Source organism: Oncorhynchus nerka, linkage group LG11 (genome assembly GCF_034236695.1).
Source record: "Oncorhynchus nerka isolate Pitt River linkage group LG11, Oner_Uvic_2.0, whole genome shotgun sequence".
NCBI classification, from domain to species: domain Eukaryota; kingdom Metazoa; phylum Chordata; class Actinopteri; order Salmoniformes; family Salmonidae; genus Oncorhynchus; species Oncorhynchus nerka.
Genome location: NC_088406.1, coordinates 39,944,100 through 40,016,188, shown reverse-complemented (window position 1 = coordinate 40,016,188; position 72,089 = coordinate 39,944,100). Strand labels below are relative to the sequence as shown.

At 44.7% G+C, this 72,089-nt stretch overlaps 3 protein-coding genes and 1 pseudogene across 3 annotated transcripts; all 4 read left to right on the top strand.

Moving 5' to 3' along the window:
• Positions 1 to 4,558: 4,558 nt before the first annotated feature.
• LOC115137791 (olfactory receptor 10G6-like) lies at positions 4,559 to 5,766 on the top strand (annotated as a pseudogene).
• Positions 5,767 to 23,097: 17,331 nt separating this feature from the next.
• On the top strand, positions 23,098 to 48,479 carry LOC115137621 (olfactory receptor 1D2-like). Its single transcript, XM_029673941.2, has 3 exons — positions 23,098 to 24,008; positions 46,220 to 46,337; positions 48,402 to 48,479. The coding sequence occupies exons 1-3, from the start codon at positions 23,320 to 23,322 to the stop codon at positions 48,477 to 48,479; spliced, it is 885 nt and encodes a 294-aa protein (XP_029529801.2). The 5' UTR covers positions 23,098 to 23,319.
• Positions 48,480 to 60,996: 12,517 nt separating this feature from the next.
• LOC135573875 (olfactory receptor 1D2-like) lies at positions 60,997 to 61,938 on the top strand. Its single transcript, XM_065024069.1, has one exon. It carries the CDS (start codon positions 61,003 to 61,005, stop codon positions 61,936 to 61,938), a length of 936 nt encoding a protein of 311 aa, XP_064880141.1. The 5' UTR covers positions 60,997 to 61,002.
• Positions 61,939 to 65,917: 3,979 nt separating this feature from the next.
• On the top strand, positions 65,918 to 66,853 carry LOC115137790 (olfactory receptor 6N1-like). Its single transcript, XM_029674107.2, has one exon. The coding sequence runs from the start codon at positions 65,918 to 65,920 to the stop codon at positions 66,851 to 66,853; it is 936 nt and encodes a 311-aa protein (XP_029529967.2).
• The last annotated feature ends 5,236 nt before the right edge of the window (positions 66,854 to 72,089 follow it).

Genomic DNA, 72,089 nt, shown 5'->3' with positions numbered 1-72,089 from the left:
TCTGAAAGCAAGTATCCTAAAAATGACATATGCTGCTTTAGATTGAACAGTCATATCTCAGTTATTGTTTTCATATCTATAAAAAAATAAGCTGTTTTCTTTACATTCAGAGAGCGAGCTGACCAAAAGGTCGAAAATGTAGATATTGCCAGATGTTCACTGTCCGACGAACAGGCCGTGGAAGATTTATTGCTGGCAAATGTGTCCATAACCAGAGGTAATTAAACTGTTCTGTGTTATTTTTCTCCATCTCCGCCTGTCTTGTTGTACATGAAACCTGTCTCACATGCATTAATAAAAAAAACTTAAGATGTCAGCTGCTAATTTTCAGATTTACACCACATAAACACAGCCATTTTCACTGGACTATCTGTTGCTGCCAAGTCATGAGTTCCCTGGGGGTTAGCCTTGCAATAACCAAGTGGTGAGACACATAGCCCTCTATATTTAAATGTTTCAGGTACACTCCGATAGGTGTCTGCGTCACATACAGTATCTTCTATTGTTTGTCCTCGTGTCTGTTTTTCAGCCTAAAGTACTCTGTAGCCACTTAGTGTGGACACCAGGTGAGACAACACACACACAATAACAGTCTCTCTTCTTCACTTCATCCCTCTCCCCCTTCTCCCTAAATCTTCTAGGTTATATCAGCTGTTTTGGTGAACCCCTCCCGCATCTGAACTGCCTGACACAGACGGCACAGCATGATCATAGGTGAGATGTCACTTGGTCAGGTCAACAGGAAGTATTATTAAAGAGATGTTTTACATTGAAATAAGAATAAATTACAATTAAAAAAACAAGGCTTACTCATGCTCTCTCTCTATCCATCTGTCACTCGTCTGCAGGTATGTTTTGATGTGAGAGAGGAAGCCAGTCCCATCATCGACACCTCACCCTCTCTTAAGATAACCTTCAGGCCCCAAGGCTGGTTACGAGACACAGCAATTGTGATGAACTGAGAGAATATTAGGGTAGCACTGTAATTCATGAATCAAATGCTGTCTGCCACTGTTCTTACCTCTTTCCCTTTCTGTCTTCTACACCTCTCGCCCCACCTCGTCTTTCTGTCTTCTACACCTCTCACCACCTTGTCTTTCTGTCTTCTACACCTCTCTCACCACCTTGTCTTTCTGTCTTCTACACCTCTCTCCCCACCTTGTCTTTCTGTCTTCTACACCTCTCTCCCCACCTCGTCTTTCTGTCTTCTACACCTCTCTCACCACCTTGTCTTTCTGTCTTCTACACCTCTCTCCCCACCTTGTCTTTCTGTCTTCTACACCTCTCTCCCCACCTCGTCTTTCTGTCTTCTACACCTCTCTCCCCACCTCGTCTTTCTGTCTTCTACACCTCTCTCCCCACCTCGTCTTTCTGTCTTCTACACCTCTCTCTCCACCTCGTCTTTCTGTCTTCTACACCTCTCTCCCCACCTCGTCTTTCTGTCTTCTACACCTCTCTCCCCACCTCGTCTTTCTGTCTTCTACACCTCTCTCCCCACCTCGTCTTTCTGTCTTCTACACCTCTCTCTCCACCTCGTCTTTCTGTCTTCTACACCTCTCTCCCCACCTTGTCTTTCTGTCTTCTACACCTCTCTCTCCACCTTGTCTTTCTGTCTTCTACACCTCTCTCTCCACCTTGTCTTTCTGTCTTCTACACCTCTCTCCCCACCTTGTCTTTCTGTCTTCTACACCTCTCTCCCCACCTTGTCTTTCTGTCTTCTACACCTCTCTCCCCACCTTGTCTTTCTGTCTTCTACACCTCTCTCCCCACCTTGTCTTTCTGTCTTCTACACCTCTCTCCCCACCTTGTCTTTCTGTCTTCTACACCTCTCTCTCCACCTTGTCTTTCTGTCTTCTACACCTCTCTCCCCACCTTGTCTTTCTGTCTTCTACACCTCTCTCTCCACCTCGTCTTTCTGTCTTCTACACCTCTCTCTCCACCTCGTCTTTCTGTCTTCTACACCTCTCTCCCCACCTTGTCTTTCTGTCTTCTACACCTCTCTCTCCACCTCGTCTTTCTGTCTTCTACACCTCTCTCCCCACCTTGTCTTTCTGTCTTCTACACCTCTCTCCCCACCTTGTCTTTCTGTCTTCTACACCTCTCTCTCCACCTCGTCTTTCTGTCTTCTACACCTCTCTCCCCACCTCGTCTTTCTGTCTTCTACACCTCTCTCCCCACCTTGTCTTTCTGTCTTCTACACCTCTCTCCCCACCTCGTCTTTCTGTCTTCTACACCTCTCTCCCCACCTCGTCTTTCTGTCTTCTACACCTCTCTCTCCACCTCGTATTTCTGTCTTCTACACCTCTCTCCCCACCTTGTCTTTCTGTCTTCTACACCTCTCTCCCCACCTCGTCTTTCTGTCTTCTACACCTCACTCCCCACCTTGTCTTTCTGTCTTCTACACCTCTCTCCCCACCTTGTCTTTCTGTCTTCTACACCTCTCTCTCCACCTCGTCTTTCTGTCTTCTACACCTCTCTCTCCACCTCGTCTTTCTGTCTTCTACACCTCTCTCCCCACCTTGTCTTTCTGTCTTCTACACCTCTCTCTCCACCTCGTCTTTCTGTCTTCTACACCTCTCTCCCCACCTTGTCTTTCTGTCTTCTACACCTCTCTCCCCACCTTGTCTTTCTGTCTTCTACACCTCTCTCTCCACCTCGTCTTTCTGTCTTCTACACCTCTCTCCCCACCTCGTCTTTCTGTCTTCTACACCTCTCTCCCCACCTTGTCTTTCTGTCTTCTACACCTCTCTCCCCACCTCGTCTTTCTGTCTTCTACACCTCTCTCCCCACCTCGTCTTTCTGTCTTCTACACCTCTCTCTCCACCTCGTCTTTCTGTCTTCTACACCTCTCTCTCCACCTCGTCTTTCTGTCTTCTACACCTCTCTCCCCACCTTGTCTTTCTGTCTTCTACACCTCTCTCCCCACCTCGTCTTTCTGTCTTCTACACCTCTCTCCCCACCTTGTCTTTCTGTCTTCTACACCTCTCTCCCCACCTCGTCTTTCTGTCTTCTACACCTCTCTCCCCACCTCGTCTTTCTGTCTTCTACACCTCTCTCCCCACCTTGTCTTTCTTCCTCGTTTTATAATGCACACCATATGTGCATTGAAGTACAGATTGAACTTGTATTTATAATATTACAATTATCATAATTATAATGCATTTATGTATTTATAACACCTGGATAATGAACTTCTCTCAATAAAACGTTTCACATTCTCCACTGGTTGAAATTAATTATCTCATTGAAATACTATCCCGTGTCCTCAGATTAATGCAATTGAAGTGAGTTAGATATGCATAGTTTTTTTTCTGTATATATGAATTACAAATCAATCATGTTTCTAGTCTATTGCATAGTTACAATGTGTAAACACTGTGGTAAACACTGTTGAAGTGTATAATTCTAATACATACATGCAGAAACAGCATCATTCAAATAATGGAGTTTTATATGACTGAAAAAGAATGTCTCAGAGATTCATACCTGAACCGCCAAGGAAGAGTACATGATCAGTGAATAGATTCAATGTACAGGCTACAATGTGGGAATCTCATGCATGGTAATAACTACAGTACATGTGTATATAGGACTTGCATCCTTGGCACAATAAAGTTATTATATTCTACTCAATCCATAGGCTTCATTAATGTCATTCAGGTTTGAAGTTGATACAACAACTATGATAGCTAAGTTTCATCGATTGTTATGAATATTAGTTCAGAACCTAACGTTTTAGGGTCCATACACAGATTGGCCACACATCCACAGGCATACATTTATTTTTATCCTCCACTACACAATAAGCAAGTAAATAGTTAGCTAGCTATGTTACTTCAGCTGCATTGCAAGGCAAGCTTACACAATTGTACATTCAATTTTCAGTAAATGCTTTAGCTAGCTAGATTATTTACAGCCACTGTTTCACATTACGACAGCCTGGTTTGCTGGTTTTCTCAGGAGTCCCTAAAACATTAAACAACACAAATTACAAATTAATTCTCCTAACACTTGCTAACTGGCTAATGTTAGCTAGTCAGATAACTTTCTAAATAGCGATTTTCATAAATTAAATTCATGACCTCAATATGCACATACGCTTGTCGCCGCATTAACATATTCCTCTCAATTGTAAATGTTTTGCTTGACTCGTTATGACTTTATAACAATTTACATCTGGTTCCACCGTAATGTTTTTTCAGCCATCTTTGTTGAAGAATGCCACAAGGCAAGGGTGGCTCACGTCAAAATGTGTCATTGGAACCACTTGATATGGTTGGTCATATAAAAACCTTGGGACCCAAAAGCTTAATGAGTGCTCTAACATCCCCTTGTGGTGGTCTGGAGCAATGAAGCCGTGACGCTGGGTACCTCTAAGTCCCACGGTGCAAGCTCAAAACTTTCAAAGGAGGAACAGCTGAAGCTCAAATGGTTCGGACGGTACAGAAAGAAATTGGCACATCAGAGTTATTGACTTCAGACGAGTTCCGTAACACTTGTGGGTATATTCAAAGATATACATTTTGCTCATTAGTGCCCTCTCAACATTTTGGGGAGCATGATGCCCCTGGCTGGATGTGTTGTGCCAATCAAGAGGTCATCTGCCATGAGGCCTGTGAACAGTCCGCTGGGGGTAGATAGTATATTGTACAAAGACCATTTTTTTCTGACAATATTTTGCAGTGCATTTTGCAATTGAAATGTTTTTCATAACATTTTATTTAATCATTAACTCGTGCAAAAACTAGCTACTACCAAAGTCTAGCCCTCCTCTGATTCACTTCATGGAGCTGAGCAGTGGTAAAAAAACCAATTGCTCAGATATGAGCTAAAATTGGCTGAGATCTGAGCATTTTGTGGAAAGCCTTTAAAGAGAAAGAAAAATTAACCCATGTGGTCCAAATTTCCAATTAGAAATATGGCCATGCTCTCAACAAGTTATGTTCAAAATGTAGCAAAGTGCCCAAAAAAATGGTATTAAACTCCACCCAGGAGATAGTGTTTGTGCTGCATGGACTGAACGTGGCATATTTACTTCGGATTGACTCTCATCCTATAGCTCTTCACCATTTTTGTCAATCTGACACTGATTGTTAACATTTTTCTGTAGAAAATGTTGTATTTATTCCTCTGTAATCTGTGTATTAATGGTATCTATGGCATTTCAGCTTATGACCTTTTATTTGACTCTCATGTACATTGGGTGCCTGGCCCAGATATGTCATCTACTCCTATGCTTTCTGTGAATTCACCAGCTTGACAGTGATGACATATGACAGGTATTTTGCCATCTGCAAGCCGTTACAATACCACTCTATCATGACCACTCGAAAGTATGGACACTGCTTTTTGTTACGTGGCTTTTTTCATGGCTAGAAAATAGCATTGGGATGGGTTACCCCTCTGTGGCGTCTACGGCAATAAACTCTACTGCTCAAACTGGGCGGTCGTGAAGCTCTCATGTGTGGACACCACTCGGACCAACCTCTGCTTCTTCATTGTCACGTTTTCTCAAACATTACTCGTCCTGATTTCCTATGCATTCCCGGGCGGAGAGGAGGAAGTTCATGCAGACCTCATCTAATCATGCTGACTAACTTCACCATATCCATGACCTTGGATGGGATGTACGCTCGCTATGGCAGCAACACCAGCCTGCTGGCCCTGAGGAATATCATGGCAGTGGAGTTCCTAGTTGTGCCTCCTCTTGTGAACCTTATCATATACGGAATGAAACTCACTCAGATTCTGAATAAAGTTGTATAGATGTTCAACCGTAAAGTTCCTGCCCTACGCTAAATGTATTGTAGTGATGCACTTCAAATCAAATCAAATTACATTTACATTTAAGTAATTTAGCAGACGCTCTTATCCAGAGCGACTTACAAATTGGTGCTTTCACCTTAAGACATCCAGTGGAACAGCCACTTTACAATAGTGCATCTAGGTCTTTTAAGGGGGGTGAGAAGGATTACTTTATCCTATCCTAGGTATTCCTTAAAGAGGTGGGGTTTCAGGTGTCTCCGGAAGGTGGTGATTGACTCCGCTGTCCTGGCGTCGTGAGGGAGTTTGTTCCACCATTGGGGGGCCAGAGCAGCGAACAGTTTTGACTGGGCTGAGCGGGAACTGTACTTCCTCAGTGGTAGGGAGGCGAGCAGGCCAGAGGTGGATGAACGCAGTGCCCTTGTTTGGGTGTAGGGCCTGATCAGAGCCTGGAGGTACTGAGGTGCCGTTCCCCTCACAGCTCCGTAGGCAAGCACCATGGTCTTGTAGCGGATGCGAGCTTCAACTGGAAGCCAGTGGAGAGAGCGGAGGAGCGGGGTGACGTGAGAGAACTTGGGAAGGTTGAACACCAGACGGGCTGCGGCGTTCTGGATGAGTTGTAGGGGTTTAATGGCACAGGCAGGGAGCCCAGCCAACAGCGAGTTGCAGTAATCCAGACGGGAGATGACAAGTGCCTGGATTAGGACCTGCGCCGCTTCCTGTGTGAGGCAGGGTCGTACTCTGCGGATGTTGTAGAGCATGAACCTACAGGAACGGGCCACCGCCTTGATGTTATTTGAGAACGACAGGGTGTTGTCCAGGATCACGCCAAGGTTCTTAGCGCTCTGGGACGAGGACACAATGGAGTTGTCAACCGTGATGGCGAGATCATGGAACGGGCAGTCCTTCCCCGGGAGGAAGAGCAGCTCCGTCTTGCCGAGGTTCAGCTTGAGGTGATGATCCGTCATCCACACTGATATGTCTGCCAGACATGCAGAGATGCGATTCGCCACCTGGTCGTCAGAAGGGGAAAGGAGAAGATTAATTGTGTGTCGTCTGCATAGCAATGATAGGAGAGACCATGTGAGGTTATGACAGAGCCAAGTGACTTGGTGTATAGCGAGAATAGGAGAGGGCCTAGAACAGAGCCCTGGGGACACCAGTGGTGAGAGCACGTGGTGAGGAGACGGATTCTCGCCACGCCACCTGGTAGGAGCGACCTGTCAGGTAGGACGCAATCAAGCGTGGGCCGCGCCGGAGATGCCCAACTCGGAGAGGGTGGAGAGGAGGATCTGATGGTTCACAGTATCGAAGGCAGCCGATAGGTCTAGAAGGATGAGAGCAGAGGAGAGAGAGTTAGCTTTAGCAGTGCGGAGCGCCTCCGTGATACAGAGAAGAGCAGTCTCAGTTGAATGACTAGTCTTGAAACCTGACTGATTTGGATCAAGAAGGTCATTCTGAGAGAGATAGCGGGAGAGCTGGCCAAGGACGGCACGTTCAAGAGTTTTGGAGAGAAAAGAAAGAAGGGATACTGGTCTGTAGTTGTTGACATCGGAGGGATCGAGTGTAGGTTTTTTCAGAAGGGGTGCAACTCTCGGTCTCTTGAAGACGGGAGGGACGTAGCCAGCGGTCAGGGATGAGTTGATGAGCGAGGTGAGGTAAGGGAGAAGGTCACCGGAGATGGTCTGGAGAAGAGAGGAGGGGATAGGGTCAAGCGGGCAGGTTGTTGGGCGGCCGGCCGTCACAAGACGCGAGATGTCATCTGGAGAGAGAGGGGAGAAAGAGGTCAGAGCACAGGGTAGGGCAGTGTGAGCAGAACCGGCAGTGTGAGCAGAACCAGCGGTGTCGTTTGACTTAGCAAACGAGGATCGGATGTCGTCGACCTTCTTTTCAAAATGGTTGACGAAGTCATCTGCAGAGAGGGAGGAGGGGGAGGGGAGGAGGATTCAAGAGGGAGGAGAAGGTGGCAAAGAGCTTCCTAGGGTTAGAGGCAGATGCTTGGAATTTAGAGTGGTAGAAAGTGGCTTTAGCAGCAGAGACAGAGGAGGAAAATGTAGAGAGGAGGGAGTGAAAGGATGCCAGGTCCGCAGGGAGGCGAGTTTTCCTCCATTTCCGCTCGGCTGCCCGGAGCCCTGTTCTGTGAGCTCGCAATGAGTCGTCGAGCCACGGAGCGGGAGGGAGGACCGAGCCGGCCTGGAGGATAGGGGACATAGAGAGTCAAAGGATGCAGAAAGGGAGGAGAGGAGGGTTGAGGAGGCAGAATCAGGAGATAGGTTGGAGAAGGTTTGAGCAGAGGGAAGAGATGATAGGATGGAAGAGGAGAGAGTAGCGGGGAGAGAGAGCGAAGGTTGGGACGGCGCGATACCATCCGAGTAGGGGCAGTGTGGGAAGTGTTGGATGAGAGCGAGAGGGAAAAGGATACAAGGTAGTGGTCGGAGACTTGGAGGGAGTTGCAATGAGGTTAGTGGAGGAACAGCATCTAGTAAAGATGAGGTCGGCGTATTGCCTGCCTTGTGAGTAGGGGGAAGGTGAGAGGGTGAGGTCAAAAGAGGAGAGGAGTGGAAAGAAGGAGGCAGAGAGGAATGAGTCAAAGGTAGACGTGGGGAGGTTTATCGCCCAGAACTGTGAGAGGTGAGCCGTCCTCAGGAAAGGAGCTTATCAAGGCATCAAGCTCATTGATGAACTCTCCGAGGGAACCTGGAGGGCGATAAATGATAAGGATGTTAAGCTTGAAAGGGCTGGTAACTGTGACAGCATGGAATTCAAAGGAGGCGATAGACAGATGGGTAAGGGAGAAAGAGAGAATGACCACTTGGGAGAGATGAGGATCCCGGTGCCACCACCCGCTGACCAGAAGCTCTCGGGGGTGTGCGAGAGCACGTGGGCGGACGAAGAGAGAGCAGTAGGAGTAGCAGTGTTATCTGTGGTGATCCATGTTTCCGTCAGTGCCAAGAAGTCGAGGGACTGGAGGGAGGCATAGGCTGAGATGAACTCTGCCTTGTTGGCCGCAGATCGGCAGTTCCAGAGGCTACCGGAGACCTGGAACTCCACGTGGGTCGTGCGCGCTGGGACCACCAGATTAGGGTGGCCGCGGCCACGCGGTGTGGAGCGTTTGTATGGTCTGTGCAGAGAGGAGAGAACAGGGATAGACAGACACATAGTTGACAGGCTACACAAGAGGCTACGCTAATGCAAAGGAGATTGGAATGACAAGTGGGCTACACGTCTCGAATGTTCAGAAAGTTAAGCTTACGTAGCAAGAATCTTATTGACTAAAATGATTAAAATGATACAGTACTGCTGAAGTAGGCTAGCTGGCAGTGGGTGCGTTGTTGACTTTGTAGGCTAGCTGGCAGTGGCTGCGTTGTTGACACTACACTAATCAAGTCGTTCCGTTGAGTGAAATAGTTTCTACAGTGCTGCTATTCGGGGCTAGCTGGCTAGCTAGCAGTGTTGATTACGTTACGTTGCGTTAAAAGAACGACAATAGCTGGCTAGCTAACCTAGAAAATCGCTCAAGACTACACAATTATCTTTGATACAAAGACGGCTATGTAGCTAGCTATGTAGCTAGCTACGATCAAACAAATCAAACCGTTGTACTGTAATGAAATGAAATGAAAATGTGATACTACCTGTGGAGCGAAGCGGAATGCGACCGGGTTGTTGAGTGCGGAAGTTCTATTCGGTAGATGTTGGCTAGCTGTTGGCTAGCTAGCAGTGTCTCCTACGTTAAGGACGACAAATAGCTGGCTAGCTAACCTCGGTAAATTAAGATAATCACTCTAAAACTACACACTCTAAACTACACAATTATCTTGGATACGAAGACAGCAAAGACAACTATGTAGCTAGCTAACACTACACTAATCAAGTCGTTCAGTTGAGTGTAATAGTTTCTACAGTGCTGCTATTCGGTAGACGGTGGACGTTTGCTAGCTGGCTAGCTGCTGGGCAGATAGCAGTGTAGACTACGTTAGGACGACGAAATACGATAATTACGCAATTATCTTTGATACAATGACGGCTATGTAGCTAGCTAAGAAGAAATTGCTAAGATTAGACAAATCAAACCGTTGTACTATAATGAAATGTAATGAAATGTAATGAAAAGTTATACTACCTGCGGACCGAAGTGCGGATGCGACCGCTCGCTCCAACCCGGAAGTACTTCTAACATGTGTAAACTTAACATGTGTAAATATTTGTATGAACATAACAAGATTCAACAACTGAGACATAAACTGAACAAGTTCCACAGACATGTGACTAACAGAAACAGAATAATGTGTCCCTGAACAAAGGAGGGGTCAAAATCAAAAGTAACAGTCAGTATCTGGTGTGGCCACCAGCTACATTAAGTACTGCAGTGCATCTCCTCCTCATGGACTGCACCAGATTTGCCAGTTCTTGCTGTGAGATGTTACCCCATTCTTCCACCAAGGCACCTGCAAGTTCCTGGACATATCTGGGGGGAATGGCCCTAGCCCTCACCCTCCGATCCAACAGGTCCCAGATGTGCTCAATGGGATTGAGATCCGGGCTCTTCGCTGGCCATGGCAGAACACTAACATTCCTGTCTTTCAGGAAATCACTCACAGAATGAGCAGTATGGCTGGTGGCATTGTCATGCTGGAGGGTCATGTCACAATGAGCCTGCAGGAAGGGTACCACATGAGGGAGGAGGATGTCTTCCCTGTAACACACAGTGTTGAGAATGCCTGCAATGACAACAAGCTCAGTCTGAGGATGCTGTGGCACACCGCCCCAGACCATGACGGACCCGCCACCTCCAAATCTATCCCACTCCAGAGTATAGGCCTCGGTGTAACATTCATTCCTTCGACGATAAACATGAATCCGACCATCACCCCTGAAGAGACAAAACCGCGACTCGTCAGTGAAGAGCACATTTTGCCAGTGGTCCAGCGACGGTGGGTTACTGCCCATAGGTGACCTTGTTGCCGGTGATGTCTGGTGAGGACCTGCCTTACAACATGCCTACAAGCCCTCAGTCCAGCCTCTCTCAGCCTGTTGCGGACAGACTGAGTACTCATGGGAGGGATTGTGCATTCCTGGGGTAACTCGGGCAGTTGTTGTTGCCATCCTGTACCTGTCCCGCAGGTGTGATGTTTTTGATGTACCGATCCTGTGCAGGTGTTGTTACACATGGTCTACCATGGCGATGACGAACAGCTGTCCGTCCTGTCTCCCTGTAGCACTATCTTAGTCATCTCATAATATGGATATTGCAATTTATTGCCCTGGCCACATCTGCAGTCGTCATGCCTCCTTGCAGCATGCCTAAGGCACGTTCACGCAGATGAGCAGGGACCCTGGGCATCTTTCTTTTGGTGTTTTTCAGAGTCAGTAGAAAGGCCTTTATAGTGTCTTAAGTTTTTTCATAATTGTGACCTTCAATGCCTACCGTCTGTAAGCTGTTACTGTCTTAACGACCGTTTTACAGGTGCATGTTCATTAATTGTTTATGGTTCATTGAACAAGCATGGGAAACAGTGTTGAAACCCTTTACAATGAAGATCTGTGAAGTTATTTGGATTTTTACGAATTATCTTTGAAAGACAGGGTCCTGAAAAAGGGACGTTTCTTTTTTTGCTGAGTTTATATACTATATACTGCTATATACAGCTATTTTCACTTAGTTGGCAAGCGTAAGCCAAACACCTGAATCTGTCATTAACAACAAATGAGAGGGTCAAAGTTTTTCCACATAATGTCCATGAAAAATGATTCTGACGAAGGCCATTGATGGCAAAACATCATGATTTTAATTAAATTAAATTAAATTTGATTGATTTATTGATTTAGATTTTTGATTTATTGATTTAGATGGATTGTTTTAGATTTTTAGATAAAGTACCAAGATTTTAATTGTGAGCGAGTTGCAACTTTTCCTTCCTAATGTCTTAATTACACATGAACATTGTTACGTAAAATAAAGTATATTGCACATTTTAGATCAACAAGAAAAATATCACTAGCCACTTTAACTATGCCACTTTGTTTACATACTCATCTCATATGTATATACTGTACTCAATACCATCTACTGTATCTTGCCTATGCCGCTCTGTACCATCACTCATTCATATATCTTTATGTACATATTCTTTATCCCCTTACACTTGTGTGTATAAGACAGTAGTTTTGGAATTGTTAGTTAGATTACTTGTTGGTTATTACTGCATTGTCGGAACTAGAAGCACAAGCATTTCGCTACACTCGCATTAACATCTGCTAACCATGTGTATGTGACAAATACATTTGATTTGATTACTTCCGGGTTGGAGCGAGCCGGTCGCATCCGCGCTTCGGTCTGCAGGTTGTATAACTTTTTCATTACATTTCATTACATTTCATTATAGTACAACGGTCTGATTTGTCTAATCTTAGCAATTTCTTCTTAGCTAGCTACATAGTCGTCGTTGTATCAAAGATAATTGCGTAATTATCGTATTTCGTCGTCTCCTATCTGCCCAACACGTTCACCGTCTACCGTAGCACTGTAGTAACTATCACACTCAACTGAACGACTTGATTAGTGTAGTGTTAGCTAGCTACATAGTTGTCTTTGCTGTCTTCGTATCCAAGATAATTGTGTAGTTAGAGTGTGTAGTCTTAGAGTGATTATCTTAATTTACCGAGGTTAGCTAGCCAGCTATTTTGTCGTCCTTAACGTAGGAGACACTCCTAGCTAGCCAACAGCCAGCCAACGTCTACTGAATAGAACTTTCGCATTCCGGTCGCATTCCGCTTCGCTCCACAGGTAGTATCATATCTTCATTTCATTTCATTACAGTCCCAACGGTGTGATTTGTTTGATCGTAGCTAGCTACATAGCTAGCTACATAGCCGTCTTTGTTTCAAAGATAATTGTGTAGTCTAGAGCGATTTTCTAGGTTAGCTAGCCAGCTATTGTCGTTCTCCTAACGCAACGTAACGTAACTCTCGCACACCCCGAGAGGCTCACCTCTCACAGTTCTGGGCGACTTTAACCTCCCCACGTCTACCTTTGACTCATTCCTCTCTGCCTCCTTCTTCCCACTCCTCTCCTCTTTTGACCTCACCCTCTCACCTTCCCCCCCTACTCACAAGGCAGGCAATACGCTCAACCTCATCTTTACTAGATGCTGTTCTTCCACTAACCTCATTGCAACTCCCCTCCAAGTCTCCGACCACTACCTTGTATCCTTTTCCCTCTCGCTCTCATCCAACACTTCCCACACTGCCCCTACTCGGATGGTATCGCACCGTCCCAACCTTCGCTCTCTCTCCCCCGCTACTCTCTCCTCTTCCATCCTATCATCTCTTCCCTCTGCTCAAACCTTCTCCAACCTATCTCCTGATTCTGCCTCCTCAACCCTCCTCTCCTCCCTTTCTGCATCCTTTGACTCTCTATGTCCCCTATCCTCCAGGCCGGCTCGGTCCTCCCCTCCCGCTCCGTGGCTCGACGACTCATTGCGAGCTCACAGAACAGGGCTCCGGGCAGCCGAGCGGAAATGGAGGAAAACTCGCCTCCCTGCGGACCTGGCATCCTTTCACTCCCTCCTCTCTACATTTTCCTCTTCTGTCTCTGCTGCTAAAGCCACTTTCTACCACTCTAAATTCCAAGCATCTGCCTCTAACCCTAGGAAGCTCTTTGCCACCTTCTCCTCCCTCCTGAATCCTCCTCCCCCTCCCCCTCCTCCCTCTCTGCAGATGACTTCGTCAACCATTTTGAAAAGAAGGTCGACGACATCCGATCCTCGTTTGCTAAGTCAAACGACACCGCTGGTTCTGCTCACACTGCCCTACCCTATGCTCTGACCTCTTTCTCCCCTCTCTCTCCAGATGAAATCTCGCGTCTTGTGACGGCCGGCCGCCCAACAACCTGCCCGCTTGACCCTATCCCTCCTCTCTTCTCCAGACCATTTCCGGAGACCTTCTCCCTTACCTCACCTCGCTCATCAACTCATCCCTGACCGCTGGCTACGTCCCTTCCGTCTTCAAGAGAGCGAGAGTTGCACCCCTTCTGAAAAAACCTACACTCGATCCCTCCGATGTCAACAACTACAGACCAGTATCCCTTCTTTCTTTTCTCTCCAAAACTCTTGAACGTGCCGTCCTTGGCCAGCTCTCCCGCTATCTCTCTCAGAATGACCTTCTTGATCCAAATCAGTCAGGTTTCAAGACTAGTCATTCAACTGAGACTGCTCTTCTCTGTATCACGGAGGCGCTACGCACTGCTAAAGCTAACTCTCTCTCCTCTGCTCTCATCCTTCTAGACCTATCGGTTTGCCTTCGATACTGTGAACCATCAGATCCTCCTCTCCACCCTCTCCGAGTTGGGCATCTCCGGCGCGGCCCACGCTTGGTTGCGTCCTACCTGACAGGTCGCTCCTACCAGGTGGCGTGGCGAGAATCTGTCTCCTCACCACGCGCTCTCACCACTGGTGTCCCCCAGGGCTCTGTTCTAGGCCCTCTCCTATTCTCGCTATACACCAAGTCACTTGGCTCTGTCATAACCTCACATGGTCTCTCCTATCATTGCTATGCAGACGACACACAATTAATCTTCTCCTTTCCCCCTTCTGATGACCAGGTGACGAATCGCATCTCTGCATGTCTGGCAGACATATCAGTGTGGATGACGGATCACCACCTCAAGCTGAACCTCGGCAAGACGGAGCTGCTCTTCCTCCCGAGGAAGGACTGCCCGTTCCATGATCTCGCCATCACGGTTGACAACTCCACTGTGTCCTCCTCCCAGAGCGCTAAGAACCTTGGCGTGATCCTGGACAACACCCTGTCGTTCTCAAATAACATCACGGCGGTGGCCCGTTCCTGTAGGTTCATGCTCTACAACATCCGCAGAGTACGACCCTGCCTCACACAGGAAGCGGCGCAGGTCCTAATCCAGGCACTTGTCATCTCCCGTCTGGATTACTGCAACTCGCTGTTGGCTGGGCTCCCTGCCTGTGCCATTAAACCCCTACAACTCATCCAGAACGCCGCAGCCCGTCTGGTGTTCAACCTTCCCAAGTTCTCTCACGTCACCCCGCTCCTCCGCTCTCTCCACTGGCTTCCAGTTGAAGCTCGCATCCGCTACAAGACCATGGTGCTTGCCTACGGAGCTGTGAGGGGAACGGCACCTCAGTACCTCCAGGCTCTGATCAGGCCCTACACCCAAACAAGGGCACTGCGTTCATCCACCTCTGGCCTGCTCGCCTCCCTACCACTGAGGAAGTACAGTTCCCGCTCAGCCCAGTCAAAACTGTTCGCTGCTCTGGCCCCCAATGGTGGAACAAACTCCCTCACGACGCCAGGACAGCGGAGTCAATCACCACCTTCCGGAGACACCTGAAACCCCACCTCTTTAAGGAATACCTAGGATAGGATAAAGTAATCCTTCTCACCCCCCTTAAAAGATTTAGATGCACTATTGTAAAGTGGCTGTTCCACTGGATGTCATAAGGTGAATGCACCAATTTGTAAGTCGCTCTGGATAAGAGCGTCTGCTAAATGACTTAAATGTAATGTAAATGTAAATGCTGACATGAAATAATAGTGAAGACATCAATTCTATGACATAACAGATATGGAATCCTTACCTTAGTGTTTTTGAGCACAGGGACTATGGTGGTCTGAGGGAAACATGTTGGTATTAAAAACTCAGACGGGGAGAGGTTGAAAATGTCAATGAAGACACTTTCCAGTTGGCCTCGAAGCGAGCATAGAAGTAATTTAGCTCATCTGGTAGGCTTATGTCACTGGGCAGCTCTCGGCTGTGCTTCCCTTTGTGGTCTGTAATAGTTTGCAAGCACTGCCACATCCGACGAGTGTCGGAGCCGGTGTCGTACGATTCGATCTTAGTCCTGTATTGTCGCTTTGCCCATTTGATGGTTCAGATATCACATGAACACACATAAGACATGTTCCCCAGTGATGAGGGGGCCTGAGTGAAAAGGTTTGGGAACCACCGCTCTAGTGTATAACAATATTACAAAAACTAAAACAATTATTGGCTTAATTCTGCTGTCCTGGTTGTATTCTTTTTCATGGATGTCATCCCTATCTCCCTGAGTTTGCGGTAATGTTATAGACAGAGTGTATTGTGACAACAACTCGGTAGTCAAGCTTGCCTGTTCAAATATTACACAAAAATATGATATGGGGTCTTGTTGTAACTGTGCTTTCTTTAGCTTGTACTATCTTTCCTAACATATGTAAGAATTCTAGAAATATGGTTAAAGTCTTCAAAAGAGACAAAACAGAAAGTGTTTAACACATGTACACCACATATAGCCTCATTGCTGAACTTCTCCTTTGGCTGTTTATTTGTGATTCTACAAGGCAGACATGATACTGCACATTGTCCTCCTATACTTTTAAATCCTATTATGTATGGCATTAGGATCATTAAAACCAGGCAGGCTTTTAAAAAGGAACTAGGCCTTGGCAGGAATTTGTTGTTAGGACATCCCCAGAACGTCACAAAATTGGTGGTCAGGACGTTGTGTCATGGTCCCCTAGAGGTTTTGTTTTGTTCCCGGTTCTAATTCCTCTTTTCAATAATTTAATTATATTCTGATTGCATCTCTTCAGTTTTTTTATTCATTTTGTAAAAGAGTATGGTTAATACTGAAGCGAAAATTTCAGGATTTTTTCTTTGGTGGTCTCTGGGTAGAAAATCCAGCTAGTTCAGCCATTGCCTAGGCCTTCAGAAGCTGGGTGGCAGGTAGCCTAGCGGTTAAGAGTGTTGTGTCAGTAACCGATAGGTCAATGATTCGAATCCTTGGGCTGGTAAGGTGCAAAAATCTCCCGTTCAAGGCAGTTAACCCCCGACAACAACTGCTCCCTGGGCACTGATGATGTAGATTCAGAGGGGTTGGGTTAAATGCGGAAGACACAATTTGGTTGAATACATTCAGTTGTGAACTGACTAGGTATCCCCTTTCCCTGCCATTCAACTGTATTAGAGCAGAATTGTGGAGTGAGAATGGAATGAACTAACCACATTTTGACATGCAATGAAGTGGTACTGTACAAAAAAAACAAGTGACTTATCTATGTACATCACTACTAAGTGCGCAAGAGTAAAGAATCAGTGTCAATAGCAAGCAGTAGTCTTCCCACTAGTAGCTAGCGTGTGTTTTAATAGTGTGACAATGGCGACAACAACTACAGCAGCAGCAGATGTTATCAACTTCAAGGTGGATGATGTTATAATCTTTTTTTTATATATATATTTTTACATTTTAAACAACATTTTTTTAAACAATTTTAAACAATCCACCTGCGGTGAAGCTTCTCAACACAACATTACATTTTAGTCATCTAGCAGATGCGCCCATCCAGAGCGACTCACAGGAGCAACCAGCTCAGGCATTGGATGTTACAACCTTGTTCGTGTCATTGTTGAATTTTTGTTTTTATACCGTCATTTTACCGTCATTTTATACCGTCATTTTACGGAGCAACTTCACTCTCACTCATCTTCCGTTCCAGATTCCAACCCTCAGTTTCTCTCATCCCATCCCACCCATCTATGCTGGCCATCCCCTTCGAATTTCAACTCATTAAGTGAAGCTATGTTGTCTGTTATTTTTCTCGATTTTTTGGTCTGATTCAACGTGGGCTATTAAAATCTTTGTTCCCTCTGAAGGACTAGGTTGAATAGTCTCGGTTCGCCACTGCGTTTGTAGGACATTCTTGGGACATTGTGTCATTGTCCCCTGGATCTTTTGTCTAGTTCCCAGTTTTTCCCGGGGACTTCACTTGACGGTAGAAAAGAAACATCCCCCCCCCAAAAAAATATATCCAGAGCATGCATTCCCTTGTTTCATTACACGTCACCCTTGCTACTGTTGTCAAGCCCCTGATTTGTGAACCACTGATCCATTCACAGCTCTTTGTCTTTTGCAATGTTAATGAAACCTCCCTACACAGTGCTTTTACCATATAAAACATAGCATATGTTTTCAACTAACATATTTGACATAAATGATTACATTGTGCATGTTCATTCATACAGTAATTACTATTCAAATATGTCCTCACCTGGGATTTGAACTCACAACCTCTTTCTGCATAGCATTCTGATATTCCTGCATAGCATTCTGATATTCCTGCATAGCATTCCGATATTCCTGCTATGCCACCATGTCTGTCAATGACTGATTTCACATGTATTCCTACACTTTACACTTCAAAGTAAATTTCAGCTCTGTTAAAAATACACTCAAGAAAAACTATTATACTTGTAGTGATTCTGGAGTACAATTAAAACCAAATAATATACCTCACCAACATTAGACAACTATAAGTAAATTAAATCAATGATAATAGAATATTCAGATTAACTGATTGTCAACCACCAGTCCTGGCAACCCACCTGAAGATGGCAACCCACATTGCGTACACCTGGCAACCATAATTGCACACACTTGCGCCCCATCGTGAGTCTCCTGTTTTGTATTTTCTTCATGTTTATTATTATTAAACTCAGCTTCTGCACCTGCACCAGTCCTGCATTAATGTTACAGAATACTGCCTCAGATATTATGGAAGCAGCAGAAGATTACACCATCTTCCAGATGGTTGAGGAACAGGGTCCTCTACTCCACCAACCCCACGACCGGCTTGCTCTACTGTGTACAACCATGAAGGAGGTTCTTCACCGGCTCGACACCACCAGCGAGGTTCTCCATAACTCTGATGGAGCGCCTCCTAACACGGGTAGTCACAGTGAGCCAGTCCCCCAGCCTACCCAGCCATCCGCCCAGGCCTATTCCGCCTATCAGATGGGAGCCCCCAACACCGGACAGGCTTTGGCGTGGGCAACGGCCAATTCCAGCAGGGTGCTCAGACTGCTGTGGAGTACGCCCTCATCTTTCGGACTGTAGCAGCCTCCAGCGGATGGAATGAACATGCGCTCCGCACTCTATTCTGCAGACAACATATCCTTGGACGCTCTCATCGCGATGGCTATTTATCTTAACCTTCTTTGGGTGCGCCGGTGTCGATATTGCCACTCACTTCCCTCCTTTGGCTGTCCTGAGGCAGAGCCTGAACCCATGGCAGTAGGGTTTGCCGGAGACAGCTGGCACTCCGTCCCTATTGTGGCCAGGAGCGGCACCAGCTTCAGCGGTATCCGGTGCGTCCTAACCCTGGGGTCCATTGGAGTAGAGGGTCGGCCATGTGACATTCCGTATCCCACGGTAGGTGTGAGCATTCCATTATCATCGTTTTCCGCCAAACCCTTGCTGGTTCCAATTGTCTCTACAACTCTGGAGGACTTGCTTCCTCCCTGAACTTAACTTCATACCCCCTCTCCTTTTCCTGTCCAAGCTCTGGATATGTGACCATTGAGATCCGGCACAATTACGCATGTCACAGCACCCCCTCACCCTCACAGTGGGACGCAAGCACCAGGAAAGCCTTCACTTCATCACCACCCGTACACAGTCATCTTCAGCCCGTGGCTCCAACTTCATAACCCTACCATCTCCTGGTCAAAGATGAGAACCACCGCGTAAGGACCAGGATGCAGACGACCTGCTTTACCACACCCTGTGGTTCCACGTCAGTGGAGGGTCCTGTGAGTGTCCTCCAACCCATCAATAGGTCCTCCAGTACCGTTGGCCCCGTGTTTTGGGACACAGATGTGGACATCTGTCAGGCTCTGGAAGGTACTCGCTCCTGCCACCTACCCTCCAGAGCGCATCTATGTCCCCACAGGGGTGAGAGATCGGTTGTTGACCTGGTACACACATCCCTTGCTGCTGGACACCCAGGTATCACCCTGCACCATCTAATCCCTCTCCAATAAATACTGGTGGCCCACCTTGGCGCAGGACGTCGCCCACTATGTCAACTCATATTCGTTATGCATTCAATGACCTTCCGGAGGACATCATTTCCATCTGTGGTCCCCAATTCCCGTTGCGGGTCTGGAAAGCCTTCATGGAGAAGCTGGGGGCCACGGTCAGCCTCACATCCAGGTACCAGCCTCAGTTTAACAGGCAGGTGGAGAAGACCAACCAAGAGTTGGGGAGGTTGCTGAGGAATCACTGCCAGGACCGGTAGGGTGAGTGGGCCCAGTTATTTCCCCGGGTGGATTACGGACAGAACTCACTTCGTCACACCTACACCGGGTTGACTCCCTTCCAGTGCGTTCTGGGATATCAGCTGGACTTGGCTCCGAAGACTCTGAGCCAGACCGCAGCCCCTGCAGTTGACAAGTGGTTCCAGGGAGCAGAGGTGTGGAACGCCGCTCACATGAGGCTCCAGCCCACCTTCAGAAGGATCTGGTGGACCGCCACCGCGGTGAGCCTCCCGTGTTCCATCGCATCTGGCTCTCCATCAGGAACCTCCCTCTCTGCCTGTCCTGCCGGAAGCTGAGCCCCCGGTTTCTGGGCCCCTTCAAAGTCCTCCGGAGGGTCACCTATCGTTTAGAACTCTCCACCAACTGCCTGTCTCACCCTGCTTTCATGTTTCCCTCAGGCTGGTGATTCCTGGTCCCCTGGATGACGCCATCCCCTGCAACACCCCTCCCCCTCCCATGGACATCGAGGGGACCCCCGCCTATGTTGTTAAGCCCCTCGTGGACTCCTGATGTCATGGGGGTTGGCTCCAGTACCTGGTAGACTAGGAGGGGTACGGTCCTGAGGAGCGCTCTTGGGTCCACATCCTGGACCCCAACATCATCCGTGATTTCCATCTCTGCTGTCCAGACTGGCCTGCTCCTCGCCTTAGGGGCCACGGTCAGCCCGACATCGCCGGTCTACTAGCCACCAGTCCTGGCAACAATCATTGCGCACACCTGCTCCCAATCGTTAAGCACATCTGGACATCATCACCACCCTGATTACTCTCCCTTCATATAGCCCTCATCAGGCATTTGTTTTTTTTGTTACGTTCTGTACACTTCTCCTGTTTAGTATTTTCTTCATGTTTATTATTATTAAACTCACATTCTGTACCCGCTTCCTGAATCTCCAGGTATACGTTATGCAGATAACTAAAATGACTTTGGAGCTGGCGCTGTTTTACTGTGCAGGGATGTATTATAGGTAATGAATGTGAAGAGGGGGGACTTCTGAAATTCAACAGACTTTGTGGCAAATCAGAAACATCAATATACCCCAAGTTCAAATCCCAGGTGGGGTCATAATGAAAAGTCAGTTCTAAGTAATCCTGTCAAATATTTGAAAACTATTTTTAGCTGACCAGCGTACCACTTACCTGAACCCCCATACCATTGATTTTATAATAGTTTGGGACACCTGGGACCATCTCGTGGCAAAAACCTCAAGGGGACCATGACAACTTCCCAAGAACGTCTTAAAAATACTCAGGGACATCCCTGGGACAATCCGGGAACTAGAATTCCAGGGTACCATTTTACAACACCCGAAAAACGTCCCCGGACAAACCAGGAGCTAGACAACCTCCAGTAGCCCATGACACAATGTCCTGAGAACTTTAGATGACCATTTTGTGACGTTCCAGGGATGTCCTAACTTTTTTGCTTGCAGGGATGTTGCCTTGGGACCCTTTGCCCGAGAACACTAGTAACCTGCCTAAATGACTACCGACCTGTAGCAGTGTTTTGAAAGGCTGGTCATGGCTCACAACACCATAATCCCAGAAATCCTAGACCCACAGCAATTTGCATACTTCCCTAACAGATTGACAGATGATGCAATCTCTATTGTACTCCACACTGCCCTTTCACACTTGGAAAAAGCAACACCTATGTAAGAATGCTATTCATTGACTACAGCCCAGAGTTCAAAGCCATAGTTCCCTCAAAACTCATCAAAAAGCTAAGGACCCTGGGACTAAACACCTCCCTCTGAAACTGGACTTCCTGACGGGCCGGCCCCAGGTGGTAAAGGTAGGAAATAACACATCTGCCACACTGATCCTCAACACGGGCCCCTCAGGGGTGCGTGCTCAGTCCCCTCCTGTACTCCCTGTTCACTCATGACTGCACGGTCAGGAATGACTCCAACACCATCAAGTTTGCCGATGACACAACAGTGGTAGGCCTGATCACAGACAACAATGAGATAGCCTATAGGGAGGAGGTCAGAGACGTGGCCATGTGGTGTCAGGACATCAATCTCTCCCTCAACGTGATCAATACAAAGGAGATGATTGTGGACTACAGGAAAAGGAGGACAGAGCACTCCCCCATTCTCATTGACGAGGCTGTAATGGAGCAGATTGAGAGCTTCAAGTTCCTTGGTGTCCACATCACCAACAAAACTAACATGGTCCAAGCACACCAAAACAGTAGTGAAGAGGGCACGACAAAACCTATTCCCCCTCAGGAAACTGAAATGATTTTGCATGCGTCCTCAGATCCTCAAAAGGTTCTACAGCTGCACCATTGAGAGAATCCTCACTGGTTGCATCACTGCCTGGTATGGCAACTGCTAGGCCTCCGACCACAAGGCACTACAGAGGGTCGTATGTACCCAAAATTTGTCAAGGCCCAAAATGTGTCAAAGACTCCAGCCACCCTAGTCATATACTGTTCTCTCTGCAAGCACCATGTCTAGTTCCAAGAGGCTTCTAAACAGCTTCTACTCCCAAGCCAAAAGACTCTTGAACATCTAATCAAATGGCTACCCAGACTATTTGCATCACCCTCCCCCCCTTTACACCGCTGCTACACTGTTATTATCTATGCATAGTCACTTTAATAACTCTACCTACATGCACATTTTACCTCCCTTACCTTGACTGTGCCCCGCACATTGACTCTGTACCGGTACCCACTGTATATAGTCTCATTACTGTTTTTTTTACTGCTGTTCTTAAATGACTTGTTCCTTCTATTTCTTATTCTTATTCATATTTTTTTAACTGCATTGTTGGTTATGGGCTTGTAAGTAAGCATTTCACTGTAAGGTCTACACCTGTTGTATTCGGCGCATGTGACTTATACAATTTGATTTGATTTGATCACACAATGTCCTAATTTAGTCCTGAGAAATTCCTGATATGATCCTAAGTAACATCATAGTAACTTAGAGGGCACTAGACAAGTCCTGAGAACGTCCTGAAAATGACCATCATGTGACATCCCCTTGACCATCATGCAACATCTCCTTGTGGTCATTGAATGCCTCATCGATAATGTCCGACACATAACTTCCGACTTCAAGGCACTACCCCCTATAATGCTTTGCGGTCAGAGGCCAAGCAGTTGCCATACCAAGCAGTGACGCAACCAATCCCATGTGAGTATACACTATAGTGTATTTAAAGGCTAACAGGACAAGTCTTTGGAGCAGTCTCCTCTGTCAAGCAAGAAGACATTTCATGGATACAAGTTTTTTTTATTTCTTTCACACCTCAGAAGTCTGATAATGTACAGCTAGTATTGGGAACTTTTTTGTCGAGAATTAAGATTTAGAGGAAGGATGTGAATTAGTTTTGTTAAGTGATTCGCACTTGAATTTGTTCACCTCCAAACACACTGAAGCCTTGTAAGGACTAAGAATTTTTGCATTGTGCAGAGGAAGAAAATTAACAAAAGCTATGGAGAACTCAACACAAGTAAAGTTATTTTATCTCTTTGGCTTACAAGAGACATTTAACAACAAATCTATTTATTTTTTCTTGTCTCTTGTCACATACCTTCTCATCATCACTGTGAATCTGACTATGATCATAACAATCATTCAGGAGAAAGGTCTCCATGAGCCCATGTATATCTTTCTGTGTAGTTTATGTGTCAATGGATTGTATGGAACTGCTGGTTTCTACCCCAAGTTGTTACTGGACCTTCAGTCAGATGTTCAGGTGATATCTTATGGTGGATGTTTGACTCAAACCTATGTCATATACACATCTGTCCTGTGTGAAATGTCTACTCTGACAGTGATGTCTTACGACAGGTATGTGGCAATATGCAGACCACTACTATATCATAACATTGTGACATCTTTAACTGTTAGAAAGTTACTATTATTGTCTTGGTGTTATCCTTTATTTATATCACTAATAGCACTTATTTTAACCGCCAGACTTCCTTTGTGTGGATCTCGCATTGATAAGATCTTCTGTGACAATCCGTCTATACTGAAACATGCATGTTTACCCATAACCTTCAATCAGATTTTGAACAAATGTATGATTTTGGTTCATGTTTTACAGTTACTTTTCATTGTATTTTCTTACTGTCAGATTGTAAGGACTTGTGTAAAGTCGTCTAAGGGAAGGATTAAGTTCACACAGACATGTGTGCCACATTTAATAACAATATTTATTTTCATCACAGTGACCCTGTTTGACACGTTGCAAGGGTGGAATAATGTAAATATAACTCTAAATATGCGTAATGCAATGGCCGTACAATTCCTTGTTATACCACCTGTCTTTAACCCTGTCATATATGGACTTAACCTCCAGCAGATTCGAAGGGCAGTTTTTAGAAAGTGTAATGCACATAAAATCATTGATATGAAACGTTAGTTACATGATCTTACACAACAGGGAGACTTCGTCATATCAGAAGTCAACAAAAATAAAAGTTAAATCTGCTAAACTGTTGCATGGTTAAATGGCGCCCAATTCTTGATACCTTTCGCAAGTTCCGCAACTTTGGTTTTAGAAGTGTAGGGAGGGGGACATAACCTGGCAGGGGGTCTGGGGGCCCTCCCTACATTTTCTGGGGCATCTAATGCTAATTTCCTGCATTTCTACTAGTGCTGTACACGACAACAACAAAAATCTTGGTCAACCAAGCATAGTCTTTTCTTTCGATCAATCAATCTGTCTAGATTTTAAAACATGTATTTTTCCATATACAGACACATCTGATGTGCCTTTTTATCTTACCATTTCTACCAACCTGCGTGAGAGTTATGATTTTCAAAGGCAAATATCGTGGAACACTTTCATTTAATTTATAATAGTCTTTGTATCTTAAAATAATTGTCTGTGGTTAATCTACATTCTACAATAGTAATCTAAATACAAATCTAAAAGTAACTTTTATTGCCACTGCCAACTATGTAAAAAAAAGTCTACATAAAGCCAACACATAAAAACATTGAGAAATATCCTGATGAATATAAATATCCTATAAATCACATTTTCTAGGCATGACCTGTCTTCAACGAACTCTAACATTGTATCAACTATCAACTGGCTCAGGTATTTTATGACGTTTCAACTGGATCAGAGCATTACATTTTTCCATTTCATGCCAATTGGTTATCGAAAGAGAGAGATGGAAATATTGTTCTATCACTTTGAGGAACTATTGTCATTCTCAATTGATTCTAAAAACAGACTTTGTTTACTTGCTGTTTGAGGTGAAGAAAAAATACTTTGAGAAGCTCCACAGTTCATTAGTAGTGGTGAGTTAAAACAATCAGAAATACTATCAGACATCACCAAATGGGCACATTTATAGGCCTACATTTACACACAGGCCAGGTAGACTAGTCGTACTTCTATATACGTAATCAGGTGTCATTGCCTTGCCCTTTTGGGTACGGATCATAGGCGCCAAGTTCCCCCCCTCTCTCACTCTCTCTCCCACCATAGTTGTATGATGGTCGGAAATACCTGCAGGAAACCAGAGATTTCTGTCGAGTTACTCCCCAGACGGACAAGACATACACACGTAAATATGTACATTGCAATTATTTTCGAATGAGCGGCCGTTCATGTGCAAAGTATTTGCATTTGCATGAGCATAGTGAAGTCTTTTGTCTCTTCCCCCGCTCTTTCTAACATGCCCCTTCCTTTTCATTTTTGTAACAAGCCATCATATCGGGTTAGTAATCAATGTGTAAGCTATCCTGTTTGTGTGTTTATGTCATTCTGTGTGATTATTTAGTTAGTTAGTAAATAAATAATTAAGCCAATTTGTATATTGTTGATTCATCATTTATGCTAGGGTTCGTGCATATTTGAAGTCAACGACATTCAGAATGAGACTGGAGTTAAATAAGAATGAATGAATTGACTGTGACTAATGTAAGAGATCTTTAAGAGTTAATTCGGAAAATGGTAACTCTTTAAATAAACTTGTTCCGTGGTGTCCCAGATTACTACTTAATTAATTGTTAAATGGTTATTTTTATTGCGTAATAATTAAATGTAGTTAATTGATTTTATAAAATAACAGTCAAACACATTAATGACAGCAAAGACACAAGTGCGCGTCCTTACTAAACATTGACAGGAGAGATTCAAACACAAATCTATGAATAAATTGACAAAACTCGTAAATCGAATGGAATAAACCAAAACTTGTTTCTCACATGTGGATCATAGGTTGTGAGTTTTGCAAAACACATGTCCACTCTGACATTGAGAATAGTAGATAACTGTAATAATAATATATTCAATCCATTAACAGAACGTACCGTAACCAAATAAACATTGCAGATTAGTAATTATGTGAATTGACAGTAAATGCAGGCTACTACTAGTGAAATTTGTAATGGGGAATTGATAGACATAGCAAACAATGCACACAATGTAGTTATGAAACAATGAATACCCACAAAATGGCGGGAGAGAGCGTATTCTGTAGAGAGACAAGCCCTGTGCATCTGAGCCACAATCCCCATATTCTTGGACCGTGGCATCCCTGCGGCCTCCTCATTGAGACAGGTGTGAATCTGTGTCTCATGTTGTCACGCCCTGACCTTAGTTATCTATGTTTTCAGGTCAGGGTGTGACGAGGATGGGTATATGTGTTTTTGTCCTGTCTAGGGTTTTTGTCCTGTCTAGGGGTGTTTGTTAGTCTAGATCATTTGTAGCTCTATGGTGGCCTGAATTGGTTGTTAGTTTGTTTCAGTGTTCTTCGTTAAATAAAAGAAGAATGTATTCCAATCATGCAGCGCCTTGGTCTCCTCGTTATGACGAACGTGACAGAATAACCCACCAAACAAGGACCAAGCAGCGTGAAAAGGAGGAACAGCGCTTAATGGGGAAATGGACCTGGGAGGAGATATTAGATGGAGCAGGACCCTGGACACAGCCGGGGAGTATCGCCGTCCGAAGGAGGAGTTAGAGGCAGCGAAAGCGGAACGGCGATACTACGAGGAGAAACACCAGAGAATAGAGGAACAGTGACGATATGAAGGTGCACGGCTAGCACGGAAGCCCGAAAGGCAGCCACAATAATTTGTTGGGGGGAGGCCCACGAGGAGATTGCATGAGTCAGGTCAGAGACCTGAGCCTACTCCTCGTGCTTACTGTGGGGAGCGTGTTACTGGTCAGGCACCGTGTTATGCAGAGATGCGCACGGTGTCTCCAGTGTCTCCAGGAGCGCTGAGCCGGCACCCTCCTTCCTGGCTGGATGCCCATTCTAGCCCGGCCAATGCAAGGAGCTGGAATAGAGCACACTGGAATAGAGCTTCCAGCCAGGAAGGAGGGTGCCAGCTCAGCGCTCCTGGTCTCCAGTATATCTCCTTGGACCAGGATATCCTGCGCTGGCTCTGCGTTCTGTGTCTCAGGGTGAGTCTGCACAGGCCAGTGCGTCCTGTGCCAGTGCCCTGCATTTGCAAGGCGAAAAGGTTGTGTTAGGTTGTGTCAGCTCTACACTCCAGACCTCCAGTGCACCTCCACAGTCCAGTACGTCCTGTTCCTCCTCCTCGCACTCGCCCTGAGGTGCGTGTCACCAGCCCGGTACCACCAGTGCCGGCACCATGCACCAGGCCTACAGTGCGCATCGGCATTCCAGTACGCCCTGTTCCTGCTCCTCGTACTCGCCCTGAGGTGCGTGTCACCAGCCCGGTACCACCAGTGCCGGCACCATGCACCAGGCCTACAGTGCGCCTCGGCAGTCCAGAGCGTCCGGCGACAGTACCCAGTCCAGAGCGTCCGGGGTCTCCAGCGACGGTCCCCAGCCCGGGGTCTCCAGCGACGGTCCTCAGTCCGGGGTCTCCAGCGACGGTCGCCAGTCCGGGGTCTCCAGCGACGGTCCCCAGTCCAGAACATCTGGCTATGATCCACGCAGCGAGGGTCCCCAGCCCGGGGCCTACAGCGAGGATCCGCAGTTCAGAGCCTCCGACGATGATCCATGGATCAGTGCTACAAGAGAGGAATCAGGGTAAAGAAGGGGGGCGGCGTCCAGAACCAGAGTTGCCACCGAGGTTAGATGCCCACCGAGAGCCTCCCATATAGGTTTAGGTTTGCGGCCGGGAGTCTACACCTTTGGGGGGGGATATTGTCATTCCCTGACCTTAGTTATGTATGTTTTCTGTATTATTTTGGTCAGGTCAGGGTGTGACGAGGGTGGGTATATGTGTTTTTGTCCTGTCTAGGGTTTTTGTATGTCTAGGGGTGTTTGTTAGTCTAGGTAATTTGTAGGTCTATGGTGGCCTGAATTGGTTCCCAATCAGAGACAGCTGTTTATCGTTGGTTTAGGTTGCCATTTTCCATTTTGGTTTTGTGGGTTATTATCTATGTGTAGTTGCATGTCAGCACTAGTTGTTTATAGCTTCACGTTCATTTTGTTGTTTTGTTAGTTTGTTTAAGTGTTCTTTGTTAAATAAAAGAAGAATGTATTCCAATCGCTCTGCGCCTTGGTCTCCTCGTTATGACGAACGTGACACATGTACCATGAAAAATATATATATATTTGTGACTATTTGACAAAAATTAATTTAATGTGTTCAATATAGACCCCTTTTGTCATGTAATATTCCATAAGGCACCCAGAATGTGGGGGGGTCACGTCCCCCACCATTCCCAGTGAAAGTTGTGCCCCTGCCTTTCGCCATCTTCTGTGATATACAAATATTATAAGAATAGAGTAATTGTAGCAGACTTCCAGAGCAGGAAACACTTGAAGGCATCCCAAATGGCACCCTATTCCCAGCATATTGTCAAGGATATGTTATAATGCTTGTATTGCATTATAATTGTTGTTTTTTTCCCAACAGAATAGAGTATTCTGTGTGTTCTACTGAGGATGGGCCTCTATGAGATAACACTGACAGAGGAGATTTACGATGTCTTTGGGTGATAAAACCTAATGAGCATTCCAGAGAACATGAGTTAATGTTTCTGTTCTATACCGTACCAGGGAGAGATGGTTCCAGTTTGGAGTCGGAGGGCCAGACACTGGTCTATACAATGAAAACTGTTGACACAGCAGATGCTGTCTGCTATGTATTATAGATATATTTCATACAAACCTTAACCGTGTGACCATTCTATGTATCTGTTGCTCATCATGTAGGTTGAAAGGGGTGTATCTTGTATCTTGGGTACTTTTGTTTTATCACTCTCAATGGATCATTGGAAATGGTGAATAGTTGAAAGTCATTGATATTGCAAAGCTCTTATTAAAGATTTAGTTTAAGTATAACTCTGACTTGTGTGATAAGTTTGTCTCTCCTTATTTGATAGTAAAGAAATTAACCACCACAAATCAAATCAAATGTATTTATATAGCCCTTCGTACATCAGCTGATATCTTAAAGTGCTGTACAGAAACCCAGCCTAAAACCCCAAACAGCAAGATGTTCAAATGTTCATAAATGACCAGCATGGTCAAATACTAATAATCACAGGCAGAACAGTTGAAACTGGATAAGCAGCACGGCCAGGTGGACTGGGGACAGCAAGGAGTCATGTCAGGTAGTCCTGAGGCATGGTCCTAGGGCTCAGGTCCTCCGAGAGAGAGAAAGAAAGAGAGAGAGAGAATTAGAGAGAGCATACTTAACTTCTTGCTTCTTGCGTCCGGTATCGTGACTACAGCCTCAAGCTCATTACCATAACGCAACGTTAACTATTCATGAAAATCGCAAATGAAATGAAATTAATCTATTTGCTCTCAAGCTTAGCCTTTTGTTAACAACACTGTCATCTCAGATTTTCAAAATATACTTCTCAACCATTGCAAAACAAGCATTTGTGTAACAGTATTGATAGCTAACGTAGCATTTAGCGTAGCATTTAGCGTTAGCATTCAGCAGGCAACATTTTCACAAAAACCAGAAAAGCATTCAAATAAAATCATTTACCTTTGAAGAACTTCGGATGTTTTCAATGAGGAGACTCTCGGATAGCAAATGTTCAGTTTTTCCTGAACGATTATTTGTTTAGGACAAATCGCTCCGTTTTCTGCGTCACGTTTAGCTACGAAAAAAAACCTGTATCCAGGATTGTGTAAATCTATCCGCAAGCTCATTAGCATAACACAACGTTAACTATTCTTGAAAATCGCAAATTAAATGAAATTAATCTATTTGCTCTCAAGCTTAGCCTTTTGTTAACAACACTGTCATCTCAGATTTTCAAAATATGCTTTTGAACCATAGATAAACAAGCATTTGTGTAACAGTATTGATAGCCTAGCATAGGATTATGCCTCTCTTTCAGCATGCAACATTTTCACAAAAACCAGAAAAGCATTCAAATAAAATCATTTACCTTTGAAGAACTTCGGATGTTTTAATGAGGAGACTCTCAGATAGCAAATGTTCAGTTTTTCCTGAAAGATTATTTGTTTAGGACAAATCGCTCCTTTTTCTGCGTCACGTTTAGCTACGAAAAAAAACCTGTATCCAGGATTGTGTAAATCTATCCGCAAGCTCATTAGCATAACACAACGTTAACTATTCATGAAAATCGCAAATGAAATGAAATTAATCTATTTGCTCTCAAGCTTAGCCTTTTGTTAACAACACTGTCATCTCAGATTTTCAAAATATGCTTTTGAACCATAGCTCAACAAGCATTTGTGTAACAGTATTGATAGCCTAGCATAGGATTATGCCTGTCTTTCATCATGCAACATTTTCACAAAAACCAGAAAAGGATTCAAATAAAATCATTTACCTTTGAAGAACTTCAGATGTTTTCAATGAGGAGACTCTCAGTTAGATAGCAAATGTTCCGTTTTTACAAAAAATATTATTTGTTTAGGACTAATCGCTCCGTTTTGTTCATCACGTTTGGGTAAGGAAAAAAAATATATAATAATAATATTAAGTCATTAAAACGCTAACTTTTTTCCAAATTAACTCCATAATATCGACAGAAACATGGCAAACCGATGTTTAGAATCAATCCTCAAGGTGTTTTTCACATATCTATCGACGATAAAATCTTTCGTGGCAGTTGACTTTCTCTTCTGAAGAAATGGAACGCGCATGGACCTACAGATTACGCAATAATTTCGACACAGGACACCGGGCTGGACACCAGGTAAATGTAGTCTCTTATGGTCAATCTTCCAATGATATGCCTACAAACACGTCACAATGCTGCAGACACCTTGGAGAAACGACACAAAACGCAGGCTCATTCCTGGAGCATTGACAGCCATATAAGGAGACATTGGAACACAGCGCCTTCAGAATCTGGGGCATTTCCAGTATGAAACTTCATCTTGGTTTCGCCTGTAGCATTAGTTCTGGGGCACTCACAGATAATATCTTTGCAGTTTTGGAAACGTCAGAGTTTTGTCTTTCCAAGGCTGTCAATTCCATGCATAGTCGAGCATCTTTTCATGACAAAATATTGCGCTTAAAACGGGCACGTCTTTTTATCCAATAATGACATAGCACACCCATAGGTTGAAGAGGTTAAGTTGACACAGGACACCGGATAGGACAGGAGAAGTACTCCAGATATAACAAACTGACCCTAGCCCCCCGACACAAACTACTGCAGCATAAATACTGGAGGCTGAGACAGAAGGGGTCAGGAGGCACTGTAGCCCCATCCGATGACACCCCCAGACAGGGCCAAACAGGAAGGATATAACCCCACCCCCTTTGCCAAAGCACAGCCCCCACACCACTAGAGGGATATCTTCAACCACCAACTTACCATCCTGAGACAAGGCCGAGTATAGCCCACAAAGATCTCCGCCACGGCACAACCCAGGGGGGGGGGGGGGGGGGGTGCCAACCCAGATAGGAAGATCACATCAGTGACTCAACCCACTCAAGTGACGCACCCCTCCTAGGGACGGGATGGAAGAGCCCTAGTAAGCCAGTGACTCAGCCCCTGTAATAGGGTTAGAGGCAGAGAATCCCAGTGGAAAGAGGGGAACCGGCCAGGCAGAGACAGCAAGGGCGGTTCGTTGCTCCAGAGCCTTTCCGTTCACCTTCACACTCCTGGGCCAGACTACACTCAATCATATGACCCACTGAAGAGATGAGTCTTCAGTAAAGACTTAAATGTTGAGACCGAGTTTGCATCTCTCACATGGGTAGGCAGACCTTTCCATAAAAATTTAGCTCTATAGGAGAAAGCCCTGCCTCCAGCTGTTTGCTTAGAAATTCTAGGTACAATTAGGAGGCCTGCGTCTTGTGACCGTAACGTACGTGTAGGTATGTACGGCAGGACCAAATCAGAGAGATAGGTAGGAGCAAGCCCATGTAATGCTTTGTAGGTTAGCAGTAAAACCTTGAAATCAGCCCTTGCCTTGACAGGAAGGCAGTGTAGGGAGGCTAGCACTGGAGTAATATGATGATTTTTTTTGGTTCTAGTCAGGATTCCAGCAGCCGTATTTAGCACTAACTGAAGTTTATTTTGTGCTTTATCCGGGTAGCCGGAAAGTAGAGCATTGCAGTAGTCTAACCTAGAAGTGACAAAAGCATGGATTAATTTTTCTGCATAATATTTGGACAGAAAGTTTCTGATTTTTACAATGATACAGATGCAGAGCCTCGGTCTGATGCCATTAAAAGGTAATTTACCACCTTCACAAGTGCAGTCTCAGTGCTATGATGGGGTCTAAAAACATTTCGTATACATTGTTTGTCTTCAGGAAGGCAGTGAGTCGCTGCGCAACAGCCTTTTCTAAAAACTTTGAAAGGAATGGAAGATTCGATATAGGCCGATAGTTTTTTTATACCATTACTGCCACTTTTAGTGAGTTTGGGACACATACGGTGGATAGAGAGCCGTTTATTATGTTCAACATAGGAGGGCCAAGCACAGGAAGCAGCTCTTTCAGTAGTTTAGTTGGAATAGGGTCCAGTATGCAGCTTGAAGGTTTAGAGGCCATGATTATTTTCATCATTGTGTCAAGAGATATAGTACTAAAACACTTGAGTGTCTCTCTTGATCCTAGGTCCTGGCAGAGTTGTGCAGACTCAGGACAACTGAGCTTTGAAGGAATATGCAGATTTAAAGAGGAGTCCGTAATTTGCTTTCTAATAATCATGATCTTTTCCTCAAAGAAGTTCATGAATTTATTACTGCTGAAGTGAAAGCCACCCTCTCTTGGGGAATGCTGCTTTTTAGTTAATTAGCTTTGTAGTATCAGTTTCAGCATCAAAAAGGAATTTCGGATTGTTCTTATTTTCCTCAATTAAGATGGAAAAATAGGATGATCGAGCAACAGTAAGGGCTCTTCGATACTGCACGGTACCGTCTTTCCAAGCTAGTCGGAAGACTTCCAGTTTGGTGTGGCGCCATTTCCGTTCCTATTTTCTGGAAGCTTGCTTCAGAGCTCGGTTATTTTCTATATACCAGGGATCTAGTTTCTTATGAGAAATGTTTTTAGTTTTTAGGGGTGCAACTGCATCTAGGGTATTGCGCAAGGTTAAATTGAGTTCCTCAGTTAGGTGGTTAACTGATTTTTGTCCTCTGGCATCCTTGGGTAGACAGAGGGAGTCTGGAAGGACATCAAGGAATCTTTGTGTTGTCTGTGAATTTATAGCATGACTTTTGATGTTCCTTGGTTGGGGTCTGAGCAGATTATTTGTTGCAATTGCAAACATAATAAAATGGTGGTCCGATAGTCCAGGATTATAAGGAAAAACATTAAGATCCACAACATTTATTCCATGGGACAAAACTAGGTCCAGAGTATGACTGTGACAGTGAGTAGGTCCAGAGACATGTGGACAAAACCCACTGAGTCGATGATGGCTCCGAAAGCCTTTTGGAGTGGGTCTGTGGACTTTTCCCTGTGAATATTAAAGGCACCAAAGATTAGAATATTATCTGCTATGACTACAAGGTCCGATAGGAATTCAGGGAACTCAATGAGGAACGCTGTATATGGCCCAGGAGGCCTGTAAACAGTAGCTATAAAAAGTGATTGAGTAGGCTGCATAGATTTCATGACTAGAAGCTCAAAAGACGAAAACGTATTTTTTTTGTAAATTGAAATTTGCTATCGTAAATGTTAGCAACACCTCCGCCTTTGCGGGATGCACGGGGGATATGGTCACTTGTGTAGCCAGGAGGTGAGGCCTCATTTAACACAGTAAATTCATCAGGCTTAAGCCATGTTTCAGTCAGGCCAATCAAATCAAGACTATGATCAGTGATTAGTTAATGGGGAAAACCGGTTGAAAGTTTCTGTCGGCTGAATGAGCCACACTGGTTGAGCATTCCTACAGCATTTCCCTTCAGAAAACGTGTGAAAGTTGTCCGGCTGCGGGACCGTGCGAGGGGATTTGAACTAACGTTACTATCTATACTTACTGGTGGCACAGACGCGGTTTCATCCTTTCCTACACTGAAATTACCCTTGCCTAACGATTGCGTCTGAAGCTGGGCTTGCTGCACAGCTATCCCCGCTGTATGACGATCATTCTCCTGTATATTATGAGTACAGCGACTGCAATTAGAAGGCATCATGTTAATGTAACTACTTAGCTTCGGCTGTTGGAGGTCCTGATGAACCATGTCCAGTAAAGCGTCCGGAGTAAAAAGGTTGAATGGAAAAAAAAGTTGAGGGAAAACCCAAAAATATAAAGGGTATTTAAAAAGTAAAAACCGTAACGTTGTCATGTAGCAAAGTAAGGTTGGCAACAAAAAGCACAGCAACACGTAAACAAGTCTGCAATAGTTCACTACTTATGACCAGAGCCAAAGTAGTGCACTATAAAGTTTATAGGGTGAAATTGATAGAACAAATTTGTGACTACTTATTTCTAAAGAAGAATAACAATATGGAAAGCCACTCTTTCAATATATATTTTTCCACTGGTTGCTTTATTCTTAATTCTGAAAAAAATGATGTCAATAATGCTTGTGTTTACACAAATCCCATTTTTTTATCGTTTTTTTTTATAACACATCTATGTGTTTATAACCAGGCCTCCTCAGTGTATCTCAAAATAAATGTAGATTCACAAACACTTTGGAAGAAAATTCATCATTCCATGGATGCATTAACATTAATATGCATGAAGAAAGTGCTGTATGGTTGAATGTAGGCTACACATTTAGGGTGATATAACATGCATAAACAAGATACAAGAAATACTGAACAGAAATATGACATTGTGAATTTCTATTGAATTTAATCACTACATTTTTAAAATCCAAGTTTAACATATATATTCATATTCTGACAGTTGAAAATGATGTATTTTCACTGTTTTATGATGGTAAGAATGATTGTTTAAGCAGGGGTATGAGTTAGGCTATGTAAAGCTTCAGGCAAATCAAATGATTTACACTTGTCATTGGACAAACCTTGCATGTTAAGTTGGATTGACATATTGACGAGCCAACCATTGACTGAAGCTTTTTTGGCCCTTCTGTCACGTTCTGTCCATCGTTCGTATGTGTTTTCCTTGTTTTAGTGTTGGTCAGGACGTGAGCTGGGTGGGCATTCTATGTTGTGTGTCTGGTTTGTCTATTTCTATGTTTGGCCTGATATGGTTCTCAATCAGAGGCAGGTGTTAGTCATTGTCTCTGATTGGGAACCATATTTAGGTAGCCTGTTTTGTGTTGGGTTTTGTGGGTGATTGTTCCTGTCTCCGTGTTTGCACCAGATAGGACTGTTTAGGTTTTCACTTTTCTTGTTTTGTTTAGTCTGTTCATGTATAGTCGTCTTTATTAAAAACATGAATAACCACCACGCTGCATTTTGGTCCGCCTCTCTTTCACCAGAAGAAAACCGTTACAGAATCACCCACCAATCAAGGACCAAGCGGCGTGGTAAACAGAGGCAACAGCAGCAGCAGGAGAAGCGACAGGTGCAGCAGGAGCAACAGCAGCAGCAGCAAAGGCAGCAGCAGGAGAAGCAACAGAGGCAGCAGCAGCAGTGGGAGAGGGTGCACTATTTGGATAAATGGACTTGGGAGGAGATCCTTGACGGAAAAGGACCCTGGTCAGAGCCAGGGGAATATTGCCGCCCCAAAGCCGAGCTGGAGGCAGCGAAAGCAGAGAGGCGGCATTATGAGGAGCTAGCATGGCAGAGCGGCTGGAAGCCCGAGAGGCACCCCCAAAAATGTATTGGGGGGAGGCACAGGGAGAGTGTGGCAGAGTCAGGAGTCAGACCTGAGCCAACTCCCCCTGTTTACCGTAAGGAGCCATGGATGGAATTGGAGCTGTCGGCGAAGCAGAGTGCTGAGTCTGAGAGTGTGGAGGATGTATTGGACAGAGTAGAAAGAAAGCTTTTGGTTTGGCATAGTATGCACGGCATTCGCCCTGAGGAGCGTGTTAGCTGTCCGATGTCACCCGTGTCAGTTCCTCGTACTCAGCCTGAAACGTGTGTTGGAGTTCCGGGGGATTTGATGCCGGCTATACACACCAGGTCTCCAGTACACCTTCACAACCCGGTGTGTCCTGTTCCTTGCACTCACCCGGAGGTGCGTGGCCCAGTACCACCAGTGCCAGCACCACGCATCAGGCCTACAGTGCGTCCCGCCTGTCCAGCGCTGCCGGAGCCTTCCTCCTCTCCAGCGCAGCCAGAGTCTCCCACCTGTCCGGCGCTGTCAGAGCTACCGCCCCTCATGCCAGAGGCGCCAGTGCTCCTCAGTCCAGCGCTGCCAGAGCCTTTTTCTCCAGTCTGCCCAGCGCCGTCTGAGCTACCCGTCTGCCCAGCGCCGTCTGAGCTACCCGTCTGCCCAGCGCCGTCTGAACTGCCAGTCGGCCAGTATCCGCCAGTCAGCCAGGATCCGCCAGTCAGCCAGGATCCGCCAGTCTGCCAGGATCTGCCAGTCTGCCAGGATCCGCCAGAACTTCCAGTCGGCCAGGATCTGCCAGTCGGCCAGGATCTGCCAGTCAGCCAGGATCTGCCAGTCAGCCAGGATCTGCCAGAACTGCCAGTTGGCCAGGATCTGCCAGTTGGTCAGGATCTGCCAGTCGGCTAGGATCTGCCAGTTGGCCAGGATCCGCCAGTCAGCCAGGATCTGCCAGATCCGCCAGTCAGCCAGGATCCACCAGTCAGCCAGGATCTGCCGGAACCACCAGCCAGCCAGGATCTGGTAGATCCATCAACCTGCCTGAGCTTCCTCTCACTCCCGAGCTTCCTCTCACTCCCGAGCTTCCTCTCACTCCCGAGCTTCCCCTCAGTCCCGAGCTTCCCCTCAGTCCCGAGCTACCTCAGTCCAGTGGGGCCCGTTGGTATGTTTCCTAGGCCAAGGTTAGCGGCGAGGGTCGCCAAGGAGGTGGACTAAGCTAATTATGGAGTGGGGTCCACGTCCAGCGCCAGAGCCGCCACCGCGGACAGATGCCCACCCAGACCCTCCCCTATAGGTTTAGGTTGTGCGTTCGGAGTCCGCACCTTGGGGGGGGGGGGGTGGTTCTGTCACGTTCTGTCCATCGTTCGTATGTGTTTTCCTTGTTTTAGTGTTGGTCAGGACGTGAGCTGGGTGGGCATTCTATGTTGTGTGTCTGGTTTGTCTATTTCTATGTTTGGCCTGATATGGTTCTCAATCAGAGGCAGGTGTTAGTCATTGTCTCTGATTGGGAACCATATTTAGGTAGCCTGTTTTGTGTTGGGTTTTGTGGGTGATTGTTCCTGTCTCCGTGTTTGCACCAGATAGGACTGTTTAGGTTTTCACTTTTCTTATTTTGTTTAGTCTGTTCATGTATAGTCGTCTTTATTAAAAACATGAATAACCACCACGCTGCATTTTGGTCCGCCTCTCTTTCACCAGAAGAAAACCGTTACACCTTCCCTCTCTGATGTAGTGATAGTGTTACTATTTTTTTCTAGTAGCTTAAATAACAGGATGTAAAATAGCCTACTATACAGATCTACATTATTGCAGCATTGGGTTCAACAAAAGTGCAAAGTTCAATAAGAGACACCTCAAACTAGTTTTTAACTATTTTATTTCAGTGGCAGGGGTAGCTATGTTTGTTTTGCAACAATGTTTGTTTTGCAACAATAGAGTAGCACATACAAGTGCAAGTAAAATTAAAAGGATTTCAAATTCTCTGTATTGAGTTTCTTGTTAAAGTTACATATTTTCTAGTAATTCATATGTATTCAGCCACCCGTGGGGGTCTAACAAAGACTTCATTCTATATGTAAAATGCTCACCTGCCATGCAATTTCACCAAGTTTGAAAGTGTAACTTAACTTTGATGGGGCACTGCGGCTTTAAGAAAATAAGTTCAACCACAAAATTATTGTGAAGTATAGTATAAAGATGGCGCCAACAGACATGGCAGCTCTGCTTCTAGCGCCAAAGCAACTTTGCAGTATTTTTTTGTGAGTTATTTCTTACATTATTAGTGTTATTACATACAGCCAGAAATAACTTTTGGATTTCAGTGGTAACTCACCAACATTACGACCAGGAATTTCCTGAATTGGATTCTTTGTTCCTACCCCCAGGGCAATTGAACTTGTCTCAGAGGATGCCCCAAGAAGTATTCGGAGAAGAGGTATTCGGAGTGGATTTGTGGTCCGACTCAGGAGGCGTGCGCACCATCAGATGCGTCCTAGTGTATTACTCACTAATGTTCAGTCTCTGGACAATATAATAGACAAGCTCAGGGCGAGGATCTCTTTCCAGAGACACATCAGGGACTGTAACATACTTTGTTTCACGGAATCCTGTCTCTCTCTGGAAATACCGTCCTCGTTCATACAGCCAGCTGGGTTCTCAGTACATCGCACAGACAGGGATAAAGAACTCTCAAGGAAGAAGAAAGGCGGTAATGTTTCATGATTAACCACTCATGGTGTGAATTTGAAAACTCAAGTCCTTTTGTTCACCCGACCTAGAACACCTCACAATCAAATGCCAACCATATTACCTCTCAAGAGAATAATCTTCGGTTATAGTCACAGCCGTGTATATTCTCCCTCAAGGCAATACCATGACGGCCCTAAAGGAACTACACTGGACTTTGTGCAAACTGGAAACCACATATCCCGAGGCTGAATTTATTGTAGCGGGTGATTTTAACAAAGCAAATTTGAGGAAAACACTTCCCGAAGTTCTTTCAACACATTGACTGTAGAACTCGCTCTGCTAAAACCCTCAACCTACAAGGGCCTCCCCTGCCCTCCTTTCAGCAAATCAGATCAAAACTCAATTTAGCTCATTCCTTTCTATAGGCAGAAACTCAAACAGGAAGTACCCATGCTAAGGTCTATTCAACTCTGGTCTGACCAATCAGAATCCATGCTTCAAGATTGTTTTGATTACGCGGACGGGGATATGTTCCGGGTAGCCTCTGAGAAAAACCTTTACGTATCTACGGAAATGGTGACTGATTTCATCAGGAAGTGTATAGACCAGAAACTGTGGATAGATGGCATCATTCGCACAAAACTGAAGTGGGAACCATCGCATTTAACCATGGCAAGGTGACTGGGATTATGGTCGAACACAAACAGTGTAGTTATTCTCTCCGTAAATCAATCAACAGGCAAAATGTCAGTACAGAGACAAAGTCGCAATTCAACGGCTCAGACACAAGATGTATGTGGCAGGGTCTACAGACAATCATGGATTACAAAGGGAAAACCAGGCACGTCGCGGACACCGGCATCTTGCTCCCGGACAAGCTGAACACCTTCTTCACCAGCTTTGACGATAACACAGTGTCACCGACGCGGCCCGCTCCCAAGGACTGTGAGCTCTCATTCTCCGTGGCCGACATGAGTAAGACATTTAAGCATGTTAGTTCTCTCAAGGCTGCCCGGCCCAGACGCACAGACCAGGTGACTGGAGTGTTTACGGAAATATTCAATCTCTCCCTATCCCAGTATGCTGTCCCCACTTGCTTCAATATGTCCACCATTGTTCCTGTACCAAAGGAAGGTCACTGAACTAAATGACTATCGCCCCGTAGCACCCACTTCTGTCATCATAAAGTGCTTTGAGAGGCTAGTTAAGGATCATATCACCTCTACCCTACCTGTCACCATATACACATTTCAATTTGCATACCGCCCCAATACATCCACAGACGATGCAATCGCCATCGCACTGCACACTGCCACATCCCATCTGGACAAGAGGTATACCTATGTAAGAATGCTGTTCATTGACAATAGCTCAGCCTTCAACACCATAGTACCCTCCATGCTCATCATTAAGCTCGCAGCCCTGGGTCTGAACCCCGCCCTGTGTAACTGGGTCCTGCACTTCCTGACGGGCTGCCCCCAGGAAGTGAAGGTAGGAAACAACACCTCCACTTCGCTGATCCAGGGGCCCCACAAGGGTGCATGATCAGCCCCCTCCTGTACTCCCTGTTCACCCATGACTGCGGGGTAACACAGGCCTCCAACTCAATCATCAACTTTGCAGACGACACAGTAGCAGACCTGATTACCAACAATGACGAGACAGCCTGCCAGAAAAATAACCTCTCCCTCAACATCAACAAAACGAAGGAGCTGATTGTGGACTTCAGGAAACAGCAGAGGGAGCATGCCCCATCCACAGGACCACAGTGGAGAAGTTGAAAAACTTAAAGTTCCTCAGCGTATACATAATTGACAATCTTAAATGGTCCACCCACACAGACTGTGTGGTGAAGAAAGCGCAACAGGACTTTGGCTTGGCCCCTAAGACCCTCACACATTTTTACAGATGCACAATTGAGAGCATCCTCACCGCCTGGTATGGCAAAAATATAAATGAGTTGGGCAGACCGCACCACCCTCTGGTGTCTGGTCTGCCCAACTCATTTATATTTTTATATACAGTTGTAAGAAAAAGTATGTGAACCATTTGGAATAACCTGGATTTCTGCATAAATTGGTCATACAATTTTATCTGAACTTCATCTAAGTCAAAACAATAGACAAACATAGTGGGCGTCAACTAACAACGCACAATTATTGTATTTTTCTTGTCTATATTGAACACATAATTTAAACATTCACAGTGTGGGTTGGAAAAAGTATGTGAACCCCTAGGCTAATGACTTCTCCAAAAAGAATTGGACTCTGGAGTTAGCTAACCTGGAGTCTAATCAATGAGAAGAGATTAGAGATGTTGGTTAGAGCTGCCCTGCCCTGTAAAAAACACTCACAACATTTGAGAGTTTTCTATTCATAAGAAGCATTGTCTGATGTGAACCATGCCTCGAACTAAAGAGATTTCAGGAGACCTAAGATTAAATAGGTATAAAGTCTAGTTTCCTGTATTACCACCTGACTGACGTGCCCAAAGTAAACTGCCTGTTACTCAAGCCTATGCATATAATTTGTAGCATTGGATAGAAAACACTTTGATGTTTCTAAAACTGTCAAAATAATGTCTGAGACTATAACAGAATTGATATGGCAGGCGAAAATCAGATGAAAATCCAACTAGACAATTTTTTAAAGGTCCCAGGCTCTTATTATGGGAACCTATTGTTTCTATGTAAATCTGTCTCCCAGGTTGCAATTTCTATGGCTTCCACTAGATGTCATCGGTCTTTAGTCAAGGTTGCAGGCTTGTTTTTTGAAAAACGAACAAGTATTTGGCGTTTTCGTGAGAAGAGCACCGGAAGAATAGTATTTTGGTGCGCGAGGGAGAGGGCTTACTAATGTCACGCCCTGACCTTAGAGAGCATTGTATGTCTCTATTTTGGTTTGGTCAGGGTGTGATTTGGGGTGGGCATTCTATGTTATTTTTTCTATGTTTTGTATTTCTTTGTTTTGGCCGGGTATGGTTCTTAATCAGGGACAGCTGACTATCGTTGTCTCTGATTGGGAACCATACTTAGGTAGCTTTTTCCCACCTATGTTTTGTGGGTAGTTGTTTTCTGCACCTGACAGGACTGTTTCGGTTTCCACTTTGTTATTTTGTCCTAGTGTTCAGTTTAAATAAGTCATGAACACTTACCACACTGCGCTTTGGTCCAATTCTTCCTCATCAGACGACGACACCCGTTACAACTATTTTTCCTTTCCTATTGAACATACTACTTTCCGTATGAAATATTATTGTATATTTACATTTTAGAGTACCTGAGGATTAAATAGAAACATCGTTTGACATGTTTGGACAAAGTTTAGCAGTAGCTTTTTGGGCTCCTTTGTCTGCATGTTGAACAAGTGGATTACTGATATCGGGGGCGCCAACTAGACTTTTTGGGATATAAAGAAGTATTTTATTATTATATAAGATCTTGCATGTTCATGAATGTTTAATATTACAATTATTTATTTGAATTGCGCGCCCTGCAATGTCCCGCTAGCGGGACACCTATCACTAAGAATTGTTGACTTGCATAAAGCTGGAAAGGGTTACAAAAATATCTCTAAAAGCCTTGATGTTCATCAGTCAACGGTAAGACAAATTGTCTATAGATGGAGAAAGTTCAGCACTGTTGCTACTCTCCTTAGGAGTGGCTGCCCTGCAAAGATGACTACAAGAGCACAGTGCAGAATGCTCAGTGAGGTTAAGAAGAATCCTAGAGTGTCAGGTAAAGACTTACAGAAATAACTGGAACATGCTAACATCGCCGTTGACGAGTCTACGATAAGTAAAACACTAAAAAAGAATAGGGTTCATGGGACACCACCACGGAAGAAGCCACTGCTGTCCATAAAAAACATGGCTGCACGTCTGAAGTTCGCAAAAGAGCCCCTGGATGTTCCACAACACTACTGGCAACATATTCTGTGGACAGATGAAACTTAGTTGTGTTGTTTGGAAGGAACACACAACACTATGTGTGGAGAGAAAAAAATCACAAAACAGCAACATAAAAACCTGATTCCCAACTGTAAAGTATGGTGGAGGGAGCATCATGGTTTGGGGCTGCTTTGCTGCCTCAGGGCCTGGACAGCTTGCTATCATTCCTCATGTGTCACGTTCGTCGTAACGAGGAGACCAAGGTGCAGCGTGAGATGAACACATTCTTCTTTATTTAAACGAAGAACACTAAACAAAATAACAAAACAAATGTGAAGCTATAAACACGAGTGCTGACATGCAACTACACATAGACAATAACCCACCAAACCAAAATGGCAATTTAAATAGGATCCCCAATCAGAGACAACGATAAACAGCTGTCTCTGATTGGGAACCAACTCAGGCCACCATAGACCTACACATACCTAGACATACCAAAACACCATAGAATACAAAAAAAACCTAGACAAGACAAAAACGCACATACCACCCTCGTCACACCCTGACCTAACCAAAATAATAAAGAAAACAAAGATAACTAAGGTCAGGGCGTGACACCATGATTGTTGCACCGGTCTGATCCGCAAATACAGAAAACATTTGTTTGAGGTCAACCAATTATTAAATCCAAGGTTTCACATACTTTTTCTATCCTGCACTGTAAAGACGTGAAAAAACGTTATTTTGTTAGTTGGTTCAGTGTTTTGTTCTTGATTAAAGAAGAATGTACGTATACCACGCTGCACCTTGGTCTCCTCCTTACAACGATCATGACAGACCACTTTGAATAAAATTCATTATTTCATTTTTGCAATAACAGCTATATGCATGTAACTAGAACGTATGGTTGAATGTAGGCTACACATTTGGAGTGATATACATTTAATAAACAAGATAAAAGAACAATGAACAGAAATATCCCATTCTGAATTTCAATTTAATTGAAATACTACACATTTTTCTCCAATTTGAATATATATTCATTTTCTGCCAAAATTGTCTATATTAATATTCTGACAATTAGAAATGATGTATTTTGAATGTCTTATAGGCTATGTTTAGCTTCAAGCAGTAGCAGTAAGAGAAACTGTTGGCCATTCCCTTTGTGATAAAGTAATGGTAGTGTTATCATTCTTTCAATTAGGCTAAGAGGATGAAAACTAGCCTCTATATAGCGCTACATTTTTGTCACGTTCGTTTGAAGCATACTCGGACCAACGTGCAGCGTGGTCTGGGCTCCACATCTTTATTTAGTGAAACACACAAAACAATAAAGCAAGAACGAAACAAACAACGAACCGTAACTAAGAGGTGTAACATACAATATCCCATAAAACACAGGTGGAAAAAATGCTACTTAAATATGATCCCCAATTAGAGACAACGATAGCCTGCTGCCTCTAATTGGGAATCATACCAAACACCAACATAGAAAAACTAAACTAGAACCCCACGCCCTGACCTACAACACCATAGAAAAACAAAGGCTCTCTATGGTCAGGGTGTGACAGTACCCCCCTCCAAAGGTGCGGACTCCGGCCGCAAAACCTGAAACAAATGGGGAGGGTAGGGAGGGTGATTAGTGTCGGTGGCAGATCTGGTGCAGGTTGTAGCCCCCACTCAGATCGTGGATCCACCATCTTTGGTGGTGGCTCTGATGCGGGCCGAAGAACCTGCTCATCCTGCGGATCCAGCCATGGACCCAGGCTGAACACTGTGCCTGGACTGGACCTCGGTATCAAGGATGGCTCCTGCCATGGAGCGGGACTGGAGACCAGATCTGGACTGGACATTAGTGCAGAGGAAGGCTCCTGCCATGGAGCAGGACTGGACGCCGTATCTGGACTGAGCACCGGCGCAGGAGAAGGCTCCAGCCATGGAGCTGGACCGGGCGCCGTGCCTGGACTGGGCATCGGCGCAGGGGAAGGCTCCCGCCATGGAGTGGGACTGGCCCCTGTACCTGGACTGGGCACCAATGCAAAAGAAGACTCTGGCCTTGGAGCTAGACTGGACGCCGTGCTTAGACTGGGCATCAGCGCCGGAGAAGTCTCCGGCCATGGAGCTGGAGGTTCCGGACCGTTGACCGTCGCAGGACTTCCGGACCATTGACCGTTTCAGGAGGTTCCCGACTGTGCACCATCGTTGGAGGTTCCAGACTGTGGACCGTCGTTGGAGGTTCCGGACTGTGAAACGTAGCCGGAAGCTCTGGACTGTGAACCGTCGCAGGAAGCTCTGGACTGTGAACCGTCGCAGGAAGCTCTGGACTGTGAACCGTCGCAGGAAGCTCTGGACTGGGGACCGTCGCCGGAAGCTCTGGAGTGGGGACCGTCGCCGGAAGCTCTGGACTGTGTGAAGCTCTTGGAGCTCTGGACTGTGAATCGCTGGGAAGCTCTGGGAACCACCGCCGGGCTCTGGACTGGGGACCGTCCAGCTCTGGAGTGGGGACCGTCGCGGAAGCTCTGGACTGTGGGGCTCTGGACATCGCCGGAAGCTCTGGACTGGGGACCATCGCCGGAAGCTCTGGACTGTGGCGGAAGGAGCTTTGGAGTGGGGACCGTCGCCTGAAACTCTGGACTGGGGACCATCGCCGGAAGCTCTGGACTGGGAACCGTCGCCGGAAGCTCTGGAGTGGGGACTGTCGCCTGAAACTCTGGACTGGGGAGGCGCACTGGAGGCCTGATGCGTGGGGCCGGCAGGTGGCGCCAGACTGGTGACACACACTTCATGAGCAGGTGTTTATCTGGACTGTTACCTGACTTGGGAGTGCAGAGGAAGGCTCCTGATGGAGTGCATGACGCACCGGACTGGGACTGTTGCACCAGACTTCTATCTGGATCCTCTGGTCAGATGGTCAGATGTTGAACAGAACACACTTGCACAACATCTCCACTCATCTCACTCTCTCCCAACTTCTGGCCATTGCCTCCTGACAGTCTCTGGCTCATCCCTCTGCTCAGCCAGGCTCCAGTTGTCCTCCATAATCCCTTCCGTCCGCCAATGAAAAAACTTCTTCCCATGTCCAGAAACCCTTTGTGCTTGGTCCTGGTTTAATGGGATATTCTGTCCGTTCTTTTTAGCACTTGGTCCAAATGATCTCATCTTTTATGATCCCCATCTAGCCAGCTGCCCATCACTTCTTCTAGAACCCCCCAGTGTCACGCCATGTGTTTTGTCTTGACAGACACCCTAAACTAGTTTGCTATTTTATTTCAGTTGTATGTATTGGGATTGTAGCTAGTGGGGTTATTCTGTATTAAAGTCTATGGCTGCTCTGAGTGGTTCTCAATCAGAGGCAGGTGTTTTCGTTGTCTCTGATTGGGAACCATATTTAGGCAGCCATATTCTTTGAGTCGTGGGTGATTGTCCTTAGTGTCTTTGTTCCTGTCGCTGTGTTAGTTGAGACAAGTATAGGCTGTTTTCGGTTTTCGTTACGTTTATTGTTTTGTAGTGTATTGTATCGATTAGTGTTACGTTTGTTTTGATTAAACATGGATCGCAATCTACACGCTGCGTTTTGGTCCGACTCTCCTTCACCACACCTAGAAAACCGTTACACTGACGTAATGTATCAGGCATAAAAAAACATCTGAGAGCAGTTTCTTTCTTTCTGGTCCTGACAAGAGAAAAAAAACAGTTGGGAAATCTTCCATCGAGACCAGACAGAAAGCTTTCAGCACCTGTTCTCCTCATCTGGCCTCGCTGCTCAACTTCTCTTTCGTCTGTTTCTTAACTCTGCTCCACAGTAGACTTGATAGGCCTATGAACAATGTTCCAACGGTACACACTATTTCATCGGTGTACAATCGCATATCAAGTCAAATCAAATTGTATTTGTCACATGGTGTAGACACTACCGTGTATTGCTTACTTACAAGACCTTAACTAACGATGCGGTTCAAGAAATAAAGTTAATCAAATATTTACTAAATAATCTGAAGTGAAAATAAAAAGTAACACTATAAAATAACAATAACGAGGCTATATACGGGGGTACCGGTACCGAGTCAATGTGCGGGTGTACAGGTTAGTTGAGGTCATTTGTACATGTAGGTGGGGGTAAAGTGACTGTGCATAAATAATAAACCGTGAGTAGCAAGCAGTGTAAAATCAAAGGGGGTGGGGGTCTTATGGATTGGGGGTGCAGGTGTTAAGGAGCCTTTTGGACCTAAACTTGGCACGCCGGTACCGCTTGCTGTGCGGTAGCAGAGAAAAGAGTCTATGACTTGGGCGACTTGAGTTTTTGAATCTGATCTGATGTGCCAGCCACTTTTAAATCCTATTGTGTATGGAGTTAGGATGGCTAAAATCAGACAGGCTTGTAAAAACATACTACCTGTAGGTCTGTACCCTAAAACATAAGCTAAACATTAGTGTGACCTTTTTTGTCCTGATTGTTAGATTTTTGTTATGTTGACTTGTGTGTTTTGTTGCTTATACAGTAGGTGCAATAATGAATGGGGATGAGGATGTTAAAAATAAGACTTGTAAAACATTTGCTGATTTGCATAATATTGTCAGTTACCTTTTATTCACTTGCTGATCTCCATTGACTACCTTTAAAGCAGGCCTTAAGACTCATCTCTATGAGCCTAACCTTCTTTCTAGACTTTCATTGTTGCGTTCATGATTTGTTTATCTTTTTTTATGCACTTTGAGATTATTATTTTATAGTGAAAAGCACTTTACAAATGTAATAAATTATTATTATAATATATAAGAAATAACAGAAGTTCATTACTTTGAATTCCTTACATTTACAGTTTTGCCAAAGACTGCTTTATCGTGCTGTAAGGGCACAAGTCGAGACACAAATGCAGACACAGGAGGCAGATGGTTGGCGCCCGAGCTATTCTCCAGGTACGTCGACAGCGGCGGATAAACGTCTAGGCAGAGGGTACGTTAACCTCCTGCTCTTCTTCTGGGAAGAGAAGAGGCTGATACCCCCTTGAACACTCAAAAGGGGAGAGTCCCGTGGCTGAACAGGGAAGTGTGTTCCGGGCATGCTCCACCCAGACCAGTTACCTCGGTCGGAGACCCTGTACACCGGGAGTACATGGATCCGGAAGATGTGCTGCACCATAAACTGGGCCGTCTCCTTGACAGAGGGCAGTTTGGGGGGAGGGATGAAATGGGCGGCCTTGGAGAACCGATGTGTTGCCATCAGATGGAGGGAGGCCAGTGACAAAGTCCAGAGAGATATGGGACCAGAGGCGATGAGGGACAGGTAGTGGCTGAAGGAGGCCAGAAAGAGCTTGCCGTGGAGTCTTGTTCTGAGCACACACAGTGCACGTGGCGACGAAGGCAGAGATGTCAGGAACCATTGTGGGCCACCAAAAACATTGTTGGAGGAAGGCTAGGGTATGACAGGAACCTGAATGACAGGTCAGTCTGGAGGAATAAGCCCATTCCAGGACACAGGACCGGACTGAGTTAGGGAAAAATAGCCGTTTAGCCGGGCCTCCTTAGGTTCAGGCTGGTAACGTTGTGCCTTGCGGACCAAGCTTTCAATACCCCAACCCACTGAAGCCGCAAGGCATGAGGTAGGGAGAATGTTTTTGGAGACCAAGTGTGTGGCAGAGAAATTGTATAGGCAGGAGAGGGTGTCAGGCTTCACATTTTTGGACCCTGGGCAGTAGGAAATGGTGAAGTTGAATCGTGTAAACAATAAAGCCTTCTGGGCCTGCGTGGAGTTAAGGCGCTTAACTGTACGGGGATATTCCAATTTTTATGATCAGTCCAAACCAAGAATGGCTGCTCTGCTTCTTCCAGCCAGTGCCTCCACTGGTTAGAGCGGTGGAACTCACACTTCTTGACTTTCACAAACAATTGTGAATTGTCCAGGAGGCGCTGAAGGCCTTGTCTGACATGAAGAACGTGTTCTTGGGCAGACCGGGAAAAAACAGGATGTCGTTAAGGTAGACGAACGCAAAACGGTTTAGCATGCCCTGGAGCACATCGTTTAGCAGAGCCTGGAAGACAGTTGGCGAGTCCAAATGGCATGACGTGGTGCTCATAATGTCCGCTGGCTGTATTAAATGCTGTCTTCCACTCATCTCCTTCGCGTATCCAAACCAGGTGGTAGGCAATCCGAAGGTCCAGCTTGGAAAAAATGGTGGCCCACTGGAGGTGTTGAAAGCCGAGGAGAGGAATGGTAGGAGGTAATTCTTGATCATTATATCATTCAGACCCTGGTAATCAATGCACAGACGCAGGGTTTTGTCCTTCTTCTCAACAATGAATAACCCTGAACCGGCAGGAGATGCAGATGGACAGATGCCTCCAGTAGCCAGAGACTCCTCTATGTACTCAATGGCACTCTATGAGATCAATGGCACAATCATAAGGATGGTGCGGGAGAAGAGAAGTAGCACGTGCCTTACTGAAGACCTCCAGGAGGTCATTGTACTCATTGGGAACGGCAGAGACATCCGAGGCTTTGCTTACGTCCTAAGGGGGACGTCTCAAAGTCGGCTGTGTCGCTTTAAAACCTCTTGAGTGTAGGGGGCAGTATTTTGATGTTTGGATGAAAAACGTACCCAAATGAAACTGCCTATTTCTCAGGCCCAGAATCTAGAATATGCATATTGTCAGATTAGGATAGAAAACACTCTAAAGTTTCCAAAACTGTCACAATATTGTCTGTGGGTATAACATAACTGATATTGCAGGCGAAAACCTGAGGAAAATCCAACCAGGAAGTTGCCTCTATTTTGAAAGCTCCATGTTCCATAGCCTGCCTTCGCTCCATTTAAAGGGATATCAACCAGATTCATTTTCCTATGGCTTCCCCATGGTGTGAACAGTCTTTAGACATAGTTTCAGGCTTTTATTTTGAAAAATGAGCGAGGAAGATCACATCGCGTCATTGTATGGCTGGGTGCCAGCAGCGTTTTGTATGCCAAACAGCTTGGAGCAGCCATTTTATCTCTCTCTCCTATTGAAGAAGCTACATTACCGGTTGATATTATCGATTATATATTGTAAAAACAACCCGAGGCTTGATTATAAAAAACATTTGAAATGTTTCTACGAACATTACGGATACTATTTGGAATTTCCGTATGCGATGTCGTGACCGCTCAAGCCTGTGGATTTCTGAACATAACGCGCCAACCAAATGGAGGTATTTTGGATATAAAAAATATCTTTATGGAACAAAAGGAACATTTATGGTGTAACTGGGAGTCTCGTGAGTGCAAACATCCGAAGATCATCAAAGGTAAGCGATTTAATTTATTGCTTTTCTGACTTTCGTGACCAATCTACTTGGCTGCTAGCTGTTTGTAATATTTTGTCTACTGAGGAGATGTCCTTACATAAACGCTTGGTATGCTTTCGCCGAAAGTTTTTATTGAAATCTGACATGCCAGATTAACTATAGTGCACTTGTGATTTCATGAAAATGATATATTTTTAGTAATTTAATTTGAATTTGGCGCTCTGCAATTCAGCGGTGGTTGACGAAAATGATCCCGCTAACGGGATGGGAGCATCAAGAATTAAGGCAATGAGAATGACAAAACGGTCTCCAGGATGGAGCTTGTGGTCCAGTCAGTAACAGGATTGTGTTTCTGAGGCCAAAGGAAATCCCAAAACCACAGGAACATAGGGGGAAATTGATGAGGAGGAACTGTATGGTCTCACTGTGGTTTCCTGATAACCGTATATGAACGGGCACTGTGCTATGGGTGACTCTTCTAACAGGGTGGCCGTCCAGTGCCCTTGCATCCATGGGGACAGAGAGAAGTTGAGTGGGAATACATAATTCAGAAACCATGGTAGCGCCCATAAAACATTTTCATCAGGCCCAGAGTCAATGAGAACCTGGAGAGACTTAGCCTGGTCTCCCCACAGCAGAATCACAAAAAAAGGTGGGCAGGCGATGGAAATTAGGGGACTCCCAGTTTGGCTCACCTGAGTAGGGTTTCTTAAGAGTGCAAGTGGCTATATATTGTCCCGCCCCGCCCCTCCACAGTACAGACAACAGTTAGAATTCAGCCTTCGTGAGCGTTCCCCAACCGATAACCTGGCTCTTCCCAGTTACATGGGCTCAGGAGTATCCAACTCACCCATCGCCGATGATTCCCGGGGAACCTCGGGTGTTTTCGGCTCTCCGCTATCTTCGATCGGTCCGACGGGAACGAAGAGGGCTGGAGTTCGAAAATGACGGAACTCTGGGAAGGGAATCCCCGGCAGGTACCAGGATCGCATACATAAGTGGGGTTTTGGGGGATCCCGGGTAGGTTGAACAAATCCACTAGTATTGGAAAGGTTACTGGGTGGTTGGGAGGTCTCAAATGTGGCATGCTGCCTATGAGCTAATTCACAGATTTGCTCCAATATAGCCTTGAACCCGTGGTCGTGGCGTTCCGTAAGGGAACAAAGCCCATCCAAGAGGTCCCAAAGTTGCTCCTCATGCCTCCCAATGGTGGCTCCCTGCAGGGAGACAACGTGACCAAGCTGGTCCAAGTCTGCTGGGTCTGTCATGGCCAGTTTGTACTTTAAGGGCAGACACAGTAGGCAGACGGTTGAGCCCCCGATATTTATTATAACAAAAGGAGTTGGCAAAAGGCAAGTCGGGGACAGTTGTGAGTTCAGTAATCAGGTCAGAGTCCAAACCGTACCAGGCGATAGGCAGGCTCGGGGACAGAGCAGGTGGAGGTTAGGCAGGCGGGTTCGGCGTCAGGACAGGCAAGGGTCAAAACTAGGAGGGCTAGGAAAAAACAGACTGGGAAAAAGGACCAAGGAAAAAACGCTGGTTGACTTGGCAACACAAGACAAACTGGCACAGAGAGACAGCAAACACAGGCATATATACACCAGGTATAGTAAGCAACACCTGGATGGTGGTGGAAACAAGCACAAGGATAGGTGAAACAGATCAGGTTGTTACAATCTAAGTAAGTAACAAATCTAGAAATGCAAAACTGTCTGGATCGATACACTGGATGTAAATGTGTAAAAGGAGAGCCCACCTTATAGCCCACCTGGCACCATTCTGTCCATCCCTAATGGAAAATAGGCCCTGTATGGTATATACAGTACATACTTGGCGATTGTTTCACATTTTGAGAGAGACATCTAGGGAAATAATGTAGCATGAAAACAAACTACACTGCTCAAAAAAATAAAGGGAACACTTAAACAACACAATGTAACTCCAAGTCAATCACACTTCTGTGAAATCAAACTGTCCACTTAGGAAGCAACACTGATTGACAATACAAATGGAATAGAAAACAGGTGGAAATTATAGGCAATTAGCAAGACACCCCCAATAAAGGAGTGGTTCTGCAGGTGGTGACCACAGACCACTTCTCAGTTCTTATGCTTCCTGGCTGATGTTTTGGTCACTTTTGAATGCTGGCGGTGCTTTCACTCTAGTGGTAGCATGAGACGGAGTCTACAACCCACACAAGTGGCTCAAGTAGTGCAGCACATCCAGGATAGCACATCAATGCGAGCTGTGGCAAGAAGGTTTGCTGTGTCTGTCAGCGTAGTGTCCAGAGCATGGAGGCGCTACCAGGAGACAGGCCAGTACATCAGGAGACGTGGAGTAGGCCGTAGGAGGGCAACAACCCAGCAGCAGGACCGCTACCTCCGCTTTTGTGCAAGGAGGAGCAGGAGGAGCACTGCCAGAGCCCTGCAAAGTGACCTCCAGCAGGCCACAAATGTGCATGTGTCTGTTCAAACGGTCAGAAACAGACTCCATGAGGGTGGTATGAGGGCCCGACGTCCACAGGTGGGGGTTGTGCTTACAGCCCAACACCGTGCAGGACGTTTGGCATTTGCCAGAGAACACCAAGATTGGCAAATTTGCCACTGGCGCCCTGTGCTCTTCACAGATGAAAGCAGGTTCACACTGAGCACATGTGACAGACGTGACAGAGTCTGGAGATGCCGTGGAGAACGTTCGGCTGTCTGCAAGATCCTCCAGCATGACCGGTTTGGCGGTGGGTCAGTCATGGTGTGGGGTGGCATTTCTTTGGGGGGCCGCACAGCTCTCCATGTGCTCGCCAGAGGTAGCCTGACTGCCATTAGGTACCGAGATGAGATCCTCAGAACCCTTGTGAGACCATATGCTGGTGCGGTTGGCCCTGGGTTCCTCCTAATGCAAGACAATGCTAGACCTCATGTGGCTGGAGTGTGTCAGCAGTTCCTGCAAGAGGAAGGCATTGATGCTTTGGACTGGCCCACCCGTTCCCCAGACCTGAATCCAATTGAGCACATCTGTGACATGTCTCGCTCCATCAAAGTTGGATCAGCCTGTAGTGTGGTTTTTCACTTTAATTTTGAGTGTGACTCCAAATCCAGACCTCCATGGGTTGATAAATTTGATTTCCATTGACAATTTTTGTGTGGTTTTGTTGTCAGCACATTCAACTATGTAAAGAAAAAAGTATTTAATAAGAATATTTCATTCATTCAGATCTAGGATGTGTTATTTTAGTGTTCCCTTTATTTTTTTGAGCAGTGTATATTCTGTCTGAAATGTTCTGAGGACCAGTTGATCTACTGTATGTAACATGATATCTGTGTGCCAGGTATCTGACAGATGACTAGTTTTGGTATTCCTCAGAAATGTCGAGTCATACCAGAAAGGCAACTACCTGGGACACATGAGAAACCTGTTGTCAAATATGGAAATGTCAAATATCCTAACAAATTCCAGATAATTCCTTGATAATAACAAATATAGTGCATATACTGTATTAAGTTTTATTGCGAAATCAGAGGACCAGATATACATTGACATTTTAGTCATTTAGCAGACACTTGTATCCAGAGCGACAGTTAGTGTATTCATCTTAAAATAGCTAGATGGGACAACCACATACCAATCTTGTTTTTCCAGGGTCATTGTGAGATATGTTTGACTCTCCAAATAAAATAATACAGTAAGGTTAATGACGATGTATTGTATGTATAACACACATTGGTCATGTACTCCATCCATCCTGTAAAAAGCTGTCAAAAGTTTTGTAGTTCTGTCAAAAGAAAATTGTGCGAAACACCAGTATATTTTTTATTCCATGCATACCTTACAATGTGGAAAAAATAAGCCAATAACAAGAGCATAAAAAAACATGTTTATTGAGTCAGTAGGTACCAGGTCATTAGTCCACTAAATCAGCTCTTTCCCTGGGACCCAATTAATGCAGCTATTAACCTGTAGAGACCTGAGGGGCTGAAGGAGCGGCACGGCTGGTCTTGATTGCATACCAAATGGTACCCTATTCCCTATGTTGGCCAGAGCCCTCTGGTCAAAAGTGGTGCATTATATAGGGAATAGAGTGCCATTTGTGACACACATTCTGTCATTGAAAGTGTACTGAAGGCCTAGGATATTCAAGAGTGACAATAAGGGTCCTCACTTTTACCTCAGCAGGAATAGCTCTGGGCCTAAATTTTAAAGTATAGCTATGACTTAGGGTCCAGAGTTACTCTGTTTTCCCTGGTTAGGTTATATGGCCCGGGAAACTGCCCTTTGTCAGAGGCTTTGGATTAGTTTCACCGAACCATTTCTTTCTTGTACATGGTGCACAATACATAGCACACAAACTCCTGCTAAAGAGTTAATGATAGATCTGATAGCTTTGTCAGCCCAGCACATTGGTGATGTCACATACTTCTTCTACAGTGTAAATTACCAGACTAGAGGGTCCCCACACATACAGTTGAAGTCGGAAGTTTACATACACCTTAGCCAAGTAAATTTATACTCAGTTTTTCACAATTACTGACATTTAATCCAACTTAAAATTCCCTGTTTTAGGTCAGTTAGGATCACCACTTGATTTTAAGAATGTGAAATGTCAGAATAATAAAGTAGGTCAGAAGTTTACATACCAATCAAATAGTATTTGGTAGCATTACCTTTAAATTGTTTAACTTGGGTCAAACGTTTTGGGGTAGCCTTCCACAAGCTTCCCACAATAAGTTGGGTGAATTTTGGCCCATTCCTCCTGACGGAGATGGTGTAGCTGAGTCAGGTTTGTAGGCCTCCTTGCTCGCACACACTTTTTCAGTTCTGCCCACAACTTTTCTATAGGATTAAGGTCAGGGCTTTGTGATGTCCACTCCAATACCTTGACGTTGTTGTCCTTAAGAACAAATTCTTATTTTCAATGACAGCCTACACCGGCCAAACCCAAACAACGCTGTGCCAATTCCACGCCACACTATGGGACTCCCAATCACAGCCGGTTATTATACATCCTGGATTCAGACCAGGGTGTCTGTCGTGATGTCACTAGCACTGAGATGCAGTGCCTTAGACCGCTGCGTCACTCGGGAGATTATGACATGAGATATGAGAACGATTCCATTAAAATCAAATCAAATGTTATTTGTCACATGAGCCTGAATACAACAGCTGTAGACCTTACAGTGAAATGCTTACCTACATGCCCTTAACCAACAATGCTGTTCAGAAAAATACCTTTAAAAAATAAATCTAACAAATATTTAAAGAGCAGCAGTAAAATAACAATAGCGATGCTATATACAGTGGATACCGTTACAGAGCCAATGTCAAGGGGGCACCGGTTAGTCGAGGTAGTTGAGGTAATATGTACATGTAGGTGGAGTTATAAAAGTGACTACGCATAGATATTAACAGAGAGTAGCAGCAACGTGCAAGAGGGGGGGGGGGCAATGCAAATAGTCTTGGTAGCTACAGCCCTGTCAATGAGAATGGGGGTGTGCTCGGTCCTCCTTTTCCTGTAGCTCACTGTCATCTCCTTTGTCTTGACCACGTTGAGGGAGAGGTTGTTGTCCTGGCCCCATAAGGCCAGCTCTCTGACCTGCTCCCTATAGCCTGTCTTGTAGTTGTCGGTGATCAGGCCTACCACAGTATAGCATGTCCCGGAGCACATCGTTTACCAGAGCCTGGAAGACAGTTGGCGAGTCCAAATGGTATGACCTGGTACTCATAATGTCAACTGGCTGTGTTGAATGATGTCTTCATGTCACGCCCTGACCTTAGATATCTCTGTTTTCTTTATATTTTGGTTAGGTCAGGGCATGACTAGGGTGGGTACGCTAGTTTTTGTATTGTCTAGGGTTTTTTGTATGTCTAGGGTTTTTATAGGTCTAGGGGATTTGTATGTCTATGGTGGCCTGATATGGTTCCCAATCAGTGGTAGCTGTTTATCGTTGTCTCTGATTAGGGATCATATTTAGGTAGCCATTTCCCTTTGGTGTTTGTGGGGTCTTGTCTATGTGTAGTTGCCTGTCAGCAAGCGTTTATATAGCTTCAGGTTTTGTTTTGTTATTTTGTTATTTTGTTAGTTTGTTCAGTGTTCATTCTTTAAATAAATAAGAATGTACACATACAACGCTGCGCCTTGGTCTCCTTCATACAACGAACGTGACAGAAGATCCCACCACAAAAAGAACAAGCAGCGTGTTCAAGAGGAGCGGACATCCTGGGCCCAGGAGAAAGTTGAGTGGAGGACATCCTGGACCTGGGAGGAGGTAATGGCAGGGGACAAGACCCTGCCATGGAAGCAGGTGGTGACAATGCGAGGGGACACGGCTAGCACGGAATCCCGAGAGGCAGCGTCAAAACAAATTGGGGGGGAGCACAGGGGGGGAGTCAGGGGTTAGAGGGGGGAGTCAGGGGTTAGACATGAGCCAACTCCCCGTGCTTACTGTGTGACTGGTCACACACTGTGTTACGCAGTGATGCGCTCGGTGTCTCCAGTTCGCATTCATAGCCCGGTGCGCTCTATTCCAGCTCCTCGCATTTGCCGGGCTAGAATGGGCATCCAGCCAGGACAGATGGTGCCGGCTCAGCGCTCCTGGTCTCCAGTACACCTCCGTGGACCAGGATATCCTGCGCCGGCTCTGCGTACTGTGTCTCCAGTGCGCCTCCACAGTCCAGTACGTCCTGTGCCTGCTTCCCGCACCTGCCCTGAGGTGCGTGTCACCAGCCCGGTACCACCAGTGCCGGCAACACGCATCAGACCTCCAGTGCGTCTCCATAGTCCAGTAAGTCCTGTGCCTCCTCTCCGCACTGGCCCTGAGATGTGTGTCATCAGCCCGGTACCACCAGTGCCGTCACCACGCATCAGGTTTCCAGTGCGCCTCCACAGTCCAGAGCTTCCGGCAACAATTCCCAGTCCAGAGCTTCCGGCGACATTTCACAGTCCGGAACCTCCAACGGTGGGCCACAGTCCACAGTCCGGAAACTCCAACAGTCCGGAACCTCCAACGACGGTCTCCAGTCCGGGGTCTCCGGCGACGGTCCCCAGTCTGGGGTCTGTCACGCCCTGACCTTAGATATCTCTGTTTTCTTTATATTTGGGTTAGGTCAGGGCGTGACTAGGGTGGGTACACTAGTTTTTGTATTGTCTCTGGTTTTTTGTTTGTCTATGGTTTTTGTAGGTCTAGGTGATTTGTATGTCTATGGTGGTCTGATATGGTTCCCAATCAGAGGCAGCTGTTTATTGTTGTCTCTGATTGGGGATCATATTTAGGTAGCCATTTCCCATTGGTGTTTGTGGGATCTTGTCTTTGTTAGTGGCCTGTATAGCCTGTTTTGTTGGCGACATTCTAAATAAATTAAAAATGTACGCATACTACGCTGCACCTTGGTCCGGTCATTTCCAAGATGACGTTAGTGACACTTCCACTCATCTCCTTCGCGTATTCCAACCAGACGGTAGGCATTGCGAAGGTCCAGCTATAAAAGATGGTAGCCCACTGGAGAGGTTCTTGATCGTAATATCATTCAGATCCCTGTAGTCAATGCACGGACGCAGGGTCTTGTTCTTCTTCTCAACAAAGAAAAACCCTGTGGCGACAGGAGATGCAGACGGACGGATGCCTCCAGTAGCCAGAGACTCCTCTATGTACTCCTCCATGGCCTTGGTCTCCGGGCCAGATAGAGAATATAGCCGACCATGAGATGGTGTGGTGCCTGGGAGGAGATCAATGGCACAATCATAAGGATGGTGCAGGAGAAGAGAAGTTGCACATGCCTTACTGAAGACCTCCAGGAGGTCATGGTACTCAGTGGGAACGACAGAGACATCCGAGGCTTTTTTTACGTCCTGAGGGGGACGTCTCAACGACGGCTGTGTCGCTTTAAGGCAACGAGAATGACAAAACGGGCTCCAACCCAGGATGGAGCTTGTGGTCCAGTCAATAATAGGATTGTGGTTCTGGAGCCAAGAAAATCCCAAAACCACAGGAACATGGGGGGAATCGATAAGGAGGAACTGTATGGTCTCACTGTGGTATCCTGATGCCCGTATTTGAAGGGGAACTGTGCTATGGGTGACTCTTACAATAGGGCGGCCGTCGAGTGCCCTTGCATCCATGGGGACAGAGTAGTTGAGAGGGAATGCCTAATTCGGAAACCATGGAAGCATCCATAAAACTTTCATCAGCCCCAGAGTCAATGAGCACCCAGAGAGACTTAGACTGGTCTCCCCACAGCAGAATCACAAAAAAAAGGTGGGAAGGTGATGGAAATTAGGGGACTCCCAGTCTGGCTCACCAGAGTAGGGTTTCTTACAGTTAACAGGGCAAGTGGCTATATGAAACAAAAATAGAACTGTTTGGCCATAATGACCATCGTTATGTTTGGACATCTCAAGACATCAGTCAGGAAGTTAAAGCTTGGTCGCAAATGAGTCTTCCAAATGGACAATGACCCCAAGCATACTTCCAATGTTGTGGCAAAATGGCTTTAGGACAACAAAGAGAAGGTATTGGAGTGGCCATTACAAAGCCCTGACCTCAATCCTATAGAAAATTTGTGGGCAGAACTGAAAAAGCTTGTGCGAGCAAGGAGGCCTACAAACCTGACGCAGTTGGTGTAACTGCAATGCAACCAAATTCTAATTGAGTGTATGTCAACTTCTGACCCACTGGGAATGTGATAAAATAAATACAAGCTGAAATAAAACATTCTCTCTATGATTATTCTGACATTTCACATTCTTAAAATCAAGTGGTGATCCTAACTGACCTAAGACATTAGTTATTTTATAAGACATTTTAACTCGGATTACATGTCAGGAATTGTGAAACACTGAGTTTAAATGTATTTGGCTAAGGTGTATGTAAACTTCCGACTTCAGCTGTACTTTTTATTAATTTATTTTCTAGTAATGTCCACCACTTTTCAATCCTATTATGTACAAGTTTGGGGTCACTTAGAAATATCCTTTAAAATAACATCAAATTGATCATAAATACAGTGTAGACATTATTAATATTGTAAATGACTATAGTAGCTGGAAACGGTTGATTTTTAAAATGTAATATCTACATATCCGTACAGAGGCCCATTATCACTCCTGTGTTCCAATGGCACGTTGTGTTAGCTAATCCAAGTTTATCATTTTAAAAGGCTAATTAATCATTAGAAAACCCTTTTGAAAATATATTAGCACAGCTGAAAACTGTTGTACTGATTAAAGAAGCAATAAAACTGGCCTTCTTTAGACTTGTTGAGTATCTGGAGCATCAGCATTTGTGGGTTCGATTACAGGCTCAAAATGGCCAGAAACAAATAACTTTCTTCTGAAACTCATCAGTCTATTTTTGCTCTGAGAAATGAGGGCTATTTGTGTGATAAATTGCCAAGAAACTGAAGATCTCGTACAATGCTGTGTACTACTCCCTTTACAGAACAGTGCAAACTGGCTCTTACCAGAATAGAAAGAGGAATGGAAGGCACCTGTGCACAACTGAGCAAGAGGACAAGTACATTAGAGTGTCTAGTTTGAGAAACAGACGCCTCACAACTGGCAGCTTCATTAAATAGTACCCACCAAACACCAGTCTCAACGTCAACAGTGAAGAGGCGACTCCGGGATGCTGGCCTTCTTGGCAGGGTTCCTCTGTCCAGTGTCTGTGTTCTTTTTCCCATCTTAATCTTTTCTTTTTATTGGCCAATCTGAGATATGGCTTCTCTTTGCAACTCTGCCTTGAAGGCCAGCATCCCAGAGTGTGCTTTTCTTTCAAAAACAAGGACATTTCTAAGTGACCCCAAACTTTTGAACGGTAACGTAGGTCCAACCGACCTCACATCTGCAGACCACGTGTATGGCATCGTGTGGAAGAGTGGTTTGCTGATGTCAACGTTGTGAACATGGTGGTGGTGGGGTTATGGTATGGGCAGTCATAAGCTATGGACAATGAACACAATTGCATTTTATTGAGGGCAATTTGAATGCACAGAGATGCTGTAACGAGATCCTGAGGTCCATTGTCAAGCCATTCATCACCTCATGTTTGAGCATAATAATGCACAGCCCCATCTTGCATGATCTGGACACCGTTTCTGGAAGCTGAAAATGTCCAAATTCTCCCATGGTCTGTATACTCACCAGGCAAGTTTGGGATAATCTGGAACGACGGGTACGACAGTGTGTTCCACTTCGCGCCAAAATCCTGCAATTTTGCACAGTCATTGAAGAAGAGTGGGGAAATAATCCACATTCCACAATCAACAGCCTGGTCAACTCTATGCGAAGGAGAAGTGTCGCGCTGTATGAGGCAAATAGAAGTCACACCAGATACTGACTGGTTTTCTGATCAACACCCCTACCTTTTTAAAGGTACTGTATATGTGACCAAAAGATGCATATCTGTATTCCCAGTCATGTGAAATCCATAGATTAGGGCCTAATTCATTTATTTCAATTGACTGATTTCCTTATATGAACTGTAACTCGGTAAAGTATTTTAAAAATGCATGTTACATTTACATTTTTGTTCAGTATACCTTATCATAACGTTATACTGCGACCAAACCGGTATATGTACTGAACGCCCTCTTATGGTCCCGTAGTTAATGTCATGTTTTAATGTTCATTTAATGTTCTCAGAACATCAGTGGGATAACGTCTCGCTGAAACCCTTAAACAGCATTTCCCAAACGTTGACCTGGTGACCCCAAGGGGTGCATGTTTTGTTCTTTGCCCTAGCACTACACAGCTGATTCAAATCATCAAATAATCATCAAACTTTGATTATTTGAATCAGCTATGTAGTGCTTGGGCAAAAAAATGCTTGTGCAGGACAGAGTTTGGTCAACGCTGCCTGAAATGGACCTAATGGGGACATTGCCTAATGTCTTTGGACATCCACCGGTTTGCTGGGTTAATACATAAATAGAGTAAATATAATCCAATTAGTTGCTTGTCATAAACTCAATATAGATCCATCTCTATGGAGTGGTTACATGTTGACACTGAAACTACAATCCCATGTGATCATACACTATGATATATTTAGAGGCTACCAGGACCAGTTATTGAAGCAGTATCACTCTCTCAAGCAAGAAGACATTTCATGGAGTTTCTGAGCCTAAACAGAATAAAATGATTCACACTTGAATTCATTCACCTCCATACATGCTGAAGCCTTGTAAGGACTAAGAATTGCTGCATTGACCAGAGGAAGAAAATTAACAAAAGCTATGGAGAACTCAACCCAGGTCAAGTTATTTTATCTCTTTGGCTTACAAGAGACATTTAACAACAAATCGGTCTATTTTACCTTGTCTCTTATCACATACCTTCTCATCATCACTGTGAATCTGACTCTGATCATAACAATCATTCAGGTGAAAGGTCTCCATGAGCCCATGTATATCTTTCTGTGTAGTTTGTGTGTCAATGGATTGTATGGAACTGCTGGTTTCTACCCCAAGTTCTTACTGGACCTTCAGTCAGATGTTCAGGTGATATCTTATGGTGGATGTTTCACTCAAACCTTTGTAATATACACATCTGTCATGTGTGAACTTTCTACTCTAACAGTGATGTCTTACGACAGGTATGTGGCAATATGTAGACCACTACTATACCATAACATTGTGACATCTTTAACTATTAGAAAGTTACTCTTATTGTCTTGGTGTTATCCTTTATTTATAGGACTCATAGCACTTAGTTTAGCCGTCAGACTTCCTTTGTGTGGATCTCGCATTGATAAACTCTTCTGTGACATTCCGTCTATACTGAAACATGCATGTTTACCTATTCCCATCAATCAGAATTTGAACAAATTTGTAATAGTGGTTCATGTTTTACAGATACTATTCATTGTATTTTCTTACTGTCAGATTGTAAGTACTTGTGTAAAGTCAGCTAAGGGAAGGATTAAGTTCACACAGACATGTGTGCCACATTTATTAACAATATTTATTTTCATCACAGTGACCCTGTTTGACAATTTGCAAGGGTGGAATAATGTAAATATTACACTAAATATGCGTAATGCAATGGCCGTACAATTCCTTGTTATACCACCTGTCTTTAACCCTCTCATATATGGACTTAACCTCCAGCAGATTCGAAGGGCCATTTTTAGAAAGTGTAATGCACATAAAATCATTGATATGAGATGTTAGTTACATGATCTTAAACAACGGAGTCAACAAAAATAAAGGTCAAATCTGCCAAAACTGTTGCATGGTTAAATGGTGCTTCATTTCTAGATACCTATATCAAGGGGCACAACTTTGGTTTTAGAAGTGTGGTGACATAATCTGGCAGGGTTTTCTGGGGGTCTATTGCTACTTTCCTGCATTTCTATTGGTCGATCAAACATAGTCTTTTCTTTCGACCAATCGATTTGTAAATTTTTAAACATGTATATTTCCATATATAGACACACCCTGTGTACCAATTTATATACCATTTCTACCAATTTGCGCGTCAGTTATGATATTCATATGCACATTTTTGTGGTCAGAGTTTTATTAAATTTATAATAGTCATTGAATCTCAAAATCATTGTTGGTGGTTGATCTACATTCTACAATCTTAATATAAATGAAAATGATCAAATGTAAAGGCAACATTACAACTTTTAACAGACACATCTCAACATCAACTGTTCAGAGGAGACGGCATGAATCAGGCCGTCATGGTCAAATTGCTGCAAAGAAACCATTACTAAAGGACACCAATAATAAATAGACTTGCTTGGGCAAAGAAACACGAACAATGGACATTAGACTGGTGGAAATATGTCCTTTGGTCTGATGAGTCCAAATTTTACATTTTTGGTTCCAACCGACGTCTTTTTGTGAGATGCAGAATTGGTGAACAGATGATCTCCGCATGTGTGGTTCCCATCATAAATCATGGAGGAGGTGTGAGGGTGCGGGGGTGCGGGGGTGTTGTGATTTATTTAGAATTCAAGGCACACTTAACCAGCATGGCTATCACAGCATTCTGCAGCGTTACGCCATCCCATCTGGTTTGCGCTTAGTGGGGCGGCAGGTAGCCTAGTGGTTAGAGTGTGGAATCCCTGAGCTGACAAGGTAAATATCTGTCATTCTTCCCCTGAGCAAGGCAGTTAACTCTCTGTAGCCTGGGCGCCGAAGATGTGTATGTCGATAAAGACAGCCCCCCGCACCTCTTTGATTCAGAGGTGTTGGGTTAAAAACACATTTCAGTTGAATACATTCAGTTGGACAACTGACTAGGTATCCCCCTTTTCCTATCATTTGTTTTTCTACAGGAGAATGACCCAACACACCTCCAGGCTGAGTAAGGGCTATTTGACGAAGAAGGAGGGTGATGAGTACTGCATCAGATGACCTGGCCTCCACAATCACCCGAACTCAACCCAATTGAGATGGTTTGGGATGAGTTGGACCGCAGATTGAAGGAAAAGCAGCCAACATGTGCTCAGTATATGGGAACTCCTTTAAGACTGTTGGAAAAGCATTCCAGGGGTAGCTGGTTGAGAGGATGGCAAACGTGTGTAAAACTGTCATCAAGGCAAAGGGTGGCAACTTTGAAGAATCTTAAATATATTTTGATTTGTTCAACACTTTTTTGGTTACTACATGATTCCACAGTTGTTATTTCATAGTTTTGATGTCTTCACTATTATTCTTCAATGTAAAAATAGTAAGAATAAAGAAAAACCCTTGAATGAGTAGGTGTCCAAACTTTTGACTGGTACTGTAGATATTTTTTAATCTTCACAAATCTTAATTCAACTTCAGCTTCATGGCTCCTGCTGAGTTGGCCGCCATGCCTGGACTGGGCACCGGCGCAGAGGAAGGTACCGGCCTTGGAGCGGGACTTGACGCCGTGCTTGGACTGGGCACCGGCAGAGAGGAAGGCTCCGGCCTTGGAGCGGGATTTGACGCCGTGCCTGGATTGGGCATCGGCACAGAGGAAGGCTCCGGTCTTGGAGCGGGACTGGACACCATGCCTGGACTGGGCATCGGCGCAGAGGAAGGCTCTGGCCTTGGAGCTGGACGCCGTGCCTAAGCACTGGCGCAGAGGAAGGCTCCGGCCATGGAGCTGGACTGGACACTGTGCCTGGACTGGGCACCGGCGCAGAGGGAGGCTCTTGCCCTGGAGTGAGACTGGACACCATGCCTGGACTGGGCATGGGCGCAGAGGAAAGCTCTGGCCTTGGAGCTGGACGCCGTGCCTAAGCACTGGCGCAGAGGAAGGCTCCGGCCATGGAGCTGGACTGGACACTGTGCCTGGACTGGGCACCGGCGCAGAGGGAGGCTCTTGCCCTGGAGTGAGACTGGACACTGTGCCTGGACTTGGCACCTGCGCAGAGGGAGGCTCTTGCCCTGGAGTGAGACTGGACACTGTGCCTGGACTTGGCATCTGCGCAGAGGAGGGCTCCAGCCTGTGGACCGTCGCAGGAGGTTCCAGACTGTGGACCGTCGCCGGAGGTTCCGGACTGGGGACCGTCACCGGAGGCTCTGGACTGGAGACCGTAGCCGGACTGGGGAGGTGCACTGGATGGTGGGAGAGAGCGCATTCTGGAGAGAGATATGCCTTGTGCGTCTGAGCCACAATCCCCATGTTCAAAGTATTTGCATTTCCATGAGCATAGTTATCAGTTGTATGTACGATAGTGAAGTCCTTTTCACATTTTTATTTTTGTAACAAGCCATCATATCGGAATAGTCCACTAGGGACTTTTCATTTCCTTGTGTATTAATCAATGTGTAAGCTATCCTGTTTGTGAATATATATAATTCCGTTTAGCTAATAAATAATCAAACCAATTTGTATGTCGCTGATTCATCATTTCTTATAATTTTTTCTTGATTTAACTAGGCAAGTCGGTTATGACCAAATTCTAATTTATAATGACAGCCTAGGAACAGTGGGTTAACTGCCTTGTTCAGGGGCAGAACGACAGATGTTTAGCTTGTCGGCTCAAGAATTTGATCTAGCAACCGTTCGGTTACTGGCCCAACGCTCTAACCACTAGGCTCCATGCAAGGGTTCGTGCAGATGCTAGTGTTCATGCAGATTTGAAGTCAACGACGTTCGGAATGAGACTGAAGGTAAATAAGAATGAATTGACTGTAACTGATGTAAGAGATCTTTATATCTTTGAGAGTTCATTCAGAAAACGGTAACTCATTAAATAAACTTTTTCCGTGGTGCCCCAGATTACTACTTAATTGTTATATGGTTAATTTAATAGCGTAATAATTTACGGTAATTAATTGATTTTATATAATAACAGTCAAACCCAATGACAGGAAAGACAACAGGTGCACATCCTTACTCAACATTGACAGGAGAGTTTCAAACGAAAAACAAAAATTAATTGACAAAATTCGTCAATGGAATGAAATAAACCAAAACTTGGTTCTCACAAGTTTATCGTAGGTTGTGAGTTCTGCCAAAACACACTCTGACATTGAGAACGGTAAATGATTGCAATAATAATATATTCAAAGCATTAACAGAAATTACCGTAACCATATAAACATTGCGGATTAGTAATTACGATAATTAACAGTAAATGTAGGCAACTATTGGTGATATTTGTAATGGGGATATGATAGACATAGCAAACAATGCACATATTCTGGAGAGAGACCTGCCTTGTGCGTCTGAGCCACAATCCCCATATTCTTGGACCGTGGCATCCCTGCGGCCTCCTCATTGAGACAGGCGCGAATCAGTGTCTCATGTACCATGAAAAAATATATATACAGTGGGGAGAACAAGTATTTGATACACTGCCGATTGTGTCCCTAGGACATCCCCTGTTTGCTGGGTTAATGCATAAATAGAGTAAATATAATCCAATTAGTTGCTTGTCATAAACTCAATATAGATCCATCTCTATGGAGTGGTTACATGTTGACACTGAAACTACAATCCCATGTGATCATACACTACAATATATTTAGAGGCTACCAGGACAAGTTATTGAAGCAGTATCCCTCTCTCAAGCAAGAAGACATTTCATGGACACAACTTTCTGAGCCTACACATAATCAAATGATTCACACTTGAATTCATTCACATCCATACACACTCAATCGTTGTAAGGACTACGAATTTTTTGCATTGACCAGAGGAAGAAAATTAGCAAAAGCTATGGAGAACTCAACCCAAGTCAAGTTATTTTATCTCTTTGGCTTACAAGAGACATTTAACAACAAATCGGTTTATTTTATATTGCCTCTTATCACATACCTTCTCATCATCACTGTGAATCTGCCTCTGATCATAACAATCATTCAGGAGAAAGGTCTCCATGAGCCCATGTATATCTTTCTGTGTAGTTTGTGTGTCAATGGATTGTATGGAACTGCTGGTTTCTACCCCAAGTTCTTACTGGACCTTCAGTCAGATGTTCAGGTGATATCTTATGGTGGATGTTTCACTCAAGCCTATATAATATACACATCTGTCATGTGTGAACTTTCTACTCTAACGGTGATGTCTTATGACAGGTATGTGGCAATATGCAGACCACTACTATATCATACCATTGTGACATCTTTAACTGTTAGAAAGTTACTCTTATTGTCTTGGTGTTATCCTTTATTTATAGCACTCATAGCAGTTAGTTTAGCCGTCAGACTTCCTTTGTGTGGATCTCGCATTGATAAGATATTCTGTGACATTCCGTCTATACTGAAACATGCATGTTTACCCATTACCATCAATCAGAATTTGAACAAATTTGTAATAGTGGTACATGTTCTACAGATACTTTTCATTGTATTTTCGTACTGTCAGATTGTAAGGACTTGTGTAAAGTCGTCAAAGGGAAGGATTAAGTTCACACAGACATGTGTGCCACATTTAATAACAATATTTATTTTCATCACAGTGACCCTGTTTGACAATTTGCAAGGGTGGAATAATGTAAATAGTACACTAAATATGCGTAATGCAATGGCTGTACAATTCCTTGTTGTACCACCTGTCTTTAACCCTGTCATATATGGACTTAACCTCCAGCAGATTCGAAGTGCAGTTTTTAGAAAGTGTAATGCACATAAAATCATTGATATGAGATGTTAGTTACATGATCATACACACCAGGGAAACTGCTTTATATCAGAAGCAAGGATAAAATGCACCTTGGTCAACCAAGAAGTAGTCTTTTTTTTCAACCAATCGATTTGTATACATTTTAAAACAGATTTTTCATATATAGACACATCCAATGTGCCTATTTATCTTACCATTTCTACCAACCTGCGAGACAGTTTGGATTTTCATAGGCACATATTCGTGGAACAGTTTCATTTAATTTATAATAGTCTTTCTATCTCAAAAACATTGTCTGTGGTTAATCTACATTCTACAATAGTAATCTAAATTAAAATTATACACATCTAAAAGTAACTTTTATTGCCACTGTCAACTATGTAAATAGCCGACATAAAGCCAACACATAAAAACAATGCATCCTGCATGCAGAAAATATACTGATACAATTAAATATCCTATAAATCACATTGGCTATCCATGGCCTGTCTGCAACAAACTTGAAACACTGTATCAACTATCAACTGGGTCAGTTATTTTATGATGTTTCCACTGGATCAGAGCATTACATTTTTACCTCTCATGCCGAGTGGTTATCAAAAGGGAGAGAGCTGGAAATATTGTTCAAATACTATTGTCATTCTTAACGGATTCTAAAAACAGACTGTTTACTTGCTGTTTGAGGTGTAGAAAAATTACTTTGAGAAGCTCCACAGTTCATTAGTGGTGGTGAGTTAAGACAATCAGAAATACTATCAGACATATCAGACAAACTTGTTTCTCACAAGTATAGAATAGGTTGTGAGTTCTGCAAAACACATATCCACTCTGACATTGAGAACAGTAAATTACCCTAACCAAATAAACATTGCCGATGGGAAATTAATTAATGGTAGATGTAGGCAGCTACTGGTGATATTTCTAATGGGGAATTGATATATATATTTGTGACTGCTTGACAAAAAATACAAATGTTTTCATTACAGACCCCGTTTGTCATACAGTATTCCATAAGGCACCCAGAGTTGTACAGTATACCCTTAATCTAGTAGTAAATCAAATCTAGTGATACATTATTTGACATTTCTGCCATCCATTGTGACATTGTGGGAGGATGACCTTATTGGCAATGCATTTCTTAGCTGCTATACATGCTATGGTTACACCGTTTCTTATTATTCCAGCCTCCAGTGTCAACATTTCCAAGCAAACAAAAACAGAGAAAGTGAGACAAAAGAACATAGTCTTTGCCAGAATGTAGCCAGCTCAGATGAGGCATGACAAAGAATTGCCTTGGTGTACATTTATACATTATATTGTTCAATAATTGAAATGACCATTATTCCCAGATCTCAGACTGTAGTCTACCCATCAACTCAAGATGGATCTTTGTATCTATTCACTGATTGTTATAATATACTGCAAAATTCACCTGAGCTCTTTAGACTGGCCTTCCCTCGCTGTCTGACCCTGCTGGGACACCGGTCACCATCTGATCCTGCTAAGACGAGCATAATGTTTATGACAACATTATGATGAGCATAGTGTTGTGTACTGACTGTGCACTATAACAGTGAAGCCTGTAGAGCTGTTTATACCATGTCAGTGTGAAAAGTAGGGAATTATATAGGAAAACTGACAGATCAATAACGTTACATTGCTATAATGACTCTAATAAAAACTCACATTGCGCTGTCAAAAAACATTAGAATATCAGTGTTCAAACCTTTGGCCGCTGGTTCCATTTCATACACAAATCCAAAAGTAAAGTTTTTTTTAGGCTATTAAGTTGTGATAACGCATCTATGTCTTTATAACCAGGCCTCCTCAGTGTATCTCTCAAAATAAGTGGATAATCACGACCACTTTGAATAAAATTCATTATTCCATTGATGCAATAAGAATAATATTCATGTAACTAGAAAGTGTGGTTGAATGTAGGCTACACATTTAGAGTGATATAGTGTGCATAAACAAGATACAAGAAATGCCAAACAGAAATATCACATTCTGATTTTTTATTTATTTAATCACAACGTTTTTAGAAATCCAAGTTTAATGTATATTATATATTCATATTCTGGCAATTCGAAATCATGTATTTTTACAGTCTTATGGTGGTATGATTGTTTTAGAAATGTATAGCTTCAGGCAGTATGTCAAATGATTAACACTTGTTATCTGGTCTCTACTTCTCCCGTTACGGGGTCTGAGACGCCGAAGCTTCCCACCATTAGCCCCGCAAATTGAAAACTCTAGTCATTGGCGACTCCATTACCTGTTTACCAATTTATTTATTTATTTATTTTTATTATTATTATTCTATTTTTTTTCTTGGGCCTCTATAACTATATCTATTGTTTTTTTGTTGTTGTGTGATTTGGATTAATCCCCTCTACCACACGGAACCCCACTAATCTACCGACGGAACGCACGAGGTGGCTAATAACAGACCTCCATCCTATGCTAGCTTGCTACCGATGGCCTGGCTAGCTGTCTAAATCGCCGTGACCCCCAACCAACCTCTCCTCTCTCGACTAAGCATGCCTCTCCTTAATGTCAAAATGCCTTGTCCATTGCTGTTCTGGTTAGTGTTTATTGGCTTATTTCACTGTAGAGTCTCTAGTCCTGCTCACTATACCTTATCCAACCTATTAGTTCCAACACATGCGATGACATCTCCTGGTTTCAATGATGTTTCTAGACACAATATCTCTCTCTTCATCACTCAATACCTAAGTTTACCTCCACTGTATTCACATCCTACCATACCTTTGTCTGTACATTATACCTTGACGCTATTTTATCGCCCCCAGAAACCTCCTTTTACTCTCTGTTCCAGACGTTCTAGACGACCAATTCTTATTGCTTTTAGCCGTACCCTTATCCTACTCCTCCTCTGTTCCTCTGGCGATGTAGAGGTGAATCCAGGCCCTGCAGTGCCTAGCTCCACTCCTATTCCCCAGGCGCTCTCTTTTGATGACTTCTGTAACCGTAATAGCCTTGGTTTCATGCATGTTAACATTAGAAGCCTCCTCCCTAAGTTTGTTCTATTCACTGCTTTAGCACACTCTGCCAACCCGGTTGTTCTAGCTGTGTCTGAATCCTGGCTTAGGAAGACCACCAAAAATTCTGAAATTTTAATCCCAAACTACAACATTTTCAGATAAGATAGAACTGCCAAAGGGGGCGGTGTTGCAATCTACTGCAAAGATAGCCTGCAGAGTTCTGTCCTACTATCCAGGTCTGTACCCAAACAATTTGAACTTCTACTTTTAAAAATCCACCTCTCTAAAAACAAGTCTCTCACGGTTGCCGCCTGCTATAGACCACCCTCTGCCCCCAGCTGTGCTCTGGACACCATATGTGAACTGATTGCCCCCCATCTATCTTCAGAGCTCGTGCTGCTAGGCGACCTAAACTGGAACATGCTTAACACTCCAGCCATCCTACAATCTAAGCTTGATGCCCTCAATCTCACACAAATGATCAATGAAGCTACCAGGTACCTCCCCAAAGCCTTAAACACGGGCACCCTCATAGATATCATCCTAACCAACTTGCCCTCTAAATACACCTCTGCTGTCTTCAACCAAGATCTCAGCGATCACTGCCTCATTGCCTGCATCCGTAATGGGTCAGCGGTCAAACGACCTCCACTCATCACTGTCAAACGCTCCCTGAAACACTTCAGCGAGCAAGCCTTTCTAATCGACCTGGCCGGGGTATCCTGGAAGGATATTGATCTCATCCCATCAGTAGAGGATGCCTGGATATTTTTTTTAAATGCCTTCCTAACCATCTTAAATAAACATGCCCCATTCAAGAAATGTAGAACCAGGAACAGATATAGCCCTTGCTTCTCCCCAGACCTGACTGCCCTTAACCAACACAAAAACATCCTATGGTGTTCTGCATTAGCATCGAACAGCCCCCGTGATATGCAGCTGTTCAGGGAAGCTAGAAACCATTATACCAGGCAGTTAGAAAAGCCAAGGCTAGCTTTTTCAAGCAGAAATTTGCTTCCTGCAACACTATCTCAAAAAAGTTCTGGGACACTGTAAAGTCCATGGAGAATAAGAGCACCTCCTCCCAGCTGCCCACTGCACTGAAGATAGGAAACACTGTCACCACTGATAAATCCACCATAATTGAGAATTTCAATAAGCATTTTTCTACGGCTGGCCATGCTTTCCACCTGGCTACTCCTACCCCGGTCAACAGCACTGCACACCCCACAGCAACTCGCCCAAGCCTTCCCCATTTCTCCTTCTCCCAAATCCGTTCAGCTGATGTTCTGAAAGAGCTGCAAAATCTGGACCCCTACAAATCAGCCGGGCTAGACAATCTGGACCCTTTCTTTCAAAAATTATCTGCCGAAATTGTTGCCACCCCTATTACTAGCCTGTTCAACCTCACTTTCGTGTCGTCTGAGATTCCCAAAGATTGGAAAGCAGCTGCGGTCATCCCCCTCTTCAAAGGGGGGGACACTCTTGACCCAAACTGCTACAGACCTATATCTATCCTACCATGCCTTTCTAAGGTCTTCGAAAGCCAAGTCAACAAACAGATTACCGACCATTTCGAATCTCACCATACCTTCTCTGCTATGCAATCTCGTTTCAAAGCTGGTCATGGGTGCACCTCAGCCACGCTCAAGGTCCTAAACGATATCTTAACCACCATCGATAAGAAACATTACTGTGCAGCCGTATTCATTGATCTGGCCAAGGCTTTCGACTCTGTCAATCACCACATCCTCATCGGCAGACTCGACAGCCTTGGTTTCTCAAATGATTGCCTCGCCTGGTTCACCAACTACTTCTCTGATAGAGTTCAGTGTGTCAAATCGGAGGGTCTGCTGTCCGGACCTCTGGCAGTCTCTATGGGGGTGCCACAGGGTTCAATTCTTGGACCGACTCTCATCTCTGTATACATCAATGAGGTCGCTCTTGCTGCTGGTGAGTCTCTGATCCACCTCTACGCAGACGACACCATTCTGTATACTTCTGGCCCTTCTTTGGACACTGTGTTAACAACCCTCCAGGCAAGCTTCAATGCCATACAACTCTCCTTCTGTGGCCTCCAATTGCTCTTAAATACAAGTAAAACTAAATGCATGCTCTTCAACCGATCGCTACCTGCACCTACCCGCCTGTCCAACATCACTACTCTGGACGGCTCTGACTTAGAATACGTGGACAACTACAAATACTTAGGTGTCTGGTTAGACTGTAAACTCTCCTTCCAGACCCATATCAAACAT

Coding starts and splice junctions, on each gene's coding strand:
- LOC135573875 (XM_065024069.1), top strand. CDS start 61,003: ATGGAGAACTCAACCCAGGTCAAGTTATTTTATCTCTTTGGCTTACAA.
- LOC115137790 (XM_029674107.2), top strand. CDS start 65,918: ATGGAGAACTCAACCCAAGTCAAGTTATTTTATCTCTTTGGCTTACAA.
- LOC115137621 (XM_029673941.2), top strand. CDS start 23,320: ATGGAGAACTCAACACAAGTAAAGTTATTTTATCTCTTTGGCTTACAA. Junction 24,009..46,219: donor TCGTCTAAGGGAAGGATTAA/GTTCACACAGAC, acceptor CATCGAGACCAG/ACAGAAAGCTTTCAGCACCT. Junction 46,338..48,401: donor CTATGAACAATGTTCCAACG/GTACACACTATT, acceptor TGAATTGTCCAG/GAGGCGCTGAAGGCCTTGTC.